The sequence below is a fragment of the Polyodon spathula genome, chromosome 15, assembly GCF_017654505.1.
Source record: "Polyodon spathula isolate WHYD16114869_AA chromosome 15, ASM1765450v1, whole genome shotgun sequence".
Lineage (NCBI taxonomy): Eukaryota > Metazoa > Chordata > Actinopteri > Acipenseriformes > Polyodontidae > Polyodon > Polyodon spathula.
Genome location: NC_054548.1, coordinates 9,418,844 through 9,490,932, shown reverse-complemented (window position 1 = coordinate 9,490,932; position 72,089 = coordinate 9,418,844). Strand labels below are relative to the sequence as shown.

The window sequence follows — 72,089 nt, the reverse complement described above, 5'->3', positions numbered from 1 at the left end:
AAAAATCAACTGCAGATGTCTTTTAAAACGTGTGAAATGGCAAGTTAACAAATCTGTTCACTTGTTGAGCACTTTGTGGAAGTATATCTCGACACACATGTTGTAAACGGACAATGAAAGTTTAAAAATACATGTTCATATTTTGTTAATAAATAAAATGATTTCTGAGACCTAAATCAATAAACATTAATGTTGTAAAAAAAAAAAAAAAAAAAAAAGGTACCATAGGGTTAAAACACACAAAGAAATGATAATTAACCAATTGCAGTTAATTATTCACCAAAAAACCTATGTACTACTTCAAAGGAGGCTCCTGAAAACAAGATTATTCATCTCAATGAAGCTTGAACATGAAAGGTATTCTTTGTCTAGTCAAGAACGCTTTATTTTCATGGTGTCAAAATGATAGAAAAGAAGTACTGTTCAGTGATCTCTCTCTCTCTCTCTCTCTCTCTCTCTCTCTCTATATATATATATATATACTGTATTTGTTTTATGTCAGGAAAACCATGCTCATGTGGCATTAACTATATCAGAAGCCATATTTTTCCTGTTGGTTTTCATTTTTCATTACCATTAATACATACAGTTCAGTACCACATGAACTACTTAGGGCAGCATTTGATTTTTTCAGTGTACCGAGGACAATAACGAACTCGGTGAAAGCCAACTTCGGAGATTTGCAATTTTGTTTTTCAACTTCAGAATTCACCACTACATGGCAATTTCTAGAAAGTAGAATAATGGCAGGATGCACCATTTCTCAACTGGCTTTTACCATGACAATGGAAGTAATTATTAGAGCATCAAAATGGTCAAAGAGCATCTCTATAATTGAAGGTAAAGTAGTGGGTAAGATGTTCTACATTAACAGTGAGGCAATACCTTGTCTGAGAAGCCTGTCTTGGGAGATGGTATGAAGCTACTAGAGACTGGAAAATGCTGTCAGATGTTGGACAACGGCTTATTTTCCCACCGGAGATTGCCACTACTAACCTTTGACCTGTTATTGTCTTGTGGTCTGGATCAGCACTCCCTGTTCATGTGGAGGTAATGGAGTTCACAGTGCCATGGGATGATGCTGTGGATGAGGCGTATGAAAAGAAGAAACTTTGGTACGCTCAACTAGCTGCTCAAGCAGAACAGCGAGGAGAGTCCAGGTTTTCCCAGTGGAGGTAGGTTGTTGAGGATTTGTGGCACACTCCACAACCCAGTATCTCAGACATAGGATTCAGTGGTCAAGAGTTTTGACACATAATGAAGAACTTATCTGAAGCAGCAGAGAGGATCAGCAACTGGCTCTGGTTGAGACGAAAAGATTCTGGTTGGGGACCTCAAGCATAGTAGAAAGAAAGCAAGGTAAGTAAGCTGGATTTAGCTGAGTGGAGGACGGAGGATGGTGATGCTGGGATGCCAGATTCACTGTCAAGCCGTCTTAAGGTGTCATGGGCTAGTTGACGAAACACCAAGGATGGAAGGTGCCCACTTGAAGACCCCAGAGAAGTACTCTACTCAGCTCAGTCGAGACGGTTGTCATGCTGATGTGCTAGGGAGGCCGCACTGTGGTTGACCCCTGGAGCCAGCATCGCAGCCATTGTGTGTGCTGATGTGCCAGGAAGGCAAAATATGCTGATCCCTGGGTCCAGCAATACACTTCAGCCATCAACACCAGGCAGAAGGATATCTACATCATCAGATGGATCTCATTAGTTTACAGTAAAAGAAGCTATGTCTTAGTTGGTGCTTATCTTGGCGAGAGCTAAATCTAGTATCAGCATGAAGTTTTAACACTCTCATGTAATGGAAATCATGCTATTCACATGTTTCATTACAGATACTGGCACACTAAATTTGATGTGACTTTCAGCTCTCTTCTTTCTTTTATTTATGATGCCAACAAAATAGGAACTTTGTTTAAGATTAGAGTGTTCTGGAAAGGTGATTCTTAAAGGCACAATTACCCAAGGTTTTCAAATCTTTATATTCTAGATTTGTTTTATTTCTAACAAGCTTTCTAAACACTAAAACATGTATGTGTATCATTCTCGGCTGACACCATCTCTATGTCGGTCCTCAGGTACTGGAGTAACAGCATGCCTTCTGTGCTGGTCAGTGTTCCTTTAAGAGGTAGTATTTACCTGTTCCAGATAGTTTCAGTACATCAGGCTAGTTCATGGAAGTTTGTACTGGCAATATAAACAAAGATCAGACTTGGAGGGTATTGCCTGTCATACAATTCTTATTGCTGGAATTTTATGAGTTTCACTGTTCTGTACAGATTTAAGGAATTAAAAATAACTTTTGGAAATATGTTGGAAATCAACAACCAAATAATATAGTGGTTCCCCCCTCCCCACCCCTGCAAGAAAAAAAAAAAAAAAAAACACTTAAAATTTGTACACATACAACCAGGTAAAGGTCTTTGTGATTGAACAGCTGACACTAATCTTGGGACTATCGTAGCATTATGTTGCTAAAGTCTCTGAAACCAGCTGGTGGCTGATTTAAGCAATGTAACTGCCACCTGGGGCCGGTTTTTCTAAATTTGTAATGTGGATAAAAATGATCTGGATTTTGTAATTCAATATTTTGTTATCGAGATCACATTTATCTGCATAATTTTTATTTTATTTTTAAGGTTTTCAGGAAATGCCACGGCTGAATTACGTTTACGCAGATTAGAATAATCACAATTTTTTTTGTTTTTTTTTATAGCAGGCTATTATTTACGATATAATGGTGCATGAAGTTGCATTAACCTTTCCATCTACATCCGAGGCCATGAAGATACAGATGAAGACATGAAAGTAGATATCTTTTTTGCTAAGCAGAAATGCCACATTCAGCAGCTGTCAGGACCAAAGTTGTGCACCGTCTACACCAAACCACTGCTTTTAAAAGGGAATACTGAAAAAGAATCTATACTGAGCGACCAACACCAATATGAGCAATACACAGATGATGAACTTTATACACAATTGATTTGGCCTTAATGACATTAGATACATCATAGATCTAGTCTGATCAAATATTAAATGTATCACACTCAGGAGTCATGTTTTGTCTGTAGAAGACTGTGACACGGATGGCTTGTGGGTGACATCAGACCAGGAAATACACAGACACAGTACTACAGGGTTTGAACAAAACAAAATACTGTACATAAAACAAAAAAATACAAAATACAAAATAAACACACAACAGCGTTTATGACAGAACATGACCAAAATGTGTCCAGTCCTCCTGTATTTACAGTAGCTGGTCAATGTACTATTTTTTAGTCAGCCTAAAGAGTCGTACTTTGATTAAGCCACCAGATGGCGAATTCCCACTAGATGAATACAAACTTTTCTCACTTCACTTCACGCTGCAGTGAATCATTTTATGGGCGGTCTTCACAGACGACTTTCACAAAAGCAATTTATTGATTAAAAATAAGAACAAGAATACACTCTTGTGGTACCACACAGCAAAAAAAGAAAATGTAAAAATTCGTATTATAGTAAAACATTCATAGTTATTTTATCTCGGGTCTAATTATATAAACATACCGTATGTAGTTCAAAACTCACGTGTGTAATGCAGCACATGCTGCTGTGCTGTGACGATGAATGAGAAGAGCATATTGTTTACACCACAGTGAAAATTAAACAACTTTCATCCTCGGAGGTATTTAACCAAGCTATCGGAATCGGGATTGTGCGGCATTGCCTACTCTGAATAACACGGACAATCATACAGATTACTCCTGAAAAACTATAATATGTATTAGTTCTGAATTCAGAACATCTTTTTTTGGTAACTTTAATTTACGTATACATATATTTTAAATATTTTTAAAAACAAAAGCCCCAAATAAACCATGAATAAGGGAACATTGTATATACATTCTTACACACATTCACATAACGGACGACAAACGCAGGTTGAAACCACGTGATTGCAATTCACAATCAGGATTAGAAAACTTGAAAGGTCTTAAGGGAGTGGCCAATCATTGGCCGCAGGCGTGTCTACTAAAACTAGCACGGTGACACATTTCCATCAACTATAAATTCATTCTAGCGTCTATAATACCTTCACCCGTACGAGATCACTAAACGTTTCAGCGAACCCGTAAGTCCGTAGTTTATATTGAAATTATTTTTATATATCTGTCGTTTGTTTATTTCATTTGCAACTGTATGTTTTGTATTTTAACTTGTTTAATGCAGTGTGTGGTGTTTTCAAAACTTCCTGGTTTAGCATAATATTTCTATAACTGCTATAAACGGCATGCGCAATTGTACTACTGTCACTACCTGCAAACCATGTCTGATGGTACCCATGTTATCAACTGTATTCTGTGCCCTCATAGACTAATAATGAAAGAGAGAGGCTAGTTGAACGCACTTCAGCAACCTTGATTTAAATGATTCAATGCTAGTTAAATCCGGATCGTTGATTAATTATATATGCATGCATTGCTGCGCAACAGATCACCCATCCTGAGTAAATACCAGTCACAAATAGGGTGTAAATGTCCTGGCCAATTTTTGTCGCTCTGGCCAAGGGCAAATAAAAAATAAATAAATAAATAAATCCATGTTCCATGTAGGCATTCTTCAACCCTAACAGGTCATACTTCTACAGACAGGTTTTCCCAACTGTGATTTAAAGTTGCACTGGACGGCTTTCTGTATTGCATGTTACGTGTTTTACAACTGCTTATTCAATTAGGCTAAACCTTCAGGTCCTCCAGCCTAAATCGAACCAGTGTAATCTGGGAATGGAAAGAGGCTGTCTGGCTCTGTGGCAGTGTATCAGGTGTCTTCATTTTTTTATGTGGTGTGGTGTGTTTTTTTTTTTTTTTTTTTTTTTTTTTTTTTTTTAAGCCTTGCATATATTTGGATCAGGGGTGCCCAATCCTGGTCCTGGAGGACCAGTGTCCCCTAAATTAATTAGATCAAGCAATTGTGTACAGTTGGAACAAATCAGGAGGGACACCGGCCCTCCAGGACCAGGGTTGGGCACCCCCGACTTAGATGGTCACAGTGTTTAAAATGCACATTTTGTTACATGCCACTAGTACAGGGATCTCCAACCCTAGTCCTGGAGAACCCCTATCCAGCAGGCTTTATCAGGTGTCTTTACATCATCAGACTAAATATCTGGAACACCTGTTAATCTTGACTAAGACAATTGGTTCAATTAAGCAACTGAGATTAGTTGAAATGAGAACCAGCATTCACAGTAGCTCTACAGGACCAGGGTTGGAGAACCCTGCACTAGTAGAATCTGGCCTGGGGGTATATGAATTATTTTTTGGTTATCAGGCTCCATGTTCCTGATAACTCTTGGCTTGAATTTGACATTTTAGTTTTATTTATTGCAGCTTTCCAACTACACACTCCCCCTCAAGATGGTATCTGCTGGGCTTCAGTTGCTGGGAATCTCCCTGGCTATGGTAGGCTGGGTGGGGGCTATTGTGACCTGTGCCCTACCCATGTGGAGGGTCACCGCCTTCATTGGGAACAACATTGTGGTAGCGCAGACCATCTGGGAAGGCCTGTGGATGAACTGTATTGTCCAGAGCACTGGTCAGATGCAGTGCAAGGTGTACGACTCTATGCTGGCCCTCCCTCAAGACCTGCAAGCCGCCAGGGCGCTCACTGTCATCTCTATCCTGCTGGCGGTACTGGCACTGTTGGTCAGCATAGCGGGTGCCAAGTGTACCAACTGTGTGGAGGAGGAGTCTGTGAAAGCCCGTGTCAGCCAGGTGTCTGGGGTGTTGCTCCTCGTTGCCGGGGTGCTCTACCTCATCCCAGTCTGCTGGTCGGCCAATAGTGTCATCCGGGACTTCTACAACCCCCTGGTCACCGAGGCACAGAAGCGCGAGTTGGGGGCCTCTATGTACATTGGCTGGGGTTCCTCTGCCTTGCTGCTGCTGGGGGGCGCTCTGCTGTGCTGCTCCTGCCCTCAGAAGAATGTGAACTACTCTGCCCACTACACTGCTGCCAGCTCTCGTCCTCGCACTGACGTCCCAAGCAAGAATTATGTGTGAATTCAGATTTCTAGGAACATTATTTGGAGTTGTCACTAACGCTTGTTTTGAGCTCATTGGTGAGGGTACTGTATTTAGTTGGTTTTAAAGACTGCCCTGGTTTTTTTTTTTTTTATGTGCAGATTGTATTCAGATGTTTGGTGTTTTAAGTCTTATGATGGAACCTCTGATGACCTTTCCATTTTAATAAACAATTACTAAATTAACTTTTTTGTATTTATTTATACAGATGGCTGCTGGTAACTGCTGTCTGTTCTGGTTATCTTTGTTTTGATTGTCCCTTTATATGTTGACCCACATTCCAGAAGGAACAAGCATGCATTGCAAAAACAGTATTGTCTGCTTTCAAAGTGCCACATGTGAAGGCATTGACCTTTCTACCCAACAAAATGGTAAGATGCCAGAAAGCTTCAAAGGGGGGGATAAAGCCTCTGTCTTGGCAGTTGGTAATGTAAACTAACTACTTCAGCAGAAAGATATTTGCTTTGTAGGGTTCATGATATGATTTAATCTTCGACGAATCCCTATTCATGGTGTCAAATTGAACATGATTCTGGAATTCTAAAGCTAAGTATGTTTCTTGTAAAGCAAGAAGATCTCATCTCCCTCAGTAACTGCAAAACTTGACTGACAGACATGACTCGGAGACAGATGCTGCCTCAGAGTTAAGTGCTGTTGTGCACGTTTAATACACAAATAAAACTGGAACAAACATGGCATGAGTGCCAAAATCAAAGGTTTAAACGCAACACCAATGTGGGGTGGGTCACTATTAAATTTCCAAACTAACCAGTCTCGCACGGTGCAATATTGTGAGTGGGGTGGGGGAGCAGGATTTTGCCGCACATGTTGCTCACCATTTTAATTTTTCAAGAGTGAGCTCACATTGCCAAGAAAATAGTGGCAGAAAAGTATCGTAACGGCAAAAATTCTTGTAGTGCTACATCACACATAAATAACAAGACAAGTTATTCCCAAATTACATTCTAAAAATTTTGACCTGATTTTATTTGGTGCCTGGTAGGGTTTATACAGTTGATATTTAATTCTAAAAACAGAAAGTTAAAGGGGGGAAAAAAAAAAAAGAAGTTTTCAGAAACAAGGCAATTTTTAAAAAAGCATAATGAAGGGATGCCCTACTAAATTTAACACCTCTTTCATTGCTGTTTATTTAAAATATAAGAAATCTCAAACATAGAGTGAAGCAACACATGTACATTTCAATTCTGTAACCTTTAAGCTCAGTATTCATGAATGACAAGGTAGCGTTGCGATGATGGGAAACACACACAATTACCTGGTCCATAAATAACAGTATTTTCTTTAATAAGTGAACTGCATACAGAGGTCTTGCACTGCTAAACAGCATGTAATTTGGTTGCTGGAACTCCAGTCCATAATTTATGGTCAGTTTGGCTGTACTGGTAAGGTCATGATTTACTGTGGAAACCGTAGCTGCATACACTCTTGTGTTTCCACCAATTTTGTAGTAATGCCCCTCACTGCTCCCCGCTAGCTGTGCTACGCCATGCGTGTATCCCAGGCTTTATACTCACCTAACTCCCTCCCCCACACAAAGGATTTCTCCTTTTATACAGGTGTCCATTCTCCAATTAGCACCATTTACCTAACTGGAGAATGGCCACACCTATGATTGCTGGCAGGGACAGATGTAACCCCATCCCTGCCAACTTTACATTCCCCCACACTATTTACACCAGCAGGGATTCTGACCTTATTGTGTTTATAATGTGTATTTTAGTGTCATACCCACTGCTTACTGTAATTGTGTTGAGAAATTTGCCAGCCTTCTACTTGTTCACAAACCTTTCGAATACTTCTTGCATTGTATTGGAATACGTGTCACTAATCACTTGAATGTGTTTACCACAGCCAGTTTTATTGTCCCTGTGAGTCTTTCATTTGCAGGAACAGCATCCTAAATGTACAGCTTCCTTTCAACATTTAATTTGTGTTGATCAAAATTATTATAAAATATGGAAATATATGCATTTGAAGTCAGAATGTTGTTCTCTGACACAAACGTAGAAAGATGGTGAGGGGGTGGGGGGTGGTACTTTTGTGTCTTTTTTTCCCAGGAGACCTAAAGACCCCCTCAATTAAAAAAAAAATACAACAAAAAGCCTGGATGCATTCAACTGCGGTCACAGCTTTCCAGCAATATCTTTCCAGTCTTTCTCTGCCATTCAATTTTGTTGCAGGCACCTTTTAAATCCTGTCCTGAAAGTATGAGGTCAGATGGTTCAAAAACCTTGAATGCATTGTTGTGTGCAGTGAAATTTAATAGACCAGTGCCACTCCCAGTAATTAACAGTGAAATTGGGCATATAATCTTTGAATTGATTACATTCTTTGTGTCCTGTTGTAAAAGTTGCTGTTGCTTGTTTTGCCAACATGGTAAAACCCAGCTAGAAGTTGCACCAAGAAATTGTCAGAAAAAAACACATGCACCTATAACTCTAAATAAACTAGTTCTTAGATATTGGAAAAGGGACCACATGTGGAAACATCTTATGCTTCACACAAGGAAAGGTTGCTGCAGAGTGATCACGGTAGACTGAACGGCTAATAAAAATATAAATTCACTCCTAGACTCCGTAGCTGGGTGAGCTTAAGCCCCTGCCTTCCTGCCCCCTTTCTCAGTCATGCCATGCTTGAAAAGTACCCCTTTTTATCAGTCATGCCATGCTTGAAAAGTCCCTTTTTCTCAATGAGCCCCCGCCCTTTTAACGTCCTCTGTACGCTACTGCCCCAGTAACGTATATAGTTATCAATTATCTAAGTCTGCTGTAAAATATTTAAAATGGTGTTTGTGCTTTTTTTGTTATAACTTTTGTGGTCAATCATAAATGAAATTTTTTATAAAATAAAACAATTAAAACACAAAATTGAATGGACCACCAATTAACTTCAGTGAGCCATCTTCGTTCCTGCTTTTTCAATTATTTTATCTTCCTCATTATATATTAAAGAACATGTTGAAATTGTTTTAGATAAGATAGTCTTAGTTTTACAGTAAGCTAAGTTGTGTTTTTAGGCATGTCTTTCAAGTTAACAAGATTCTTAATGAACTGTTTTGTATTTTTTTCAGTAGGTCAATATGCTATGTGTATGTTTACAGTACCAAACTCATGGACCCAGTGATCAACTGAAGACAATCTATTTCATTCAGCCAAAGCTAGGACAACAAGACTCTTGAGTGTCAATGACATTTTTCAATTTTGGATTAATTTTATTTCTTATGTTTTTTCTCTTATGTTTTACATCTGTCTAACTTTATTTTGCTCTTAAATGAGTAAGGGCAATGTACTGCGCTTTTGCCTGTGTGTAGTGGGTTTGATCCATCTTAACATTTCCTGTCCAGGCATTTGTTCTAGTTGTCTCCTTAAATATAATTAAATAATCCACTGACCCAAGTCTGAAAATATTTCTCAATCAAAAATCTAAATGAATGTATTTTATAATCTAATTGGTGTTTTATCCTGTGATGTGAGCATGCTGCTTCCAGATTTTGGAATTCCAGGAAAGTTCTGGGCAGTAGGGCTGAAAGGCAGAGGATAGCAGAGAAATGGTTCCAAGCTTTAGGGAGAGGTGGTTTTGAACAGAGTTATACTAAATCTTACTGGTTTTGATTATTGAAATATTTTTAGTACAGAGATTAGGATGACAGGAATAAACTAAAGCTTATTTATTAGTTACTTTTTATTCTTGATTTAAAAGGATCAAGTTGAGTCCCAGCTTCCATAATAGAAAAGGCAAATGATTCTTTAGTTTTAGAGTTTAGAAAAAAAATGCCCTTCCTCCCATCACTTCAGTAATACAGTGTGCTGTGGTGACTGTGCTTGAGTAAAGCCATTTTTAAAATCTTGAACTGAAAAATCAAGTGAGACACAGCCAGGTATAGTCTTCACATTGACATCAGTCTAAATTAAATACAAAAAAATTCAAACTAGATTGATTTGCATCTTTCCAAAATGTAATGAAAACAGAAGGCAATCATCAGCCTCTGTCATCTACCTGCTTATCACCTCTGGCAGTTTTCATCTCAGTCATATTTTAAAGATCCCAAAATTAAACAAAAATGTTATTTCAGTCTGCTGTGTGCTGTAGCAGGTAGGCTTATTTAGGAACAAGTTTATTTTTGTATTTCTAGTGACTGCAAAATTCAGGTCAAAGCATCTTAACACAAAAATATTAAAAAGTACAAAAAACTAGTTTCTAAATATTCTCATTATATTTAGTGCCCAAGGGTCTCAAAATGATTGGGTTCTGGTCATGTTGGTCAGTTGATAACCAGGAAAAAAAAAAAAAAAGAATTTGAGAATGATAATATCTTTTCATTTGCTTTTTTTATCCTCCCCTAGGTGTCTCTGTCAGACCTAAAGTAAATGTTTTCTATTCTAAATACCAGCTTGAAAGAGACTCTGCTTTGACAATGTCACTTTGCATTTGTTATTGTTCTGGATGATTTAAAAGGATGTTAGATTAAAGAACACATTGTTGGTGTTGTTTCTATTAAGATATTCTTAGTTTTGTATAATCCTTAATGGCCTGTTTTACATTTTCTGCATTTGTTTTCTGCAGTAGGTTAATATACAATACATGTGTATGCTAATAAAATGGGTTTGCCTCAGTATACACGTCACTCTGTGGGCCCAGCAGCAAGCTTTTTCTGCTACTTACAACAATCAGATGATAGAAATAAAGCACAAATAGCTATAAATATCCATATTTTGTCCTCCTTTCTCTTACCAATCAGTGCTGAAGATCAGCCTAGACATGCTGGGTGCCTCACCAGTAGTGGTCATAGGAGCTGCGTAATGTGAACAAGACCAATCTGATTTTGAACAATAACCCCTCAGGAGCCCAAATGCTGATGCAGCATTGCCTGAAAGGCAACTTGGCCAAGCGGCAGTTCTTTTACTAGCTTTGCCACTCGGGATCCCATACTTACACAACAGAGACACTGTACAGCTAATATTTCAGCGTGGGCTTCACCTTATACAGAACCAATAAAAAAAATAATTTCAAATCAGAAAAAATAAAAACTCTTTATTAATAAAAGCAAATTTACCCTTTCTGTTATTTTAACATGACCTGTCCGCAGTAAAAGAAAAAAGAAAAACAAAACATTGCTGAATGATTTTTTTAAATATATTTCTCCTTCCAAATATTTAAAATTAACACAGGTTTATTCAAATTGTGACAGACTGTTTCTTACAGGAACAAAAACATTGACTATAAATATTTTTCAGTACAAGAAAAAAAAACAAAAACAAAAACAAAAAAAAAACATTTGGATTTAAATACAATATTGAGCAATGCTTGATAACATATCAAAGGCAATAGCACACTAAACCCTACCTAACCAAATATAATATAAGTATGTTTAAACTGACAATTTTACAGTAGGTGTCAAGTTGGTACAACAAATAGAAACATTTTAAACAGTTTATATTTTAAATACTGCCACCAAGTCTTAAATCAATATGGTGCTGTTTATACTCAAGCCAAATTTGATGTGAACTAAAGGATTTCACATGTTTAATCATATTTAGGATTGAGAATGATTTTTGTCCTTTCTCATTGGATTTACAGAGTATTACAGGTAGGTTACTTTATTTGGTAAGTAAACTACTGCTGAAATGTCTTCTACCTCTTGTCAATGCCAGTCTGAATCCCTTCTTTTTTAAGTAACATAAGCTTTAAAAATGTTTGCTCTATTGCAAAATATGCATCCCTTTTGAAACAATGCTTATTATGGTATCCTTCATCCACTTAAACACCTACTGGGTTGCGATTAACACAGCTCTAGAGGATACACGTAATGTAAAAAAATCCCTTAAAGTGTTTTTTTTTTTTTTTTTTTATTGTAATAAACCATTGTTAAGTTGTACTGCACCTTTAAGATGGTATAGTTGAACTCTTTCCCCTTTACGAACGTGTCTCCTCCCCTACGATGCGTACAAAGATCAGAGTAGCAGTTGAGTTAGTGCAGCTGAAGGAGAGGGACGGAGTAAGAGAGGGTATATGGCAGATGTGTGAGGCAACTAACTGTGCCCCCTAGAAAACCTGACGCCCAGGTTGAGAACCTCCGATAGTCGGCTATGTCGTTGTTTTTTAAAGATTTAAAACGCAGAGTTGATCTTGCGTTAAGAAATTGACAGAAATTGCTTTATCTCATGGACCAATGCTATCAATACGTTATGATCTTGTCAATAACATTTAAAAAAATGGGTATGAAATTGGGTATGAAACATTAGGATATGTTTTTAATTTAATAGTTCAAAAACCACCAATAATAATAATAATAATAATAATAATAATAATAATAATAATAATAATAATAATAATTACTGTTTTCTTTTTGTATGGATTCCATCTCCATTTTTTTAAATTTAAATTTAAAGAAGTCTTCTTCTTCAAGTCTTCTGCTTGAGGGCGAAGGTGTTTTCGACACCATTCAGGATCGCTTTCATTGAAAAAAATACATACTACAAAATTCTAAATTCTGGGTAACATTTCTTTTTTATAATCCCAGTGAATCGGGACCCCTTTGAACTTACTTGACAGTCAATGCTAAATGCATCCATCTTTTAACTATACTTGTAGATATGTGTTTTATATCCAGCATAAAATTCAATTTCTAGTTCTGACAGCATCTTTTATTACAGTACAAGTTTAGAAAGTGAATCAATCGCAACAACAAAAGACAAGGTTAAAACTATATAACACATAGATAGCAGTATCCAGTCAAAAAAGATTTCAGAACATGCCTGTTCATGTTCATATAGTGGAACTATGGCAACAAAGTTATAGTGCATCCTAAAAGGATGTTCAGATTGGAATTGTTCATTTTTCTCTGCCCATGCGTGACACTTAAATTCCTCAGCAGACACCCACTCATTATCCTTTCAGGTGTGATTGAACCACACAGTATAAATGGCTAACAAACACAACGGATTACTCCAAACAAAAGAGTCATTCTGCACCAATACACATTTCAAGAAAACCTCCATCATATCATCGCCCATTTTAGAAATCAGATAATGGTTCACACAATAATATTTTCAATAATCCAGATATAGAAGCAAATGCTATTTGAGAACTGCCTTTTCAAACTGTTGCCCTTTTTGTTTTCATATTGTTGCGGATAGCAACATAACATTCTGAACAGCTGTGAGTTACAAGTTAATGGCTGCTACTTATTTAATGCAAGTCTTTTAGGCTGCATTAGAAAGTCCTTTCAGCTTTGCTAAATACAGCTTTTAGCACAGTCCAGCATGTATTCTTCAAGTGGTTAGTATACATAATTCATGTTTGCTGATAAAATGTGAGAATGTTTTTGAACACATTTAATTTATATTCTTGTCTTTTGTATTCATTCATAGTCAGTTCTCTGGCAAGGTTTGGTTTTACTGTTAAATGTGCACTGTTAAGAAATTGTATGGATTTATTTCCTTGGTTTATGCATTCCTCACCTTTCTTCTGCCCTGCTCCTTTGTATAATGCACTATATATGACTGTATTTTCACTTCATGGCACAGAGGTGCAGAAATGAATGGTTTATCTGATAGGGCAATAGCAGGAATTCTCACAAGTGTAGCAACGTTGTCAAACAAAGAACCGATGCACAGTGATTTGAAGGATCACCTTTAATACATGTAGATAATCACCTGGACATGACTAAAGCAATAACAGGACTGATGAACCAATCAAAGAGTTAAACTCAACAGCTGCTGCCCCTTCCATCAGTATACCCAGTCACGTAAGATATACGTTAATATGTAAACCTCTGAATACACAGGTAATACTGTTATCCAAGTCTTTAGAGTATTTATCAGCTGGTACTCTACTGTGCACAAGATGACACTAATCGAACAATAAGATGTACTGGAATGTATTGGAATGTTCTGAACTCTGATGTTTTGATTGGCTAAGAGTGGCTTCAGGCTGTATAATACTGTGTGTTGGACAAAAGGCAGAAGAGTACCAGAACAGACTTGTAATGCTTCATCCTAAGCTGCAGGATGAATGGGTTTAAAACTTGGGGTGCAGCTCTTGCCATTTACATAAAAATAATGCAGGCACATGCAGAGGGTCCTCATAATTGCATCATAAGCGCACAGTACCTGAAAGGTAATAAATGTTTTTATAAAATCAAGAGTAATAGCCAAATGCAATCGGAATAATAGCCAAATGCAATTTTTGGAATGAAGACCCTAAAAAACCAATGGTATTTAATGTGTCATGACAGTGATAATGATGTGTCTTTCATGTTGTAAACATACTTATTTTAATCCCTGTCAGATATTTTCCCAATGTTTTAATGAAGTTGTGTTTTTCTCAGCTTTGAAATGTACATTTTGTTCCTGGTTTGACTTTTTCTTTGTCAATTATGACAGCTCTTGACTTAATTCCCATATTATTTCCACAACTGTTACAAATGAAACCTCACTGTAGGTCTTTCCTGATGCTTAAGACATCTGGGTTGTTACTAATAAAAACAAAGCATTCCACATGGCACAGCGTAGTGCATTAATCCACATCCTCACTTCATACTTCCCATTGGTTTGCTTTATACCATGGAATCATTTCTGCTAACAAAGATTCGCCAATCGTGGGTCTGTAACACAATGACCTACATTCACAATATGTTGAACAAGACGAATACAAATCCGTTTATTAAATTTGAAGCCAGAAGCGTCAATTAATATCTGCAGCATCACAATCCTGTCAAGTCTCAGAAACTAAGTAAAGTTTGACCTGGTTAGTACTTGGATGAGAAACAATGCTTATTTTTCGAAAGGTGAAGTTTATGTGTTTTTTAAATTAAAGCTGTGGAGATTGATAACACATTTATGACACTTTTATGACACTCAAATGGGGTGGTGTGTTTGGGGTTGTGGAAGGTTGAATGAATATTGGTATAAAAAAAAAATACACAGATCATAATTCTCTTTGTATGTTTTTTTGTCAGTAGGTATTAAAAGACACTAAAATGCCTGTAAAACATATGTTCATCCACAACAAGAAAAGCTGCCGTAATCTTGGTCGCTGTAATCTATTAGCACAGTCTTAACTGCGACCACGTATGTTTTAATTGAATCTACACTTTAGTAATGTTTACTCTTAATTTTGGGCAACCAATACCCTTGCATGGAGTTTTAGGGTAATGTCATGCAATAAAAATGCATTAAAAAACGATTATAAAAAAGGGTATGTCATTGACTGTCACTTGAAACCCTTCAACGATTTGTATTGCAAAATGTGGCAATATTTTGCTTGGAGAAGCAGTGGATTCTAATAACAGTATTATCTTAACCCCAAATAAAATAATACATCTGGAGTATTTCCCTTTCAAACAGTAACACTGCTGTCTATTGTGATTCCAGAACACCAACAATTTGTTTGTAAAGTCTCAATATTGAGGAATTTTGCTTCTTTTACTTCAAAGATAATTCAGGTGTTGGAGTGATTGCCCAGTTCAGAGCTGCACTCTTTATAGTAGGGTTCATCAATAATAAAATATACCATTTCACAACTGTAGATAAAAGGAGATGCAAAAAAAGAGAACTTGTGTACGTTACCAATACTGATTTAAAAAAAAAAAAAAAAATTGAACAATACAATTAATAAATCCTTTACAAATACAACACATTCTGCTGGGGATCCATATTTTGATACTCACTGTAATAGATACTGCAAATAAAGCAATCATTTCAAATAGTTTTGGTTCTGCAGTCCCAAGCCCTACATTATTTTTCCCCGAAACACCACCTTTGTGTATTAAAGGTAATGTCTGCACTTGATCAGCTTCTGAAAGGCTTTTTTAAAATCCTCATTGAAGATAGTGTAGATCAGTGGATTTATGAGAGAATTGAGATATCCCAGCCACGTCAGAAAATCTGACATGTTTGCAGAGATGTAGCACTTCATGCAGATGTTGATGATGACTTCTTTCAAAAAGAAAGGTAGCCAACATATTACAAATGCCCCTAAAATCAGACCCAAAGTCGTGGCTGCTTTCTTCTCTCGAGCGCTTGAAATGTTCTGCTTCTTCCAAGACTTCTCTCTCCGGGTTTCACATTTGGGGTTTCTGATAGTAATGTGGATCTTGTCTCCATCAGTGGAAGGTTCGGATAAGGATTTCTCTGGGATGCACAGGGTGGATGGGTTGTTCTTGGAAGTCTTTTCTGTGGACTCCAGCAAGACGTTGCCGTTCATCTCCTCTTTTGCAATCCGGCTTACGCTTCTCTTGTAGTAGAGGGTTTTGGCCGCCCTGTATATTTTGTAGTAGAGGATGAGGATCAAGGCTAACGGGATGTAAAAGGCGCCAAAGGTGGAATAAATGGCAAAGCCGATGTGGCTGTGCTTTATGAGGCATTCGTCCTCCTTGTTGGCTGTCCAGAACAACGGCGGCATGGAAATGAAAATGGAGATAACCCACACCACCGAGATCATAATGGCAGCGTGTTTGGGTGTCCTTTTTCTTGAGTACTCGACTGCATCTGTGATGGCCCTGTACCTGTCCAGAGCTATGGCAGACAAGTGCAGGATGGAGCAGGTGCAGCATGTGATATCAACGCTGAGCCAGATATTGCACACCACTTGACCCATGATCCATGTTTCCTTGATGATGTACACAATGCTAAAGGGCATCACCAGGATGGCCACAAGAAAGTCAGTGACTGCAAGGGAGCATATTAAATAGTTGGCTGGGTGGTGCAGCTTCCTCGTCACTATTATCGCTGTGATCACGAGGGAGTTGATGGCCGTCGTCATTACAGCAAGCACAGAGAGCGTGAGGGATATCAAGATCTTGCTCGTTGGCCCTTCGGTAGGTTCTTCAGAGGAGCCATTCACATTGGTACAATTGGTCAAATCCATGCTACGGTCGGTAGGTGATGGAGATCAAGATATACGTAATCTGCAGAACAAACAAAACAAACACGTTAGCTCAGGTGGAACAGAACATTGCAGCAAAGGTTAATGTTTATCACCAGCACTTCCATTAAGTTCCTCAAGTCTAACCTTTTTGTATAAAGTGGGGTATATAGCCAGAACTATATATCAGTGCATAATTTGCATTGTTTCCTTGACTACTTCCTCATTAAAGACCAGCAAAGGGGAAACAAAAACACTCAACAAACTTAACTTAAGAACATAAGAAGATAAGAACATAAGAAAGTTTACAAACGAGAGGAGGCCATTCGGCCCATCTTGCTCGTTTGGTTGTTAGTAGCATATTGATCCCAGAATCTCATCAAGCAGCTTCTTGAAGGATCCCAGGGTGTCAGCTTCAACAACATTACTGGGGAGTTGATTCCAGACCCTCACGATTCTCTGTGTAAAAAAGTGTCTCCTATTTTCTGTTCTGAATGCCCCTTTGTCTAATCTCCATTTGTGACCATTTGTGAACTTAACTCAACTTAATCCATTAAAGAACATGTGTGATTATACAGAATTTTACCAGTAAAGGGGAAGTCTCTAACAATATCTTTTTTTTTTTTTTTTTTTTTTTTTTTTTCTGCATTGACTACAACATTCTCGCAAATAATAGAAAAAGGTACTTGGCTTAATTTATTTTAGTAAGTATTAGACCACATTTTTTATATAACAGTAATGTCCTTTTCAGCAAGATATATACATGCACTTTTTTATAGGCTACAATTATATTGTAGAAACACACACACCACAAGAACAAGATAAAAAAACAAGTCACTTGCTCCAAAAACCAGTTGAGCTCTTCTATCCACCTATAGAACAGTCTTAAACACAATAGTTTCAAGTTCAAGTTTTCCCTTCTGGAAGTATACTGCCGTGAACATGCATAGCAATTTTACGGATTCCCATGCTTTTCGATAATGCTTTACCATACTTCTCTGGTTTTACAAACTTTTAACACTTCTTACAAAATATATCATTACATACATAATGAAACAGTAATTGCATTCAGTTTGTGATCAGATACACATACCGATATGCATACCTGGGTATTCAGTTTTTAGCAGTAACAAAACAACCCACTATTTTTTTCATCTTGTATATCTAAAAATATTTAACAAAATCATAATGGTCCACGTCAGCCAAAAACATCTTCTGTATGTCCTCTCTGGCCCATGATGTGGTGGCTACCACAAACAGATTAAATAACTGGCTAAAACACTGGTTAAATACTCCAATCAAGTAGCAGCCCTTTTTGAGACAAATAAGTATCAAGTCGAGCTACTGTATTAACATGGGGAATAACTTTTCAAGCTAACCTAATAATGATGGAACACAATGAGACTTTATCCTTACAACCAAAACCGCAAACCATACCAGATCTCTGGATTGATTACTCACTCCTCTTGCAGGATATTTCTTTCTATAACCGCCAATTAACTCATATATGCTGAATGGTTTACCCGGCTCTCCGGCAGCCTTCAGATTCCTCTTTCATGTTTGCCCCACCTAGAATGAAACAGGCTGAGTCAGATGGACGGATGCAGATGTGTTCATGACAGGTCCGAGCATGAGTTATATGACGGTGTGGGAGACTAATGCCATCAACCATGACAATGTATTGATCAAAGAGATGGCTGTCAAATGCACAAAAACAGAAGAGCATCTATTGGCTTTGAAAAGGAAATTGGCTTCTCCAGGACCAATGAGCAAAAACAAAAGCCCAGGCTGGTACATTCATTCTGCCTGTGCTCTGGGATAAAGCACTCATTTTTATATGCATATAAGGCATTTCAGCTTCAGATTCTCTCTCCATTTTCTCTCTTGTGCTTCTTTGACAACAGCTCAATCAACATTTTCAAGCCAGGTACCAACAGAATTATAATCTCAACTTGGGCTGAAACTAAAAAAAACTAAAAAACAAACAGCAACATATGGCTTCAGTTGACCACTTTCAAAGGGCTTTTTAAAACCACTTTCTTATTGCTGATTCAATAACTAAAAGACTACAAAAAGATTACAGTAAAATACTGCTTTAAGATTTCATTTTTTTTGGTGGCTTGCATTGGACACTAAAGTATTCAGAATTGAACCCCTGCAGATGAAAACATATGATAACAAAAATAATTAGAAGTACTCATTACTTTGAGACACTCTCTTAAAAACAATGACATCCATTCTGGTATGAAATTTAGTTGTGATCAACAACAAAACAAAACTGGCCTTTTCCTAAATTCACTCCTGGCCCAGTTTAAGGAGTTGAGATTTTTGTACATAGTGTAATGATATGTCATAGAGAAGAAGCTGCTCTGCTATATGAACACATTGATGCAGCTGGGAGGGTCAAAGGGGGTGACTATTGATTTTGTGCAACAAGGTCCCAAGCCAACCTTTATGAAAGCATGCCATGGCAAGTTCGCATTGTTAAAACCCTCACGGCACAGAAGTTATGAATGGTATTTATTTGATGACAATAAAGTATAGTCCAAGCTGAAACATTTTGCCTTACACCCATCTGCCTTGAGGGCCCATTGCCTGGCCTTTTGGACTAGATGATAAACCCCCCTGTTTGAAAAAGGTGGTTAGGGGAGGGATGTGAATTGATTGAACTAAATAAAGGGAGAGGGACAGGTCAATTTACGTTTTTTAAATTTTGTATTGGTGACTGTGGAAGGGGTGTGGGTAATTCACTGACTAGGAGACAGACAGGTGTACTTGAAAACACCACACAGGTGCCCAGTTTTATTTGCAAACAGTTCTTGCTTTTTCCGGCAGAGGGCACTGTTGACCGTGGGCTGCCTATCAACGATGATAGACAGCACCACGGAAATACCACAGCTGGTACGTGAACAGCAAGTGCACTCGCAGGTGTTCAAAGAAATAATAATGAAAACAGAAGGCGAAAAGAACAATGGAAAATAAAACAGTAATAAAACTACAAATAAAAGGTGCTGCACTCGGCAGTGTTATCCCGGTCGTCGCTACCCGCACGACCCGGACCACCATCCTACTCTGTAGGCTAACTAGCCTGTTCTTTCACAATACGGCGGGGTCTGCCCAAGGGTTCCCCGCTCTCTCTGTCTCGCTATGAAACTCTTTATTTCGCCTGATTCCCGGTTCTGGATCAGAGCTTCCGCACTCTCATTGCGTCTAAGTGGGCAGACCTGAGGAAACAGCTGAGCATTTTTTTATAAGGCTAGCAATCTGCCAAGACTCGCCTCTCAGCCATCCAGAGAGGAGGAAAGTCCACACACCCACTTTCCCACCTCCCCGTGTCACTGCCATGACTCACAGGCGGTTGTTGGACGACTGTCGCCCTCTTCCTGCAGCTCGTGAACACGCCAGCAGAGTCAGCACAGATCTCTCCCTGTTACAGTGACTTTGTGTGTTCTTGTTCCTTATCAGTGCAAGTAACCTTTTTAACGGTCCCTCTTTTTCGTTTTTGAATATTTTACTCAGGATATACAAGTCTCAAAAGGGAAATGCTAGAAGAAAATATACAGATGTTTCAAGTTCCATGCTACAGCTCAGTACTATATGACACTGCTACTTCACCTAATCACTTCCTACATGCTACAGGCCACAGTTTCACCTGAATTCATTCATTAAAGTATATTTGCATTTTGTCTTTTTGCTTACAATATGTTCAACAGTATATAAACACACATCCACACATTTGTCAGGAGGCATCCACACCTGAGGAATATTTGCTTAAACTTAATCCTGATCTCAGATTATGAAATTGCTATTAAATTTTCCAAGGGGACAATTAAAATAATATTCTCTACACAACAGATGCTATTGAAAGTGTGGACAGTTGAGAAGCATTTAGTATTGGATTAATCAACCCCTTATAACAATTTCCCATAGTAAGCATATAATAAAAAAAGGGAAAACAGGTAACCCATGGCTAAATCATAATATAACAATGGGAAAAGCATAAGAAAAACTGCAAAATGTGTAGCAGGCGATATCACACAATGGAGATAATCGAATCTAATTCTTTAGAGGCTGAACTGCAATTACAGGATCACTACACTGTAAATTACAATTATTTTAGCATTACTTGGCAACCGCTTATTGGCATTTATACATCACAAATTGTCAGGCTCAAAATAGTATATTGTGGGCTTTGTTGCCCCTCCTGTACATTACAATACACATTCAGTACAATATGCATTGTGTTTTATGAAGCAGTGAGAAAACGCTGCAAAAGTTCTGTCAAAAGAAGACAAACAAGTAAGGTATAATATCATCTGGGACCAATGCCAAATGTGCAACAGATGATCTTCTAAAGCTGGCGGGACCCACGACAATGTTCAGTTTTATACTAAACTAAACACTTTGAAATATTATTCCATAGTTTAGCCTTCTGTGCAATTTACTGTACCAGGCAGAGTGACCTTGTTGGCTTTCCAGTTTGTTTACATTCCCCAAAGTTGATTTCAGCTACAGGCCCACACTACTCCTTTTTCCTCCCTATACAGTTAACACTCATGTTGTTGCACTGATAAATACATGTGTTCTTATACTGATAACATTTACAGGAACGCCTATAGAGCAGATATTTTTCAGTAGCCTTCGTTATTATCTAAACATTACACAGGGCACTGCATCTGAAACATTATGCTTTCAATAGCAACAGTAACATGGAAATGAAAATCATTTAGCAAACCAATATACATTTGTACACAATAACATTTCATATTGTTTTCAACTCTAATATAAGAGGGGCTATACTATTGACCTATATTTCAAACAGGCATTTGTACACTTGAAAAGTCCTTATTGAATTTAATTGCAATGAGCACAACAATCTTTTTAAAGTGCTGTACCTTTATAACTGGTAGTGCACTTACTACTATAATAACATGGCTTCTATAGGTGTAGTGGATCACATGACATGTCACGCTTACTACATTGCCTAAATTACAAACTAGGGGAATTTCTGTTTTTTTTTTTTTAACTAAGCTTTCAAGACTAATTATTTTTTCCATTACATTGTATTGGTTATTTTATGGTTAAAATACTGTTGCAAACCTCCAGTCTTTGGAAAATAATCTACAATAGAAATACTATACATCCTGTAGAAAAGTTGATAATTCTGTTGACCTCCATAAGCAATCTTTATTAGTTTTTGAAAAAAATCCTGCCTTAAAATTGTGGTGCCTTATGTGAAAACAAACCTCCTCTGACCCTCATTTTCTTCAATGTTCCCTGAAAGTGTGGAATTCAAAACATAACATTACAACAATACCATCATCCTTATAGCCAAAACACTCTATACCCTATAATTACAGTGTAGAAAAAATAAGACTCCACAAAAGACATTTGACAGTAGGAATAAATCATGCGAAAACGTGGATGAAAATGCTTTGGTATATCCAGCAACTAAATAAAGTCTTGTCAAGGAAAGGCTGCTTATGAACAGAGGACCAAGAAGCGTCAATAAACAAAATTAGGAAATATCTTTCTAAATGATTAATTAAATAACTACCTAATTAAGATGTGATCAAAGCTCCCAGTGTTGTCATAGCCTGCGCACTCAGATTAGACACAGTAATCTCATTATTCGTTCCTATCACAGACCCCCTCCCCAAGTACTAGACAATTTGTAGAAAGCTGACCGGAAGGAATCTGGTATTAAGCAGAAAATTGAATGAATACAATAAAAATTATATTTTCAAGTTTATATCCCCCTTATGAGGATCTAAACTTGAAAATATACTACTTACTTTGACATACTGCTGTACTTGAAGACATTTTGATGGTGCAACTATCTCTGGGGATAGGATTAACTAATTCAGGAGCTGAAGATGAACGTACGGCTTGAGATCAGTGCACTCTGAATGCCTGAACAATACACCACAAAGCCTTTCCTGCACAGCAGCGCACGGGCTGGATCTCTTGAGCCTCAACACTAAGCTTTGTTCTTCTTCTGGATTGGGACTCTTTATAATCTCAATAAGGCAAGGTATGCGTTGTTGTGAAATTATCACTCAGATAGGTGGTTGAGGTACAGCAGCATAATTTTCCAACAATGCATACTTAGGCATGTTGTATTGCCTAAGTACTGATTATAATCTGAGTGCACTTTGACACCATATTAACGTCACCAGTAAAAGTGGTAGAAACTAGGTCCCTGTTCAGAAAACCCTCTCTAAAAATATTGAAAAAATATTATATGAACAGCAAACTTCATTTTATCAGTTAGTTTATACAGTACTTAACAAAAAAAAAAAAAAAACATCTTAAAACAGTTTCAAATCCCACTGTCAATAGCAAAAATACATCTCTGCTTTCGTGACTGTCCAGCCTACACTATAATCATTATCACTGAAGGAACAGACATATTAAACAAAGCTAACTTTAGCATAGTACATATCTAGTGCATTGTTCTAGTCATAAACCAACTGCTTATTGGCATTTATACATCACTAATTATCACAAAGTATAGGCTCAAAATAATAATGTGTTGAGGCTTTGCTCTGATCATGAACCAATTTTTTAAAAAAAGAAGAAAACTTTTGAGGTCATTTTTGAGTAATGACAGTTTCAGTATGGGTCCTAGCTATCACTTACAAAAGTTACCATAGTAAAAGCACAGCTTTGTGAAAGCATTGTGAAACTGTGGTAAAGCACAGTGTAACCATGGGAACGTTTTATAAGGAATACAAGGGCAGTTATATACAGTGATAGGGGTGATACAGCAGAGTTCTTCAATTATATAATTGCATAGAGAGCTGAATGGAGCAAGTTTGTGTGTCATGGAAAAAAAATAAAATTCAAAAGCAGTATTGCACCTAGCCTGTTTGTCAAACACTTATTTATACAGATAAAAATTAACTTACTATAGCTGACTAAATACTAGTGTATTCTGTAGGAAAGAGTTCATTGTGTATAGCAATTTGAGCAGCCTTCTTTCTATATCAGTTGTTTAATGTATCTAAAAACTAGCATGTACAGCTTTTCTTTCCCTCTCTCTCTTCCATTTATCCCTGTATCTGTGGAGATGGTTGCCATAGAAATACTGTTAGGGCTTGCTCAATGAATTTTGTTTATAAAAGAGCCAACAAAATGGACTCTAAAATAGTTTTTCCTAAAGTAACAAACCAATGAATTAATATGTACAATCATTATGGCACAAATGTTGAGCTCTTTCAAAAGATAATTTTAAAGAGAGCTGGTTCTGGCAACATAAATGCACATTAGGATTTAAACATGATCTCCCTCATTCTGTTTTTTTTTTTTAATAACAGCACGTGCTTACTGTTGAGTTATTTATTATTTTCCTGGTGCTGCAACAGTATTCAAGACCACTGTACATTGTTGGCATGATGGCAGACATGGGAACAAATGTCATGGGCAGGGTTGCCACCTGTTCCTGTCTTCCCGGGATCGTCACGGTTTTGAAGTTGTCCTGGGATTTAAAAATGCCTTCTCAGCACCCTGGTCTTTAGTCATATGCTTCCACATCCGTGCAGATAAGATCACTACAGCAACATCGTGATACCAGTCCAGAAAGTTGAGTACGAGTTGAAAAAAAAAAATCAAGATACTATAACTGCAATAGATGCACAATATTAATTAGTTGCAAGCACTATAACAGTAATAATATCAATGTTTCCTATTGGATGACTATATGATTGCTAGAGAGTTTAACATTTTAACAGCTACCCTTCTGTTCAGAAATCCCCCACCCTCCTTTTTTTTTGTACTCCGAGGTGGCAACCCCATTCATGGGCATTGCTGATTTAGCTTCACAGTTTCTCATAGTTGAATTGGTGTGTCAAGTAACTGCTTAAATAACAGGTTCCATCTTCCCAGAGATCTCACACCTTGTCTTTCGGGTCTACCCCTCCCAAATTAGAGGATGCACGAATAAATCGGAATCTTAAATAATCCCTCCTGATTATTATTATTATTATTATTATTATTATTATTATTATTATTATTATTATTATTATTAATAATAATAATAATAATAATAATAATAATAATAATAATAATAATAATAATAATAATAATAATAATTTCTTTCTTTCTTAGCAGATGCCTTTCCAGGGCGACTTACAGTTGTTACAAAATATCACAGTGCAATGTATCATATTACAAAATATCACATTGTAAAGTATCACATTTCAGAATATCACATTCCAGATAAGAACAGTTATAAAGTACAATAAAATCAGTAGCAAAAGATCAAATTCAAATAAGAGCAAAAAATAGAGAATACAGTAAATAATTACATGTAAGAGCAGTTAATATAAGAAATATTTGCGTATATGAGTAAAGTCCAGTATGAATGGATAAATGGATGAGAATGATATCAATAAGAGCAATTACAATAAACATGAATACAGATACCAATAAGAGTAAAGTCAAATACAAGATATATGAAGTAGTTATAATTAAGAGCAGTAGTAGAATACGACAAGTTATGGAGTAGTTCAGTGCAAGTACAAGCTGATGCAAGTACTGGTGCAATAGTGCCATATAGTCCAGTATAGTCAAGAGTTTTAAAGATGCTGTCTGAACAGGTGTGTCTTAAGGAGGTGTCGGAAGGTGGTCAGGAACTGAGCAATCCTGATATCTGTGGGTAGGTCGTTCCACCACTGAGTGGCAAGGAAGGAGAATGAGCGGGCTCTGGAAGTGGGGGAGTGGAGGAGGGAGCAGCTAATCTGTTGGTGGTGGAGGAGCGAAGGGGGCGAGAGGGGGTGTAGGGAGAAATAATAGTCTGGCGATAGGAGGGAGCAGAAACGTCAAGACAGCTATAGGCAAGTACAAGAGTTTTGAATTGGATGCGAGCAGTGATAGGGAGCCAGTGCAGAGAACGGATCAACGGTGTAGCATGGGAGAAACAAAGAAGGTTAAAGACAAGGCAAGCAGCAGAGTTTTGGATGAGCTGGAGCGGACAGGTGGCAGAGACAGGGAGGCTGGCCAGGAGGGAGTTGCAGTAGTCATGGCGGGACCATTCCAGGGCCTGAACTTCGAATTGCATGGAGTAGTCGTGTGGAAGGGGCGAATTCTGTGTTTGTGGTGAGGAGGAGAGGGAAGTGGCACGGGCAGAGAGTAGAAAATTAGTGACAGAGAGAAGAGCAGTTTCAGTGGAGTGTGCCGGGCGAAAACCAGATTGGAGGGGGTCAAGTAGAGAATGTGTTGACAAGAAAGCAGAGAGCTGGCAATCTACCGCTCGCTCATGGGTTTTAGAGACAAATGGGAGAAGGGAGACAGGATGGTAGTTCTGGAGAGTTGAAGGATCAAGGGAGGGTTTTTTTAAGATGGAGGTGATGCAAGCCTGTTTCAAGGCAGAGAGGAAACAGCCAAAGAGCAGAGACCTGGAAGAGGTGAGTGAGGAGAGGATCCAGTACACACGTGGTGGGTTTATGGCTCTGGAGCAGGGAGCAGAGATCGAAGTCAGAGAGGGGCGAGAAGGAGGAGAAGGAGGATAGAACAGTAGGGGTTGCAGAGGGTGATGGGGAGTGAATGAGCAGAGGACAGAGGGTTGGTGGGGAAAGAGGCGAGATAATGAAGAGTTTGTCTGTGATTTGGGAGAAGGAGGCAAAGTCATCAGCCAAGAAGGAGGTGGGTGGAAGAGGGGTGGAGGGCTAAGGAGGGAGGAGAAGGTAGAGAAAAGTTTACAGGGAATGTTAGTGAAAGACTGAATGACTGAGTGGAAATAGGAATGTTTGGCAAATGTGAGTGTAGAAGAGAAGGAAGTGAGGAGCGAGCGATAGAGCTGAGCCGAGGAGAGCACAGAGGAGAGCCAGGGCTGGGACAGGGAGAGGCAGGCAGGTTGAGGGGTGAGGGGGCAAAAGGAGTCAAGGCAGGAGGTGAGGGACGAGAAAATGGTGGAGGTAGCTGAGTCAACAGAGAGTTGGGAGGAGTCAATAGAGGGGAGCTGCGAGAGAGCAGCAGAGGCTGCTTGCAGTTATATTGCAGCTCTATGAAAGCCCCCCTCACTGGAGCGTTGGAACCAAATAATGGGAGGTCATGGCAGTTGAAAAAATTATACACATATTGCACTTGAAAGATATGAAGCACACTTTTATGTGGATTCACTTTATAGAATATGTTGAAAAAAAAACAGCTTCATTGATGCTTTTAACCCACTATAATGATTTGGTGTTTGTACCTTAACCCTTGCACTTCAGTGTGTAATTTAACGGTGCACTGTAACTTATTGGTAACCCCTGGATAAAATACAGACAATACTGTCATTATTTTTGTCATACCTAAAAAATGTAATAAAAAAATGAAATTACCCGGTAACACTATATATGTATGAAAAGAAATAAACCAGCAATTTAAAACAATTAAAAAACATTTATTCAGGTTACTACTGAGGTAATTATAGTGATCTGTTGAAAAGAAAAGAATGCATCTTGTAATTATGAATGGTACCTCCAAGGGAAATTGGACTTCTGCTAATTCCTGCTATAGTGCACGTATTCTGGTTAAGCAGATAAAATTTCTGTTATTTTTTTATCAGCATCTATCAGCCGATTTGGAAGACAAAACACAAGGGATGCACATGCAAATGCTAATTACAGATATCTTTTGCAGACTTATAATGCATTAGGCAATTTTAAATTATGAAAACCAACATATTTTTGTGTGCAGTTATCAATATAAAAATGTCCTCTGGTTAAAATACGAATAACTTCAAATCCATTGGGATAAATCCTTTTGGAATATATGAAGGAATTATTTCAATGAGTTTATGATAGAAGAATCTCAACTCATGGGCATATTATACTAAACAATTATTAAAATGATTCAATCAGGTTTTGAATAAACATAATTTGAAAGATGCATAGATTTATTAGATAATTCAGGAGTACTATGTGTGTAATAGACTTCATAGAAGAATGCTTTAGTGGAGACAGGGGCCCTTATTGATGTGTCATATTGGAGTGTGCAATATTCTTGAGTTTTCAAGTATGTCAGTGCATACATCCCTGTCATGACTGTTAATTCAAATTAGTTATTTATGTTATATGCTATATTAGTTATATCAGTTTGATGACCAGGACATATATCAACACTATATAGACGTGCATAGCATAAGCATTACCTATGAAATGTTTAATCACAATTTGACAAGTGATTCTCCAGATATATGCAAAAAAGCAAGTTTGACACACAGACGGATGGATAACGGACATACGGACCTTTCATATGGCCCCTGAATCTGATATTCTTGGACTAAACAATGTTAATACCAGTTATATTAATATCCACTTTATCCAGTTTGCAGGGGATGAAAGGAATAAAATAATTCAAGACAACAAGAGCACATTCTTTTTAAGCATAAACAAACATATATAAAGAAATAGTGTGCCGTTAGACACAGGCCTGACACATAAATACTTGAATATAGGGCAACATTTATTATTTTGCTTTGTAAATTGTTACGGCAATTCCTCATTCCCATTCTCCCTTCTCTTTATAACGGTTCATTCCCTGGAGAATGCCTATGTACTGTCCTGGAAGTCCTATCTTCTTACTTTACAGCAAGTCAAAGTTTATGAAGTACTGATTAAAAACAAAACAGCAACCTGTGAACATTGATTCACAACATTTCACTGAAGATGCTGAAGCACTTGTTATTTTGTTCCGTTTCTGGTGAACGGTTCTCATGATAAAACACAAACAGGGATTTTGATGAAATTGGTTGATTATTTCATGTCATGGGCCAACTTACTGCACACATCAGCAGGATATGAAATTATTAAATAATATTCATTTTGTGTTACCAATCCAGTTGCTAAGCCCTGTATTGATGACACAAAATGAATACTCAGATAAACTGTAGGACGTTCACACTTCGAATCTGCATTGTGGGCTTTTGGTAACTGCTTAGCAAACCTTAGTCTGTTTTCATGTAAGCAGCTCAGACTCAGAACGCAAAATAAAAAAAAATTGCTCACATTACTATATATTTGTACATTCCTTCCATTGATATTAATAAAGTAGTAACATCTTTTGACATTTCCACCCTAAAGAGACACTCACGTACATGTATGTGCAGTTGTCAAGGCTGTGAAAAAAACGAGCATCTTCAGACCTGTCCGCGATGGCTCAGATTGCTCAACACAGCTGGTAATAACAGAATGTTAAACCATCACCCACAACTAACATCTAGACAAAAAACTCATTATGACAGAAAAAAAAACTGACATTGAATAAACTTCTGAAAGAAAGAAAAAAAAAAACATCAGACAAACACAATAAAAATGTCACCTCAATGACTAACTTCATATCTCTATTCCTGAGAAACATGAACAGTAAATAAGGAATAGAATTAAAAAATAAAAGCTAAGCTGGGAAGACACAGCACATACATTCATTACGAGCATGAATACCCTCTTCCACTATTCATTATCGCAAGCCTTGTGAAGCATGATTCACTACTGGCAGCAAATGACTAAAAACAGAAATACAGTATACAGTAAACTGATACAGATTATCACAAACTATGCCTTGATGTACAGTTTGCTCAGCACTCTATCAGAAGTTATACATATGTAAGATATACAATTGACCTTGTCTTTTGTGGCATAAAAGTGTCTTCTTGTGTGCAAAGCACCCAAAAATTTATTAAGAGGGGAATCCTTTACAGTTCCTTATGAGATGAACAACACACACCTTCTTCTGGAGCACCAAGGCCAGGACACGAAATGAACTCTCCTGACTGTATAACCATGCAGCCACGCTTTTAAAATGAGCCCCCTTGGGGACCTGGAGAAGGTGTCGAGCTATGAACCTCATCTCAGAATACCTAATGACAGCACATTACACAACACTGCCCTTACACTCATTGGAAACAGGTAGGAAACTGTTATTTGAAGAAAAAAAAAAGTCTCAAATACCCAAACAGCAAACATGTGCTTTTATTAAAGCATCTGGTATTACACTAGGTTAAAGAAAAGTCTTATTTATCTTTCAGGAAGTCTGTCCCTGTTTCACTTTAGAGGTCACTTTTATCATAGCCTTTTGTTCAGGGTCAAGCATTTACTGATTGAAAATGTCAGTAACTTACCATTATGTAATCTTCAGTTTCCCCCCTTTGACTGACATTTCTTCCTGTATCTCTACCTGTCTCTTGGCCATCTTCTCCTGGATGCACTTGCATCATCTTAAACTCTGCCTCTCCAAATCAGATTTCTTCCCCTCTTTCTCTTCTGACCGCTGATCTATCTATCTCTATTCCTCTTGAATCCACCACCTTCTCCCTCCTCTTCCACTAAGAACCTCGGTGTCTCCCTCAACCGCTCCCTCTCTCAGCACACCTCTACTCTGGCACCCTCCTGTCACTTCTTCCTCAGAAACATATGTAGAATTTGGTACTGTCCCAACTTGACTACTGCAACTCCCTCCTGGCCAGCCTCCCTGACTTGTCTTTCCCTTCCTCATTTCTCCCAAGCTACATCATTGCTCCGCTCTCTGCACTGGCTCAGCATCATTTAGGTGTGTGTGGATATTGGGAAAACACAGGAAATCTTTTACAGACACAGACATGATAAAGCAGTGCATGGTTACCACAGCAGAAACCCTTTTTGCAGAGAATAAAAAAGACGTTGTAGATGCCTTCAGACAACTGCTTCTGTCAGACACAATGGCTATTCGGTGCAGTGAGTTAATTGCACAGGATGTTTTTAAGCAGTTGTGTGAGAAATTGAAAAGGGCAGATTTTCCATGGTGGTGGATGAATCCTGCGACATCAAAGCTCAGCTGGGGTTGTACGTCTGTTTTTTTGATGGAGAAACATTTGTAAAGGATTTGTTGACCCTGATACCACACAATAATCGCACAACAGTTGAGGACTTCTTTAATTCCGTTCAAACCTTGTCCAGGGAAGGAATTGATGTGACTCAGATACTGTCAATCACAACTGATGGTGCTCCTGCCATGACCTGCACTCAGAGAGCTTGTAAAACGTCTGCAAGATTTGAACCCCAATTTGATTTCCTATCTTTGCATAATCTACCAGACTGTGCAAAGCTTAGCGGTGAGTATGCTGATGTAACGTCAATGGTGACAAAAATTATTAACTTTCTTCGATCCAAGTCAGCACTGCAACACAGGCAATGTAAAAGCTTTCTGTCCTATTGGTGCACAATAACATCTGCTGGCCAAGCAGAGGGAAGTCCTAAAGAGGTTGGGGGAAATCAGAGTTCATTTTCTGTGGGGTTTGACCAGCTCTCATGAATCGGCTCTGCGAAATTCACAGGAGAATTAAAACAACAGAACTAACCTGAAATTAAAACACAAACCTCCAGATGTCCGTATAACCACTCCAGCTAAACTGACCTAAAGAATAAATAAGAAATCAACACATTACATTCTGGATAATCGGAAAACACCTCCCAATTACGAGGGACAATTATGTCCATTCTAGAAAGACAATGTCCATTATGTCCATCCTATTTAAAGTTTTAAATCTTAATGTAACTTTTTTTTCATTGTCTCTAATTTGTGTTTCAGTCATGTCCTGTCCTTTACTCATCACTGTACCTTTTGATTCTTCATGACTAATCCACTGCATGTTCTAAATGGTGACTTGAGTATTTTTGGAGGACTGGCAGGTTCTGCTTGACTGTTTATTGGTATCAGATTTTTTCAAAAATCAAGCAGGGCCAAGTAGGGGTCTTGTCTATCAGCTTTACCCTTCTGCAGCAGGTATTTTATGGTTTGCACAGTACTCTCCACCATGCCATTTGACTGTGAATAAATCCATTCCAATCTTCTGCCAGGGTCGCTCTGGAACATTATGTGGTCACAGGGGCTCTTTTTCCTGCAATGTCCTGTACTTGTAGCAGATGGGACATTTGCTTACCATTTCTGTGATTTTTGTTTCCATTCCTGGCCAGTAAAACATCTCTCACTCTGCTTTTACATTTCTCTATTCCGAGATGGCTCGCATGTATGGGCTGAAACATTTATTTTCTCATTGTTGCAGAGATGATGATTTTTTCTCCTTTAAATACTCTTATGTGGATTTCCTCATGAAAATTCATTCCAGTATTCTTTTATTTCTACAGGAGTTAGGCCAACCTATCTGTACAATCTGCTGCAATGTTTTCAGGTTTCCATAATTCTTAGTTGTTTCCCGGATATCATCCAGTTTGTTTTCTGCAACAGGTAAGTTCTTCAACAGCATGTGAAGCTGCACTTCTGTTTCTTTGTCAACTTTGTCTGAGTCAGGTAGGCATGTGAGTGTCTGCTATATTCTTAACCTGGTTTGTATCTAACCTTGACCTGGTATTTTTGCAGTCTCACCAGTAATCTTTGGATTCTCAGGGGTGTACTGCTTATAGGTTTTTTAATTATTACCTTGTGATCAGACTCCACTTCTACCTTTTTGCTGTAGACATATACTGGTGGAATCTATATATATATATATATATATATATATATATATATATATATATATATATATATAATATATATATATATATATATATATATATATTATTTATTTATAGTGTGTGTCCATAATTTTCCCCTCTGATTTTCTCCCAATTTGGAATGCCTAATCGCTTTTTCCCTCACCGCAGCAATTCCCCGCATGACTCAGGAGACCCGAAGATTCAGTGGGCTTTTTCCAAACCAACGACCATTTTTTATTTTTCAGTTTTAAGCTCTTTTCCCTTGCTCTTTACAGGACTTGCTTCAATCTGTAGTCATGCTTTTCAATGGCAGCTCCTCAAACAAGCACATCATGTGTGTAGGTTTTGACTCTTTCTGAATTGATGCCAAAGGGTAAACACATAAATCTGTAGCCTCCACACGGTATGTTGAAGGTGCAGAGTAGGGAACTTTGGTCATCTATCTTGAGTTGCAGAAGCCTGAGCTTGCATCCAGGACTGAGTAGTACTTTGCATCAGGCAGTTTACATGTAATCTCCTCTACTGTGTGCAATTGACCACATTCAAACCCCTTGGATCCAGGCAGACTTGGGTTTCCATCGGGTTTTTCCTCAATCAGTCCTTCAATTTTCCTGATCACTTCAAGTTTCTCCATTCTGTCTACTTCTGCCTTAAGTCAACCTCTCAGCATGACTGGAACATTTCTGGTTGGGTGTATTTTGGGTGGAATGGTTTAATCTATTTTGATAGGATGTTTTCCTTCCAGACAGCCAATACCCTGAAACACATCCTGATATTCACTGAGAATATCGGTTGTAGTTAAAGCCATTACTCTCTGAATTAAGTTCAAATTATCACATGCTCTTATTCACAGAATGGGTTGTGTATCTGTTTTAACTACTAGGGATTGAAGTGTTTGGCATTAATCCTTGCAGTTCACGTTGAGTAAGCACTTGCCTTCAACTTTTGTATTTTCTCCTGTGTAGGTGCACAGCCTTACTTTTGTTTTCTCTAGTTGCTTGCCTCTGTATATTTTATATATCTAGCTGATTGCCTCTGCAAGCCTGTAGGGATTACATTAGCTTGTGCACCTGTGTCAAGCTTAAAGTTCACTACTGTATCCCAAACCTTTAAATCCACCTTCCATTCATCTTCTTTGGCATTTGATTTTATTATAGCTCCTATGAAAAGTTTGCTTTCTGAAGCTGTTTCATCATTCTCAGTTGTGTGCACTTTCCTGGTTTTACACATCTTTGCAAAGTGGTTCATTGTATCACATTGTTTTCTACACTGCTTTCCATAAGCTGGACAATTTTGTGGCAAATGCTATAATCCACATCTTTTGCATTTAAACTTCCTCATGCCCGGGCTGTACTTTTTATTTTCGGTTTGTTTATTTTTTTCCCCCGAGGCTGTTTCTTTTTTACTATGTCTATCTGCTTGCTTATTTGCGATGTATCGTCTTCACTCATCAGTTTCATTTGACTTTTTGTCGTCTCAAATGCTCTGCAGATGTTTACTGCTTTCTAGAGTCAGAAGCCTTTCTCTCAGAGAATGTGTTGCAAATCCGCAAACAATTCTGCCTCTTATTAGGGATTCTTCTAATTCTCCAAATTCACACGACAGTGCCCGTTTTCTCAGTTCAGTGACATACTGGCTAAAGCTGGCATTGCCTTGTGTGCACAGGTTACGTTTTTCTTGGGGTTACAGTATTTTTCACACTTCCCTAATGTTTACGTTAAATTATGGTTATAAATGTTAATTTTTATTTTTTCCTGACATGTTAAGGCACAGAGAAAATTTACGTTTGCGGTATCAGCATTCAAACAATCCCTGATTTAGTTAAAGTGATTACAATTTCACACTACAATAAATACTTTTATAGTCATACTACCTGTATAATAAAACAGTTTTGGGCAGTTTTGTCTTGGCCTGTCTTTCAAGCTCTCCCATTAAAGCATGTGTGCTGCTACAGCAGAAAAGCTTTTAGTTGAAGAGACTATTAATAACTGTAAAATGATAGAAGTCCAGGTACAAAACATGGCCAATCTATGAGACATAATTTAGAAAACAATATGGTAGAAAGTAAATGCTGTCTGTCAAACACAAATAACTGGTTTTAATAATGCCCTATTGAGAAGGTACTAACAAGTCTCCTACATCTTTGTGGATTGCGTGGATTATATAATTAACACAGAAATGCCCCAAATGTATTTAAAAAGCACTATTAAGAAAATGTGTTAACAGCACTAATTCAAGCACACAAGACTGACCTTTGTGGGTTAGATCATTTTCTTAAGAAGGATATTAGCACTGATACTAAGACAGAAATGGTACTAATACCACAAAAACATTCTGTGAATCAGACCCATAGAGCTTTGTTCCTGCTGGCAGCTGTAGAAACACCACATCTTTAGTAAATTATGCAACCAGCAACATTGTGCGATGCACTACTGCTATATATTCTGTCCACTGTTGGTGGGATAAGATTAAAAGCTCTATAACCACTGTGACAAACTGTTTGTTTGTTGGTGACTGTCACTATTTCCTGGGACCTTTTGACACAGTCTTCTTGCATAAAATAAGCGTTCTAGACCACAGAAGATATGGTTAAACAGGGCAGTACGTGTATGCTTGTTTGAGTCAATGTCCTTTTTAACAAAGGACCACTAAATTAGCTCCTTAGAGACCTTATAACTACATTTATCCTACTTTCTGACAGTGATGCAGTAGCCAATTACATCATCTGCAAGGCAAGTTGAGCCCATAATGCTCACGCTGCTGTCTGCTGACGCCATTAGGTGATATTTGGTGATATTAGATATTTGGTAAGCAATGCACGTGCAACAATACGCATTCTTGGATTCAGCTGCTAATGAACTCCCTTTATAATGTTAAGAAAAACATCATCTTCTGGAGAGCAACATACCAATAAATGGGAGGCAGAACAGGAAATGAAAGGTACGTGTAGATGTTATTAGTTATTAGTGATGCAGTGCTAGTATTACTTTTTAAAATTTCCATTAAATTAGAATCGTGCAATGTATAGTAGTATTTGGGCATGGAGGAGTGCACAAAGTAGTTCACGTGCAGACTGTGCCGAGATTCAATTGAATGACTGATTAGCAATCGAGTCTCGGTACAGCTGTATAAAAGATTGCGTGTTTCACACGCACAGGGGGTTGGTGTTCAGTGTGGAGAAACCGGGAGACAAGAGTCAGGAGAAATAATTATAAATATAACAACTGCTACTCTCACGCACAATTCTTGTTTTGGTTCGTCCATTGTTTGTTTGTCTGTCTATTTATTTTGGCCAACGTGCAGTTTTGTTTGTTCAGTGTTTTCTTTTCTGTTCAAACCTATTTTTTTCAATAAACCACAGCAATAGCGCATTCACTGCACCATTCTGTGTCCATATCCTTCCTTCCTTCATTACAGCCTGTTACACAGCAGAGCACTGTTCAATTAGAACAGTTGACCATTTATCAGAACTATTACCATCCCTAGATCCCCAATCTATGGTTCTAAAGACACTTGTACTTCATTGCACCAAGTGTACTGCATTGACTGTTAATGTTTTGGGTCATGAGTTACACAGAGAACTGTTGGCAGATATTGGTAACAGTTTTTATTCACTTATCATTGATGATATAACATTCACTTTCTGTTGTGATCAGTTCTTTAAAGAAGAAAACTGTGCCTTCTTTAAATTAATTCCAGTGGTTGATGCAAAATCCCTTGTAAAGGCTCTGTGTACAGCACTAGAAGAAGATGGCCTGGATCTGCATTGGCATTGGTGTGGATGGGGCAAGTGTAATGATAGGATGCAACCATTCAGTGTACATCATGCTACAGGAAAAGGTCCCTTATTTAGCACTCGTGAAGTACATCTGTCATTCATTAAACTTAGTTTGGGAGCAAAGCCTCTGAAGTATTGCCAAGGCATTTGGATTTTCTTGAGTGTTTAATCTACAATTGGTTCTCGCATAGTGCAAAGAGAAGAAGCTTGTACAAAGAATTGTATAACACTCTTGAAGGTGCTGGCCCCAAAAAGATGACTGAATCAGCAGCAACCAGGTTGCTCAGTCGAACAGAAAGCATTTCCACGGTTTTGGATCAGTAGGGTGCTCTCAGGTTACATTTCAGAATATCAAAGTCCTTAGAAAGGTGCCATGCAGCAAGTCTCTTCATTGAAATAAAGACAAACCCATACAATAAACTGTAGCTCATCTTTCTTAAAAATACCTTGGTGAGCTGAAAGGAATGAACTAATTATTTCAGTTGGAGACAGGGAGCCCCTTAAAGCTTTTTCATGATCTTATGCTGTACTACCAGTCAGTGTTGAAACTTCTAGTTAATCCAAATCAGCTAGAGAAAATTCCCCCCTCAGAGTTGGGCGCTGGTGCAGATGGCACATCAGTTGAGGGCTCGACTACCAGCATCAGTATATTGGAGAAACTAGACATGCTGCACCCAAAAGAGGTATTATCACAAATCAGAAGACCCATCACCACTATTGCTCAGGAATTCAAGGTGATATGTCAAGACATATTGGAGACTGAGAAACAATTTAATCAACAAGACCTGGAAAGAAACAGGTGAAGAGTCATGCTTCTGGTTTGAGGTCTACAAAGATAGGGATGCTGCAGGGACAGGAGGTTCAGTCATGTGGTTCTGTTTGCCCTCACAATGTCGAGACTACCAATATTAAATGCAGCACTGGAATGAACTTTCTGCACTGTTACAAACATGAAAAAAAACTGACAAAATCGACTTCAGTGCAGAACTTTGGAAATCCTGCCACAGGTCAAGTACTGCTTGGAGTGGAGGGGGCATGACTGCAGGAACTTTCAGCCAAAAAAACTGGTTTGCAAATACAAGTACACAGGGAATCTACACTATCTTTCTCCAAGTCTATACACATGTCATAGCCTTAAGACATACAATTCTTATACACCCTTATACACTCTCTCATTACCCTGCCGTGTTAAAAACCCTGAGGCATTCTGGGACGTGTAGTCCTGCTACCCATTTTAAAACGCAAATAACGCACGGTTTATTTTATAATGTGCTATTTATTACATGTGTACATGCACTAACTGCTAAGAGTAAAGCATTGATCACCCATCTCACCACCTACAAGTGACACTGCCAAACATTAAATAATTACTGTGGAAGTGGTTTGCCTTTAATGGAAGTACCATAAGGATATCATTGCTGAAAACAACTTAGAGTATCTATTGCTACACATTTATTTTTGTCATGGCATCAGAATCCTATGTAGGCCTACTTGTGCACTTTTTGAGGTTATTTTTTCCCACTATGCATTCACTTTTTGTTATGGATTTCACTGGATCTGTTATGTTTCTTTAAAGCAATGATTTACTTCCAGAAATCTTAACCCTTATTTTACTGTCTTTCTGCAGCCGTGCTTTGATCCCCAAGACCCTGAGGTTAAATGACCTCGGAATGAGACACTAACAAACTACCAGACCAACAAGAATTGCAAACTGAGAACTTTCTTTGGCTAGTACGTAACATGAAAATATATGTTTGCTGATTTTTAGAGTGGCTGTCAAAGTACTTGGATGAGCTAGAGAATGTACTGACATTCTGTGAACAAGTATCTGTCAGTATTTATTTCAAGCTCAATTTTACACAGAAACACTTTTTTTCTGTTTTTCTACATTCTTCCCTAATGTATACTTCAGTGGACTTTACTTTATCAGTATACAGTAGACCTTGAAGCCTCATTACGCGATCTAAACAATGGTGGATCTGATACAAATACAAATTCAGACTTTCTTTCAAAACCAAAAGCTATTTGTTAAAATAGCACCATGACAAATAAAGGCCACTATATTTAGCTCACTACTGGCATTTACCAAGGTAGAGACATTTACTAGCACAACACAATTGCTTTTTTTAAAGTTGCAGACCACACAGTAAAACAAATTTAGCTAAAGTCACTGATCCGACGATGAAAACAACACACTGGGATTACTGTAACGCCCTGCAAGATAAAAGTTGCACAGTTTCACCAGAAGCCTCAGAAGAAGAATAACATTAAGACATGAATCAAGCTGCTCTATATCCTTGATCTGAAACTGAACAAAATATATGCATTTATAATATGACTATCAAATATAAATCTTGCCACATGGGACAACCTTGAGCAAAGTGTAAAGAGTAATCCAACAAAGGCAAAAAATGACTCGGGTAAAGAGTGTTAATTTAAGAATTGTTCCACTCACGAAGAGTTCTCTGATCAGGAGCTGCTTGGAAAGAACTGTACTGGTTTTGTTTCTCCATCTTCTGCGTTGTCCACAGCAAGGATCATTATCTTCCATGTGTAACACAGTTAACACAGCAGAACCTAGTTTGAATCAGCAGGCGATGTACCATGACCATTACCTCTTTCTACAAACAACCTTGAGTCAGACATCAGTGACCTTCAAACGCTTTTAACATCATGTTATCCCCAAACCCTCATTCACTGAAAATGGTATTTATATACTTACCAAATCCCAAGTGATAGGAGGTTGAATACAGTAAATAGGCCCCAAATAGTTTAATAGAAACTCAGTTATTTTATGCAATTTGCATGTGTGGACATCAATGTCCTCTACATACATTAGGTCTCAAACGGTCTCTGTTTTGAAACAAAAATATTTCATGTTGGTAACAAACATTTATTTTCATTTTAAAAAAGAAGATCTAGTAAATAATAGGTTAAAGAGATATCTCAATTTATATGTCTTAGCTAAAGTCTTCCCTAATATTATCAAAATGCTAAATGTAAATTACATTAATTACTTTTAAAAATTGACTTCATTCCTTTTACCAAATAATCACAGATAACACAAATTTCAACCTGATCTTTAATGAAAACCATAGCCTCCTGTGCTGCTAGTTTGTTATTTTGTATGTTCATTTTTAAATAGTTATCAGTGCTGATGGAACACAAAGCCTGTCATTGGTTTGGTCATTACTCAACCAAAGTGCCCATTGAGTACTCAACTTTATTAGATTTGAGATAACCAATAAACAACCACACTGATGCAAGCATATTTCCACGATAACAACATTATCCTAAAGTGCAGTGGATGGCATACTTATCACATATACTTGAGAAAATGGAAGGGGAGACATGCTTTTGGTTTAATAAGTTATAAACAGAGATATATTAAAAAGTATTTGCCGTTGCTTAGATATCATAAAAATCGGCCTCCGTTAATTTTATTTGAACCACTTTCTTTCCCAGAGAGTGGTTATTAATTTTTCAGCAGTAGTCTTTTGTTGATTTTGATATATACAGTACAATTTGGAATGGTTTCTTTCATATTATGCAGATATTTATTTCAATCCATGTTCTTTTTTACATGACCTTTTAAAGAAAGAAACCACACTGAAAAGTCCAGCAAGAGAGAGGCTCAAAATCAAGCTACAGTATCTAGAGGTTAAACACCAAGCAATCAACAAATCCCTCAAACTGACTATACAGGATTTTGTCTTATCTGCTTAACCTACTGTATGGTGCAGCTCCAATGGAATAGGATGTACTACAGCAAACCAACGCTACCTTACACCTATAGCTCACTTTATATATTTAAACAAACTTTGTAAATTCAATAACAAACACTTCAACTAAAAGTCTCTCAAATGACTCTGCTGCTTTTTGTTCAGTTATTGGGATATTATAATACAGACTGGTGTCTTCCAGCTCTGTTTCTTGCAAATTAAAGATGCTGATATATTCTAGTTTTAGATGTTTTTTTTTTTTTTTTGTTGTGTAATGACCTGTGAATTTGCATTCTATAACTAGGTAGTACGTCATTTGTATTTTTTAATACGGTAACATAATAAATAACACTTTACAAACCCTTATACTCTTAAAAGCTCCTGTTGTCTTATGTGGTTTTATATTTAGAATTTAAAACAAAGTTTTAGTTTTTTTGTCCTTCCAGAAAAAAAAAAAAAGTTTTGAGACTATATGTAACCATAATTAAGCGAAAAGCTTGTAAGGCAATTACTGTAGTCATTTCCATTAAAGATATAATTAGATTTTGGATAAAACAAATCACAATTCACAGTTAAGAACATAATTGCTTCATACATAATTATTTTTTATTTGGGGACACTTCAAATGTTTTTATAATAACTGTAATCATTTTTTTTTTTTAAAGTGGTTATTGGTTGGTTTCAAGTGGATAGAAGTTGTGTTTACCAGGTACTGAAAGGAGCCTGACATTTAGAAAATTAGGATTCATGGCATTTCGAATGATCACCACAAGGTCTCTGTGGACAATAAGACGGGAGTGTGAATGAAACGCAGTGATTGTTGATAATTATCTGCAATAATGACAACATGAGAATAAAATAGTTTGTAGCTTGAAGACGTGGTGGATTTTCACATCTGTGTACTTAGCGATACACTGCCGCTCATAAATCGTGATTAAAAAATGCACTGTAGTATACAACATATAAAACTAAATCCTTGTAGTTACAAATGTGACCTACCTTAAATTAGTGTAAGCACCATGGCATTTTTGTAATTGACCAATCCTGAATATTTAAATAGGTGATGCTGTTTCCTTGTGGTGTCCATCTTCAATACTTTTGACAAATAGATCATTTCGTCAATGTAAACTGAAAATCAAGTCTTGTTGTTGAATTTAAATGATCAACAGCAAGTAGAAAACAACAGAATGCACATTAATATTGCAATGAATTATCACAAATACGGAAATAACACCCATTTGGTCACAATCTACACTGGCAATGGATTTAGTATGAATGACTAGTACCCCTTTCACACAGACGAGTTATGACGGCTCAGAACTGCCACCGATGCGTTTTTTTGGTCTGTGTGAATTGCCTATACCGTCACAGAGCCGTCATATTCTATGTGGGGTGGTTCAGAGATGGCACTGAAATGAAATGCTATGCCGGCACTGAAGCGCTATGGTGGACGTGGATTGAAAGTCAGTATCCCACGTAACTGTATACTGGACGTGTTGGGAATTTTTGTCGTCGGTGTTACACGCTTTCATTTTTTTCAAATACAATGGCTGATCAAGAATGAGGTAGTAATTGGAGCCTGGAATAAGTTCTTGAATTTTTTACTTTACAGGCTGATGAGGAGGTGAATTCACAAATAGAAGGGATGTGATGCTGTAATTTATGGGGAATCACCGTTGCCATTAAAATGATCTGTTGACTGACAAGTACTCACAGGATCCCTTTGGCTGTGTGAAAGGGCTATCACAGTATTATACCGGCACAGATTGCGCAATTTCGTGCTGTGAATGGGTGTTTTAAAGTATTTTTTAAACGTCTCTGAGATGGCTCAATAGCAGCATTTCTGTGTGCAAGGGGCTTACGTTGATCTTATCTCATCTCCAGGGGACAGAGGGTCAGATATTCATAGATTTTGTGAATTTATGCAACTTTCATGCAACTCTACTTGCATTAAGAATATCTTGCATATATTCACAAGTCTGTGAAATCCAAGAGTTGCAGGGAATTTACTAATATTGCAAGGCTGCGGAAATTAATGCATTTAAAGGAATCTAAAAAGGAAATGAATTCCAATTCAGACTACACCCAACTGATGCAGACTGTGGTAAAGTGGGTTTGAAGTTCTATATTCATTTGATATTCGAAACGGCACCTGCACTGAGTACAAAAATAATAGTAGAAATCTCTACCATACGTGGAAGAGACATTTGTGATTTCTATTACATGAGTGTTGGTGTTAAAACGTCATGCTGATATTGGACTTGGCTCTTGCCAAGATAAGCACAAACTAAAACATAGCTTTACTTTAAACTAATGAGATCCATCTGCGTTTCCTTCCATTTGATGATGTCAATATCCTTCTGCCTGGTGTTGATGGCTGAAGTGTAATGCTGGCTCCAGCGATCAGCCTATTTTGCCTCCCTGGCGCATCAGCACACACAACAGCTGCAATTTTCTAGCTGCTGCTAATTGAGCACAAAAATATATAATAAGCGATAATTAGGGTTTACATACAAAAATTAACCTGAAGTCAAAGCTGAGGACATCATTACAGCATGAGTTGTTTTGGTAGGCTACACTTCAAAATAACTACTGAGTGTAAGAGTATTTATCATCTCCATTAGTTTAAACAAAACACAATCTGATATTATGTACAATGATTCTTAAAGCGTTTGTTATTAGCACATTTGATTTCTCCTTGGAATTTAAATAAAAAACAAAAAAAAAAAAAAATAGCAATTCCAATACTTAGCCTAGACAAAAAAAAAACAGCATAAAACATAACAAAACAAAACAAAAAAACAAACTGATGCCTTTTGCAATTCAGTAGAGAGAAGGTGGCCTCCTGAGTTCAGTTACTGACAGAGCATACCTGGAGACCAGTGGTAGAGGGCCTGGGGTCCCCTTAAAGCTGTCAACAGCAATAGAATCTTATTTTTGTTTTGGACTGGCAATATTGTTCATTTTATTATTATTATTATTATTATTATTATTATTATTATTATTATTATTATTATTATTATTATTATTTTCAGTAGTTCGGGACAAACACCAATCACAAAATGTTTTAGTACAAATATTTATTGAGGAGAATGCGGTGCATACAATTATACAGAGAAGTATTATATATATGCACATGCATTTGGCATCAAACCTAACTTGGTTTGAGGGCTCACTGCCTGGCTGACTGGACAAGCAGGTATCAATGCCACGAGTAGTACTGGATATAGCGCACTTGAAGGTTTAGCCAACCTTTAACAAATGAGAACAAAACCCTGATTTATTAAATAAACCTCTGGGAATCCATGGCTGGTCCGATTGCCCTTCCTCCGTGCAGGCTGCTAACACTTAAGAGCACATTTTAGTAAAAGCATTTTTAGGATCTGTAATATTTGTTCTAATGTAAACTTGGTAAGCACTGGAGGATGAACGACCTGACTGTTTGATAATGGAGTCTGAAACTCTGAGGCGAGAAGCTGAAAAAGCTGCTCCGATCCTGAAGAAATGACTGGAAAACTGCTCAGCTGCAAATCTGGACCTGGAAAGAATCTAGCGAAGTTCAAAGAGGAACCATTTTCGTTAATAAACAGAGGGTCTAAGGGCCATGCGCCCTGAGAAAGATGGAGATGGAGAAAAGAGAGAAGTGGATCGTAGGGGCTAACATGCAAGTTTATTTAAACAAATAGAACCCTTTCCTTCCTGGTCATTTTTTCTTAAATTAATTTTATTTAGTTTTATTGAACAGTATTCTATTATAATGCTATACAACAATATATGTAATTTTGAGGAGGCACTTACCCTTGCCTCCCTTTACAGCAGGGGTGGTGAACCCTGGTCCTCGAGGGCTGGTATCCCGCCTTCTTTTTGTTCCAACTGTGCTCTAAATTACTTAATTGGACCAATTATTAACCAATTATTGGTGTAATTAGGTATTTAGGGCACAGTTGGAATAAAAACCAGGAGGGACACCGGTCCTCAAGGAGCATGTGTTCCCCCATCCCTGCTTTAGAGCTTCCACTGCGAGGAACTCACTTACACAATTGATTACTGCCTGGATTACAGTGCTTCCTAATTTGTGTTAAATCCTTACATCCGGCAATCTTTAAAAGGAACTGTTTAATCATGATCTTGCATGTTCTGTTGCCTATTCATAGCCAATGTTCCCTTGTGATCGTCACTTAAATAGCACAAATGCCAACTTTCTATCCAGCTAACTTAATCAGCACTTGAATATTGCTTTGATCTGTGAAGCATTTTAACTTGTGGAATAATTTTCTGGACCATGCATAGATTTAGACTGAAAATAAATGTAAATGAGTACAATGGAAAAAAATAAAGGTCTTTGAAGAATCTTATCAAGAATCCCTTTACCAAGCAGCAAATCATTTTGCAGTTTTCCCATGATTATACAGAACTATTTACCTAGTTTAGCATGATTTGCCATGGCAATAAATAACACACAGTGCAGTGTTTCTCACATTTCTTTAATAGGGGTACTGGTTTCATTTTCCACTCCTGAGACTCTGTTTCTTAGTGTAAAATGCTACCAATTATACTTTAGTTTTACAGCAAATTCAAAATGAAATAATATTTGAATATTTGTTTAAAATTTGAACGCATATTCGACCATGAAAAACCCATGTTCGTCCCAGCATTAAAATGTTTGTGTAACCTGTGTGAAAGTAATGTATAATTATTTAGCATTAATCATTAGAAAGCAGAAGGCACTCAATGACTTACTTAATGGCATGAAAGTGTGATGCCACCGGCTTGTCTGATTTCAACAGCTGCTCAATGCAGTCTCCCAGGAGCGCTCCTGGAATGGCCATGTTTACCGGTTGGAGTCCAGAGATGTGTGCGATGTACAGTATTGTGACCATTACTTACATTAGTCAAAGTCACTGGTAAGACAACTAGAGGACTTATATTTGCCTTCCACTTCAGCGCGTGTGTGAATGTTTAAACAACACAGTAAAGCTATAAAACAAGGTAAGTGTTTCCTATCTGAAAATGTGAGATTTTTGTATTTATCATCCTAAAGGAAAAGAAAAAATATATACACATGATACATGTACATTCTAGAAACCTTGAACATACATTGGATGTGCAAAATGTAAGGGTTACTTGGAAAGTAACTGAACGTTCTTGAATTCAGTCCAGAATGATGTACCTTTAGATTGCGCTAGACAATAATGTGGTTATGTGTTATTTTTGCAGTGACATCGCTTTCTTAACTGTTTGCCATGGTTACTGGCATGAGGATCCATTTCTGAAATGTAGACTTTATATATTTATTTTTTTTTGTGCTGATTCTCATATATTTATAATTATTATAAATGTTAGATATGGGTAATCACAAACAAAACTAAATTATGCAATGGTGGCATTATATTGCTTTTATGATCAATATATTTTTTTTAAAATTGCACAATATTTGATTGAACTTATAAATCAAAATTGGATGCTTTGATGTGAGCAGCTCATAAGAAATGCTGTTTGGGACAATCTATCATGATTATACTATTTACTCTTGTAAATCCCAGGAGCACATAAAAACAAAAAAAACAAACAAAAAAAAAAAAAAACACTAACCATACTCTTGCAACAGCAAGATATGTATTACAAACAGAGTTGAACACTCCATTCTTCTAAGCTTTTGCTCCAGTGCACACATTTAGGGTTAAGATTCTTAGCCACATGCCTCACAAAAAATATATCATCAGTAATCAAATCACCTCTGTGGCTTATCTACTGATGCTGTTAATATTGAATTCATCTGACAGATTATTATTATTATTATTATTATTATTATTATTATTATTATTATTATTATCAAAAAACATAATTTCTACATACATTCTTACGTAAATGCATGTTAGTGTATCATCTCACAGAAATATCTAGTCTGTATATATTTAAAACATACATATTTTTCTTTGGATTTGTACAATATTGTTTTGTTCTTAAGCCTTTTATAACTCTTTCAAACCACGAGTCTTGAACATTGATCAAAGAGCGCATTGTTGAATGCTTTTACTGGTAACAGAAGTGGTGCTGGGATATGTAGTTTTTAGAGCCATGCTAGCAATAGAAATAATGAAACAACTGGCTACAAATCCAGGTGCTGTATAACACACAGTGATAACAACACTTGTATGAGTTAGAACTTCTGGAAAACATCATTTTAGTTTTTCAGTTCAGTTTATATTTTTAGTTGACAGAATTTCAATTTTTGTTCTATGCTTGAGGTCAAGAAAGAATTGGTCACACTTTTGTGTCACATATGGGACCACCTTGGAGCACTGCTTCTAAGATTCCCAAATGACTTGACATACTTTATAAGAAACTTGTTTGTAATTAGCCCATTCACACCTATCCATGTAGAAGTAAGGTCTATCATTGCTTCATATGGACTGAAAACCTGTTATTTCAAACATGACATTCCACTGGAATTACTTTAGATCCCTGCATTGCAAGATTACTAACTTTACTTAATTTGTAATCATTAGTTGTTTAAAGCATTACTTAAAGTTACCTAAAGTTAAGATGAGTGGTTGGTAGTTATGTCCTTCACAAAAGGGGTAATAGGAGTCAGTATAAGGCTGACCCATATGGTGTAAATGAGTGCAGCAGGCAAAGAGCAACTCTGGCAGTAGTTATTTTGTACAGTGGTTAAGATGTACTACTGCAGAGCACAGGGTACATGGTTCACATCCAGCCTCTGCCTGTACATTGGGTTACGTCTATAAAGGAATCAACCCCAGCCACCGGAAACCCAGCTAACATTTTGAAACCTGATTTGGAAGTAAAGCTTCAGCATTGATTTTTTTGCAAATATTTGAATGACTGTCTAATGGATATGCAGAACAAGAAATAAAAAACAAGATGGTGTTTGGTCAGGTTGCATAGTTGAAGTGCGTACATTTCTGCACAAACTATAATCTTGTTCCTTCAGCAAGATATCTTCAAATTACAGCTGATAAATTCCCATTTTTCTCTCTCCCGTAGAACCACTGAACAGCAAAAAAGATCGCACAAGATTTTAATTCTCAGGCAGTACTGTAGTTTCGCTAAGGTATATTAATTCATCAGCGACCCTCAGCATTCAGCTAGCTCTGCTTTGCACTTTAAACAATACATATTTAGACTGTATGTAGCTTTATTAGGGAGGAAACATGTATTCGACAACAAATAATTTCTCTGAGCATATTACTGTTGAAACAAAAAGAAAACCTTTATTCTGTAGCTGAAGATACAAAGTATTGTACACCTACATCGCATATTGGGAACAGCAGCTTTCTAAGGGAAAGCAAGTCTTTGTGTTAAGTGATACATTCATAACAGAACCCTGTGGGAGTTGTCTTTGATTGGAAGGAGCAAGGATGGTTTCTCTCAAGATGAAAGGACTGCCTCTTGTGTTCTAGAGCCAACAATAAAGGGCCACTGTATAAGCCGAAGCAAGCTTGTTTTATAATAATTTACAACATAACCTGAGACCAGTAGCCTGTGGCTTACTGAACAAGTTACTCAATTACACCTGATGCTTCTTAAATAGATGGCCCTATTCCCAAAGCTTTACCCAATTTAGGAGTGTTGTTTAAGTCTATTAAGGTGATTTAAATAATAATAAAACACTTTGATATGCATATCTTCATCAACAATAGTAAACCGTTTCATGAAAATCAAAAATGATGATTTAGAGTTAAGAGCTTTAAGAATGAATAATAAAAAAAAAAGTCCTTGTATTTTAGTTCTAGTTGCCAAATCATGTTTCATCTTCACAAGCAAAAGTCTGATTAGTCTCAGGAAGAAAAATATCTCCTTAAGCACAATTTTGATCACTAAAACATTTCCAACAGATGCACCTTTTAGCCCTTATCAAAGCTCAGTCTGCACATTTTCTAGTTCCTGTTGATGCTGACATGAAAACCTTTTAATTTTGACATCAATCTTCAAATACTCCAAAGAATCCTTTCTGCAGTCAATAAAGATGATGCAGTACTTGTAAACACTGCAGAGTGAAATGCAGATTTGTAAGCTGTTAACAAACAAACAATGAACAATGGAAATACTCAACAGGCCCTAGCCACATATTAATGTGACATGACCTTGACCAATTCCAATAGAAATACTCCTCTAACAGACTTATTGAATTAGAGCCTGCTGTAAAGTCCAGTACATTTTGTTCATGTTTTGGTTGATTGCAGCTAAAATGCCAACTCTTTAATCACGCTCAACCTGTTACATTATTTTAAGTTCCCCGCGTATATGGCATATGCGCATATATAAATATTGGTATATGTTATAGATGGCAGATTTATCCAATAATGCAGTCCATTTCTTTTCTTTTTTTGCAGAAGAAGTGCTTTGTTCAAAACAAATATAAAACTAATGGAAACCAATTTTTCAGTCCACTGGAAATTCCAGCTGCCTCTTTTATCAAAGAATGGTTGTGATGGGTTCGCTGAGCTTATCATAGAATGAAATTGTATTTGAAGTGGTAGAGTATATATATATATATATATATATATATATATATATATATATATATATTATATAATATATATATGGATCATAAAAAGCCATTATGTCTTACCTCAAGTCCCAGACAATCAACACAAGGAGAGAAGCTGATAAAATTGAGGCCAAAAAGTTCCTAAAATGTGTGAGTCCCTGTGGCAAAGTGGTTGATTGTGTACAAGTGCAGGGGTGATGCAGTGCGCAATGAACAGACAGAGATTTGTAATCCAGTTGGAAAAGGGATTTTTATTTATTATAATCTTGAACTGGTGACCAAACAATAATTCCAGGCAATACACAACAATGTGTAATGCACTGGAAACAAACAAACGGGTTGCAGTCCCAAATAATAAACACACATATCTTTACCAGAATGTACAAACACGGTCACCAGTCACTGGATGTGTGCTGCAGTGTTCGTGATGGGTGACACAAGTTTATTCGTGATAAAAGTGAAGTGCTGTTCCGGGTTTTGTGCTGGCCCTAATAATTACAAACAAACAATTATGAACAAACAAAACAAAACACTTGCGGTACTTTTTATCACTGGGTCTCTCATGAGTCCTTACAGGTTTAAAAGCTCAAACCAAAACGAAGCAACAGATTACGATTCTCTGTCCCCTTTTATGCTGTCACACATGACCCCTTGGTAAACATGTGCAACGGTCTCTCCAATCTGCGGCTGCCACGTCGTTTCATTTCAGGGTTAATGCGTAATTGCAACAGAGTCTCGCCTCCTTCCAGGCTGACCGACTTCCCTTGAACCCTGGGAAAGAACTGTCAGACCAGCCCATCCATGTAAACTCTGTTCTCGCTGCTTAGCTCCCTCACAGGTCGGAAGGGAGATTTAGAACCAAGAATTATTGTGTTTCTGTCACAGTCCCACACCAAAAGAGTGAGACTTGGCATGTCTGCCATGTATGCAGATTATATACAAAAAACATTCCACAACCCACGCAGTCACTTGTCTAGCCTTTGTCTCACTGTGGACCAGGAATGGGCAACTGGTACTGGAGATCCATTCTACACCAGCTTTAAGAGGTAGAGTATAATTAAATAATTAACTGCATTAGGACATAGATAGAGGTTTACCTGGTACAGTTAAACAAGCATTGACACAGTTGTTACACATTTCTTGTATATTATATTAGTGTGAGGTTAACAGATTTAGTCGAGTAGTGAAGTTTCCATTTCCAAGGGCAGAAAAGTGAAACACAGTGTTTTATTCAAAATTAAAATGCAGGAGTTAGAAAACAATAATTACTTTCATTCTTTTACCAATTTACTAAGGCAAGACACCACAAGACAATAATTAAAACCTGTGATTCTCAAATGCCTTTTTGATGGCAAACAACAAAAAGGCTTGTAAAAGAAATCTGCACTTTTTGTGTTATGTGATATACCTTCAGGAGAAAATGAAGTGTGGTGAAACTGGATGTAAAAACAGCCAAGCAGAAATGCAGGATTTTGAACTATTTCAAGTCTTTTGCATGAATATGTTTGTGGCAGAGCAAAGCTCTGCCCTTTAAATTGGCAGGGATGGGGTTAACTTCCCCTACCTGCCTGGGTTTATTATGTTCAGGTGGCTGGGGTTGATTAGTTGATTAGGTTGATTAACGATCAATCAGCGCCCAGCCACCTGATATAAAAGGAGGCCTCTGCTTCTCATTTGGACAGAGGGAGCTGAGGAAGCAGGTTGGGGTTTTTTGGTTGTTTGGAAAGTTTGAATCCAGTGAAGGCATTGCCCAGCCTGGAAATTGTTATTTTTGTAAATTTAGCTTTTTGTCTTTCTTTGTGTTTAAATTGTTTTGTTTTGGCCCTTGTGCCCTTTCATTTTTGTGTTTATTTATAATAAAATAGTTATTTTTTTGAACTGCAGTCTGTCTCTTGAGGGAGAAGTAATGCCGTCTCCAGAACCTGAGGAAGGAGCTGCCGTCTCCAGAACCCGAGAGTCGACGGCAGAGTCTTGTGGCTCTCTCTTCTTCGAGAGCCCTGATGTCTTCGACTCACTCTTCGGCCCCGCTAACTACAGAACCTGAGGAAGGAGCTGCCGTCTCCAGAACCCGAGAGAGAAGCGCTGTCGTCTCCAGAACCTAAGGGAGGAATTGCCATCTCCAGAACCCGAGAGAGAAGCCCTGTTGTCTTCAGAACCCTAGGGACAAACACAGCTGTCTCCAGAACCCAAGAAAAAAGATTCATCGGCTAAAGAGAAGGGGGAGGAGGTGGAGACTACCTCCACCACAGCTCTGACCACAACCCCTACGCACTGATCTGGGGGCTGTTGGTCAGGTTCTTTGCCCTAGGCTCCTAGATACCCTGCCGTTGTAACTAGACCTCATATCACTGGGCATGATTCCCAGTTCACTGTATCGCCAGGCACAGTTGCTCCACGTGTCTCACACCTGAGCCTGCAGCTATAGCCACCAGGTCACTGGCCTGTGCTCCAGTCACCTCTGCCACTCCATTTGGGTCCCCTGTCACCGGAATGTGGACCGACCCATCCTCTAACCCACCCGCAAAACGCAAACAAGGTGTCATACAGCAACACAAGAACAGTAAGTTGTTTTCCCCTTTTCTATTTACATGGTTTATTAATAATGTAACAAAAAGTAACAATATTGCTGTTTTTATGTACACTTAAATGGATTTAGAATGGGAAATTGTTATGAAAAATAAAATGATTAACATATGCATCTACATAACTACCTCAGTTTATTTATTACACAGACATGTGTCAAACAAAAATTGACTGTATTTCTAACAGGGGCTGTCACCCAGTTATACATGGCACCTACTGGTTAAATAAATTACTTGGTAATGACCTGTGCCACGGTGTTATCACATAATTACATCAGGTAACAAAATGCTTTTTTACAAGGACAATCCCAAGCAATTACACAGTAGTTACTGCGTAAGCAGGAACTATTGGTTATTATAAAAAAAAAAAAAAACTGCGTGACTGTTCAAAATTACACATATAAATCTAACAAGAAACTATTTGCATCAGATACATAATTAATTTGAAAAAAAGTGGGGACAAACAAACTTTCCTTAAATCTACTGTAAATAGGATTTGAATTCCATTCCACTTTTCAGTGAAAGGGATGCTTTTAAGCATTCACATTTTCCCAATATTTTAATTTCTAGCCTGTTTATATCTTTGGGCCCGATTCACATACCAGTGGTAAAACTGGAGTTCAGATAGGAGGTGTGCTATTATCACTCCTCCAAACTTTCCTACTTGCTTTCGCTGTAATTCACAAAAGCCCAAATGGTGTTTTAAATAATGTGTGTTAATAGCACCCTTTTAACAATGATAGTGTGCTTCTTACCTTATTATCTCCTTTAAATAAATTGACACACGTAATACCTCCAGTAGGCATATTGGGATAATGTAGCTTGTATTTAAAAAGACTTTGCTTTAATAAAAAATGGCTCAACTAGGGAGCATATTTTAACATTCATGTTCTAATATACCGGTAAGCTTGTTACATTATTACTTGTAACATTTTTTTTTTTTGAGTTGTACTTCTGTTACTTTCAAGCAACAGTAATGTGACATGTAATATTACATGCTGTGTATGATTTTCTGTGACTTATTGTTTATTTCCTTACACGTTGAGTCAAAGAGAAATACACTATAGACTATTGTAATCGTGTGGTATACTTTTTAAGATGTTTCACATTGTTTTAGTGCTGTGTCTGCAGTTGTCTAACTTTATTCAGGGTCTGATATGGGGTACATGGGATTTCCCTGTTCTAATTCTTGCTCCCTGATGCCTTCCAGTAACTGAAATGACAGAAATCATCCTACTACTCCTGTGTATAAGAATGGGACAAATACCACATTTTTTAAAAGCTGACCCTCTCCTAGTTTTAATAACGCTCTATTGAAAAAGTGCTTTACATTTTCGTGGCTCATATAATTAACATGGAAACTCCCCAAATGCATTCATAAAGTGCTATTAAGAAAACTTGCTAATAGCTCTAATTCAAGCACAGAGACTGACATTTGTGGGGTTAGATAGTTTGCTGAAGAAATGATGTTAGCAATTATTTAAATTCAGAAATGGTACTGATGCCAACACAAATACTTTGTTAAATGATTCCTGTGGCAAAGTGCCCGCCCCTGTGTGAATTATATGTTGTGTGTTAATGTTGGTGTGACGGGATATATACGGGTCTGTGTAACACGAGTGTTTAAAATGTAGATTTGTATTTAGGCACAAGGATTGCACAGCACTTCACGTGCAAGTAAGATGTAATATGTGAGCACAGGGAATTGCACTTTATTAATTCACGTGCAGTTGTACCTAGACTCCAATTGAATGATTGATTGCTAATCGAGTCTCGGTACAGCTGCATAAAAGCTGCATGTTTTCACCCACTCTGGGTTGTATGTTCGGTGAGTGGAGAACGGGATTGGAGACAGAGGGAATAAGAATAAGAATAACTGTTAAATCAACTCACCGTGTTTGTCTGTATAGTACGTTTTGTTTGTCTCTTTTGTTTTGGCGAATGTGCCGTGTCCTGTGTTTTTTTGTGTTTGTTACAACCTTTTTATTTACTGTTCTGTTCACTCATTAAATGTTGAGCAAAACCATTCGCTCAGCTCCACCAAACTCCACCTCTCTCTGACGTCACCCACTCCGGCCGTTTTTGTGACAATTCCATATTTAGAAAAAATCATTATTTGTAATTCTTCTAACAAAAGAAGACTTCTCAAAGCTGTGGAAGCATTACACGTTGTGTCACGCACACTAAAGGTATCCTAACTTCCCCTTAGCCAGCTTTGAGGAGTGTTTTCAGAAGCAACTGATCCAAGCAGACACAACTATAGAAAATCATAGAGAACACACACAGGGATAGTAAACAGGTAAGACATTCAATATCAGAGAAATGCAGATGATTTGAAGTATCCCTTTAAGGTTGTATGGGCACTGTGACAATGAATGTGCTTTAGCCAAGTACTTAGATTCTTGCCTAATCAAGCTAGCTAGCTAGCTCTCAGTGAAAAAGGAGTATGATCACGCTATGCTGCTTTATCTAAAATCTTTCAGTAAGGTTGATAATTCCCAGCAAACGTGATTTCCTTGAGCAATTATTATGTCAGAATTCAAGGGGTGTGGCAATTTGATTTAATGAATGCTCTTTACAGAACCAGCTTAATGTGTCAGGTGTATTAGAGATTGTTGTGACATAAAATAATCAATTGAATGGTAAAACTGATCTACCCAGTCAAGATTCTAACCAGTGAAAGAAGCTGCCTTTTTATTATTATTATTTAAAAGCCATAGGCTTAATAAGGCAGTGATTACAGAGGGATGGGAAATAAACATCAGGAGTGCTTTTTAAAACTTCTTGTCCGTGGGACAACATTCTTGAAAAATCTATAGTCATGTCAAAATAGAATATAACTTTTAGAATGTTGCTTTTACTAAACAATAAACAATCAATTAGTGATTAATAATAATGTTTGCTTCATAAAATCAAATAAAGAAAACGTAATTCAGAACATTCTTGCCAAAACTGAGCCCATCTCTTTGTTGTGCATTATATATGGCAAGTCAGACTTCACGCACCAGACCAAGAGAGATACCTTTTATTATGATGTGCAGCATTTCAGTATCTTAGGTTTTGGTTTTGATTCTCGTATATACTATGATTTTAAAGCATAGCATTACTGGAGAGCATATCAAAATGCTTTACATAACCAAGAATGCTTAGTGACCTGAAAGAATTTATTATTATTTTTTTTTACAGAAGATGTTGATGAGTTGACAGATCTATCTGATGGTGAACATCTTCACATTACAATTTGGTGTAAAATGAAAACCAGACCCAGTTTAGTGATATTTAGAGGTATTAAAAGCGCACTGTGCTTGCTCATGCATGGCTAAACAACTTCCACTAAGTAAGCATGGAAACGGCCATTTAAATCTGGTACGTTATGCTGGTTTCGGTCTTTTACATCTTTTTAAAGCAGACTAATCTGGTGGGTTCTGTAAGAAAGTTTTCAATACTGTTCTTTGATTCCAAAGAGAACTTGTCGGCATAGCTTCTTAAACTTCTTTATTGGTTTTTGCAACCATTATTTGGGTATTTACCCTCAGTTAAATAAATGTAAATGTTTTGTTACATGAATTGTGACAGCTTTTGGCAAATATTCTAGGCATGCGCAAATGAATTCGCATGACTGTGCATGTCTTCTGACTACAAATGAGACATTTTTCTCCTGATGACTCTATTTGTTAAACACCAGACATCGGAGATATGAATTACACCCCCCCCGAAACACCCAGGCTAATGGGAGAGCATGCTACTTCCCAACAATAAGGTTGATGGGCTGCTCATTTTTATTTATTTATTATTTATTTGTGTTTATTTTTTATTTATTGTTTATTATTATTATTGTTATTTATTTATTAACTTAAAAACAGTGGTACTGTAAGGAATTTTAGGGGGTAAAATGGTGATATTTTCTCAAACAAAAGGTTATTTACAGTTTTGATAAGTCTATTAAATATATATTAAATATTTTTAAAAAGAGGTTTATTTATTACGACTACGATAACATAAACACTGATTTGCTGTGTGCGTACAACTTGAGAATCAGAATGTTCTAAGAACACAGTGAGTGGGTCTTTCAAAGCTCCTCCTCTTCACTGCTTTAGTCTCTGGTCACTAATCAGGTTATTTTTACTTGAAAAGGTTTTAGTGCTTATATTTATATTCAGGACATGATTTACATAATGAACAACATCAAAGGTTTATAGAGGTTTCATATATAGAAACAGATATAGAAACTTGCTAAGAATTCAAATTGTAGATATTTTGGAAGGCTACAAAATGTGCCCATTCCTCAAGCAACACCACCTCTCATTACCGCAGAAAAGCTGGAGTGGAAATCTTTAACCATGTGTGTACTCCTGTGAGTGTGAGACCTTCACAGTAACATGAAATGTCTGCTCATTACTGTGTTTATTATTATTGTTATTCTATTGGCAACACAGCCATGGTTTATGTATCGTTTATGCTGTTGAGCAATTGTATTTGATATATGATGGTATATTGCTTTGTTTAGATTAGGGAGTTTATCTTAATGAAGCTGCTGCAGTTTTACATGTGGAACAAGTGTTTGTATAGCTATATATTCGGTAATCTCCCAAGAGAAGGGTTAATGCTAATCTTCAGTCTTTACTGCTAAGAGTTAGGGACTAGAGCAGGGGGCCCCAATCCTGCAGGTTTTCTTGGTGTCTTTACATCATCAGTGGCTAAAGATCTAAAATACTTGTTAATCTTCACTAATTAAGCTAATAATTGGTTCAATTAAGTAACTAAGCGCTCGGTTGAAATGAAAGCCAGAAGACCCTGTAGCTCTCCAGGACCAGGGTTGGAGACCCCTGGTCTAGAGAATATTATTATTATTAATAATAATAATAATAATATAATAATAATAATAATAATAATAATAATAATAATAAATAATAAATAATAATAATAATAATAATAATAATAATAATAATAATGAGTAAACATAGAATAAGGGAAATGTTTATCAATCTTCTGTTTATAAACAAAGTCGGCATTCATGCAGGGTAAACAAAAAACATGTAAAGGAGAAGAAACACATTTGTTGTAAAATATATGAATGTTTTTATTGTAATGAATCTTATGATATGGAGTGAATGTTAAATAACCGTTTATGTTTGTATGTAATGGATCCTTTAGGAGTATTTAGTGCTCTGTCTTTGCTTTCTTGGCCATTGTGTTATTCATAATCTTGTCTTTGTGAGTGTCAGTCATTTTGTACACAACCTGTTAAATCTGTGAGCATCAGTTGTGATTTGTGTGAAGTATTCTTCAGTGCCAAAATACATATTTATGCCTGTGAAGACGACCAAGCTGCTGTTTCCTGGGTTCCAAAAACCTCCATGTTCCTGAGGTGAAAAATGTGATTGTTGGTGGGGGTAAACTTGAACCATCACCCAGTCACAACTCCACAATAGCACACCAGGAATTGCCCTGAATAACTATTTTTAATGAAATCTTAAGAAAGAAATATGATTAATAAAAACCAAACAACTACAGTACAACAAACTAATGCAGTAATTGGCTTGCATTGTAACCATTTGTATATTATTTAGGAGTCTATTTGAATATATTTTTTAATATATAAGTGTGGGTATCTGTAGGGCTACTCACAAGGTCATTGCAGATTTTAGGGGCAATTGCTTATATATTTGTGTGACAACTGAAGAGCACACCAGTCTTCCCAGTGGATACAATCTTTCCCTTTTTAGGATCTTGGATTGTGTTCCTTGTGCTCTGAGTTTGACTTCACTCATTATCTGGCTGTGTGAGAGGCTGCTGTCACTATGCTGTCAATGGGACCCTTTGTGATGTTTGTTTAGCCAAGATGAAATCCAAATGAAAGAGAATGGCAGAGACTCCATATCCAACACATCATGGTTATCGGTAGTAAATGATTCCTGTGAGTGACAGCCAATTTCCTACATGTCGCATGTGTTTCAAATGATTGGGTTTAACAATACACCATCATGCGATTCAGGGAGCCGTTTGCGTAGGATACAGTGGTATATCCCCAGAGTTACAGAGGAAGACATGAAATTAAATGGTAGCCACCTTTCCTCTAGTTTATTACAGAATGCTGGAGCTGCATGAGCCAGAAGGGTGTCAGCTCTGCAGTCTCCCCTATTAAAACTATTCTTGGTGTAACCAAGAAAACAATTAGAAACAACCAATTTGGACTGTTTCCACTGCTGCGTAGCAAAGGTAATCTCAGTACCAAAGATAACTGTGCTTGGTGACCACATGCCCTGCTGCTAAAAAAAAATGGGGGCAGGGACAATTTATTGAAATTGACTATGGATTTCTTTCTGTGATAATCCCTTTACTAGAAGCTGGGTAGTATCATAAACAGGCTTGCTTTTGTTTTTCAGAGATGTACTGATTTTTGAGCTGACTCAAGCCCTATTAATTGTGGAACAGGTTGCAGGGACTTTGCTGGGGTGGCGATAACCAAGCTAAGGACAAATCACAGCAAAAGAAACGGGTAGTACCAGTAACTCCTTTATAAAAGTTTACTTTGTATTTTTGCATGGTACTTTTGCAGTTTCCCCCATGCTTTTCCCATGATATACTATGCATTTATCCTGGTTTGCCATGTTTATTGATAGCCCTTACCATACCTCCCTATAATTTACAATGCTCATACTATGCTGGACTACTCTTTGCTATGTATTTACTATGGTAAACCTTTATAAGGGTCCTGCCACACTCAATCAGTGGCAAACCCTATTGGATAATTAAGAGGTTTCATTGTGTTCTAATGAAGAACCCGTCAAAAACATATTGTACTCTAAAAGACATTTTGTGAGCCAATGAAAAGCAAACATTGAAAAGGCACATAACTCCGGGGTGCCTTTCTACTGCAAGCCAAGGACTACATAACAGTCTGACAAAAGCTGGACGGCTAGGAGCTCTGCACATGAAAAGGGGGCGGGGCAAAGCCCTGCTGGTTTATATGTGTTGCGTTTTATTGTGATTTAAAATGTATTGTTTATTATTTAAAGAAAATGTTTGTGTATTTTAGAATGGGGTACCCCCGCCCCTGTGCATATTTATAGGGCGGCAAAGCAGTAATGTTTGTTATTGTTTAGAAGCATGGGTGGGGAAGTCTCATCCACACAAATATCTTGTGATGAAGTTGACCATCTCCCGAGTTAATTCACTGGTCAACTGTTGCTAATCGGGAGTTGATCACCTGTTTAAAACCCTGCAGTTTTCTGTGTTCCGGGTAGAGTGTTTAGGAGAGAGAACGAGAGCGAGCAGAGAATCCAAGAGCAAGAACTATAAAGAAAGAAAAAGAAATAAGGATAGAAGGCACCTGCCCAGCCTGACCTTAGGTCTGCTTTATTTTGTGTTCGAGACTGTTTATCTGTTTTATTTGCTCTGTGAGCAGTGTTTTCTGTTTGAACCTTTTATTTGATTTTTTGTGTTTAAATCCACATTGCGCCGCTCCTTTGCACCTCAGTACCTGCCTGCTTGTCTGTGTGTCTCTCTGGCCTGTTTCAGGTCCACTTTTTCATCTGTGCTGCTCTACCATGGCATTGGAATGTACCAGCAGTAGTGCTAAGAGAGCTGTGAGAACGAGCTGGAGGTTATTCTGATTCTGGTCTCAAATTGTCTTGTGGTCATGGAAACAAATGCAAGAAATTACAGCAAAGTATATTGACTCTATCTTTAAATAACCTCACTTTATATGCTCTTTAAAACCTGAAGAAAAATATGTTAGCAAGCAGGTCTACAGCTAGGCAGATTTGCAGTGTCAAAAACAGCGTCATGAAGAATGCTGCATCCTGTGCTGTACGTCACATGGTCTGATTACAGTTCGACTGATGTAGTGAGTTTGAACTACAATTCATGAAATGCCAGGAAGCAGCAGTAAACATTCATTTTGTAGCATTTTATTTCAATTATGTACGTACCGTATCTCTAAATTACAGAATACAAATAGGCAAAGCACCAAAAGATCTTCAGCACAAGAAAAAAAGGAGCAGTGATAATAGTAGAAACTATAAGAAAATAGAATTACTTTCATTAGCACTCCTTTAAGTTGTGATATAGTGTGAGCTACACTAAAATGAGTTGGGTGACCTTAAAATAAAAAGGGAAGGAAATAGTAAATGTTTAGGATGAATATAATACATTAACATATACAGCGTTCTGCCTACACTACATGAACACATTCTTAATGATGGAAGCAGCAGCTGATCAACCAGTCCCAGTCTTTGCACTGGTGTAACGTACACTAGCAGTGCTTCTTTCTAGAAACATGATGGCAGTGTAACCAGCTGCAATTTAGGGGTGTCTCAGTTTCCACCCAACCCTGTAGAACTAATAGGGTTTTTAAAGAAGACTAGAATTGTTTCTTCCTCAGCAGTAGATTCAAGCACAGCTTCTATTCATGTCTTCAAGCTCTTCTCTCTGTGCTCAGTTTGAATTTGGACTGACTTATGAACCATTTAAAAGGTTAAGAATCTCACTTTTTTTTTAAATTTACTTTTCCTGTAACCTTTAAAATGATACAGATTAAAAAAAAATCATATTGAAGCAACAGGACTCAAAAACATCATACAAATGAAAGGTGAAAAAAATATAAATATATTAAGAACTAATATTTTATGAACTAAGGTTTTAAAGCCCCTCTTAGCAATCTTATTGTCTGCACTGGCAAGAAAAACTATGTTGAGCTGACTGATATATTGGCTAATGTCTACATCAGTGTAATGAGTTTGTTACAGTCACATACACCTGTAGAAAACAGTTAAAAGCTATTACAGGTTTCAGTGATGGGCAAGACAGCAGGTCTGACAGACTATCTGTTCAGTTGTCAGGTGATTCAATTTCAGAGACAGCACAAGGTGAATAAAACACAGGACATTCAAATCAATGCTCATAATATACATTTGACTGGGACATCATCAATACTTTTCTATAAATGCTACCGAGAAACTCTGTAAAGAAGGTGAGAATATTGTTAGCCAAAAATAATAAGTGTTTGCCTAACCAAGCTGCATGTCATTGGAAAACCTCAGTACTAGGAGACATTGACTGTGGCTAAAATCAGGGAGAAACGGTAGACAGGAGGGAAGGACAGGTGGAAGACTGTTAATCAATCTCCCTTCAGCAAGACCAGTGAAAACATTATGACTTCATAACATTATGCCTTCTGAGAGGTCATTACCAGGATAGCACAACCAAGACCCGAGATTCCACTGTAGTAAGATCACATAAGAAAAACCCCATGCAAGACACTGCCCACCACGGGAATAAATTTAACTATCGTATACAAAACCCAAGCCATTTAACCTGCCACTTTTCAACGTGTTGTAATAAGTTCACAATTAGTTGTTTAGAATTTCAAAAATTTGTTTAGAAAATCCATAAACTACAAACTTACACTGACAAGACTGAATAATGTATCTCTGCTTTGCTTATGAATTACAATGCAATCGCAGACTGACTTAATTACATTTTAGTTCCATCATTAAACATCCCGGCTACAAAGCCCAATATAATCTGTGAGAAAGGGGGGCATTGCCCAAAGGTGGCCCAGAGTTATTACCAACGTGGCCTTGGAGTTAGAATCATAAGTAGGGGTTTGTTTTACAAATACAAATTGCCATGAACTAAATAAATACATACAAGTCTAATACAGTGTTATTTAAACTATGGGTATGTGGCACATGGTAAGAGGAGCTGGTCCTGCAGTGTAAATGGGGTAATGCAGAGATGACAACTTTTGAACTTTTATTTTAATCTATCCAAGCTAGACTTTAAATATTAAATATTTAGAAAAAAATAGCTACCAAAATACTCTGACAGAAATACATCACATGAAAGATCCACCATAATTACTTATTTTTTCATTTAAATATTAATACTCCGCAACTATACCATATACAAAAATACTATAGCATTGTCCAAAAACACTAGTCTGCTATAGCATTCACCGTTGTATACTATTGGAAATTATACTGTTTATGGATGGCACTATGGCATTTTTATGTGGGATAGGGCCACAAAACACCAAACACAAATTAACGGTGCAGATTTAGTAAAGGAGTACACCACTGTCAAAACTACACAAATACCATGTTAGTTTTAGTTCAAACAGTAACAATTTTTTTCATAATAATTACAAAACAACAATTATGGAAAGCCAAATCCTGCAAAAACACTATACAATCTAGGCTCTTAAAACATTCACTGAAATGCAGACACACTGCCAGACAGCAAGCAAATTAATTTAAAAGTCTCTTGAGCATTAAGCTTGCAATACACTACAGAGGCAGACAAAGTGATGCACCCTTGGCATGTACTGTGGGCTTAGAGTAACATTACCAAGAAAACGGCAACGCTGACAGCACACACATAAAAAAATAGTAACACATTTCTTGCAAAAATAGTAGGGATTGATAGCAGTCTCCATACAATAAATACAGTACTTCAGGAATAACTGAATATCATGAAGAACAATAGGCTGTTTGGGGATTTACAGTTACAGGCAAACGTATTGGCACACTACACTTAATATAAGATAACATCTTGTGTATGATTTTTGCAATTGCTTCATTGAGAGAAAATCATATTTATAAAAACATATAATGCATTTATAGTTGGTAAAATATGCATTAGATAATACCATGTACTGACACATTCTTTTTAGTAGCAACATCCTTAACCAAGACTGACATTTACTGTGTTACTTTTCAACAGAATGTCCCTGGTATTCACACACACACACACACACACACACACACACACACACACACACAAAGATATAATAATAGACTCTTTTTGGGTGGTGCAGAAATATCAATTAAATTTGGTAGCAGCTGACTGGACAATGCAAATACTTATTTTATTTTAATTGGGAGTTGGGAGGTACTGTAGATCCATACAATAATTGAAATGTATTCTCTGCTTAGACCAAAGCATATGAAAATGAATTTAATGATACTGCCTGCACAAAAAAGTACATTGTTATTCTAGTCCAGCAGAGTTTTTCTTCATGCCAAATCACTCTACATATCTACAGAGTACTACATGACGAGTTGTGGACTCCCTGGCTCATTACTGAACTGGAATGCCATGTTGTCTCCTGGAAGTTGCCTTGTATTGATTTTTTCATTTGCTAAGAGGGCACAAACAGTGTGCTGTGGTAAACAGCATCCCTTCGACTCCCTCAGTGCCTATCCAGAAGGTCTCACACATTTGCTCCCACTGTGTTTCATCAATAACACAGTGAATGCTGTGTACCTCACAGAGTTGTAAAATCCCCAACTGACCCACAAGTTAAAACCATGTATCATGCAGACAGACACACAGTTCACATGAATCTATCAAGCAGAGAAAAAACATCCTCCTATGCCTGTTTGACAGCGGCTTCAGGCTTTGCAAACAGGAAATAGGGTGTTTTTTTAATAAGCACATTGTTACCACCTAATTTAAAATAGGCCAGCTCTTTTGGCAGGCTTGCAAAATAAATCCCACTTTTTCATTTGCGGTCCAACGATGTTTAGACCATGGGCTTATGAAAAAGCAAACCATTCTCTCATTGTACATTGTATGAAACTTTTTTTTTTCATTCTGAACTGGTTCACCTTTGTCAATTCCTTTAGAAATTACCAGCATTTTAGGCTTGAGAAACTTCTCAAATGAGGCATTGCGTTATGCCTTATTATACTTTGCTATGCTTTTACTGGTAAACACAAAAAGGTCCTTATGTGATGAGGGATATGAAACAAGATCTACAGAGATGGAAAAACTTCATGTTCCAGTTGCCATAACCTAACCCATTAGGGCTGTTTCAGAACCCTTTCATAACTGAGAGACAGCTTCCCATATTGTTGTCAGGTTTGCCTCATTTTTGACATCAGCATGCTTCCTCAACATGCTTTCCTCACATGCTTTACATGTTCTAGCAGCCTTCAAAGAAAATGATTGTTCCCCCATCTTTTATATATCTACTGTAGAAAACCAGCCCTTATTCATGACACAACTTAGATTCCCAAAGCTTTCAATGAAAGCCTGGCAATTAATTCAACAACAGAGTGGATAAGATGTCTGCTGTGCACAGATTCAACATGCCTGTCAAAGCTTCACTTCCAAATGAAAACAACTGTATTATACCCAAGGAAATATGATCATCTTTTTTTCAATGAATAAACTGTTTACTACTATAACTTTTTTACTCAACAACACAGGCAATCAGCAAACATGATTTTGGTGAAAAATAATTACTGCAAATAACTTTTTTTTTTTTTTTTTTTACCTTTTTCTTATGGTCTCACAAAATACCATTAACAGGAAAGCATCAGGTAAGATTGATATCTGTTTAATTTGTTGTGGTTTGCCTTAGCTTGAATATCTCCACCCCAGGACGGATTTGGTCAGCTGTTGGTCCGAAGCAGAGAATGAACTGAAAATGACCACATGAAAAAGCAAAGCCCCTGCAACCCGCTGAGCAATTAACAGGTTTCAGACCTGTTGAAAATGAGCAAGCCTACAACTAACAATGGAAATAGACTGGACATGTTCCTGTAGTTGTTGATTTCTAGCTAGGCAAAGACACAGATCTGTAGAAAAACTGGTAGGGGTCAATTACTGTATATAACTGATCACAGACTTATACACTGAGTAGGAATGGTAGAACCATATGTTTTAACACTAGACCCGCCATGCTAGTCAATTTGACCCATATTGCATTTAAAATGTTAATTACTCTTCCATGGTAAATTGTACATGCATGTCTGCTTTTTACTTTTTCTAACTATATGAATAAATAAATATCCAGACGGCGTTTGATAACAAGAATCTCAAAAATTATAAAGTTATAAACTATTCTACCTAGAACCGCCATGCGGGTCAATGTGACCCATGCATTACAATACATGTCTTTTTTTTATATAACGTAAGATATTCTATTTTTTTTTGTAAATACAGCAAACAAGACACACCTCCTCTTCTTAGCGCATGTGTTTTTTATATTTCAAGCCATTCTTTCTTTGTAGACTGACTACGAGACAGAAATTGCTATGATTGTGAATTTGTTAAGATGCCAACTCAGTAAAAGCCTAGTTGCTTATTTTTCAATGTACCTGGGAGACAACAATCCTTCATTTCATTCCAGAAATGCAACTGGGAATATATATGAATGAAATATTTAATCTTGAAAGTAGTCATTTTGATTGGAATACGGCAAGCTGCACTCAGATGCATACAGCAAACTGAAATGACAGGTAGGATAACAACTTATGTGCCTAATATGAAACATATGTTATATATTCTTTTTTAATATTACTTTTAGAAAAAAAATAAACATTTTGGTTTTACAGGTTTGTATGTACCAGTTTACACATGTTTACACAATAGTGTTCAATGGAACTGCGTCTGTGTTTACAGCCGAGCTCCTGGATGCAGGCACAGTCAGCTGGCAGATGCGTACGCTTCTCCATAGAGTACAATGCAGCCATCATACCGGAAGTAGTGTTATATTTTCTTTATATGTAGTATTAGAAACAATGCAGTTTTATAGTTTTGTGTGTACATATACCTGTTTACACCTGTACACGGATATATGTACATACCCGTTTCTTTTGAAATGTGTATTTTATTATATTTTTTCACTGTAGTCATGCTGTACATGCACTCAATTTGAAAATAAAGCCTTTTATGTTTACTTTTCCATTTAAATAGGTGTTTCTGCGATGCAAATGTTAGATATGATGTTCATGAATAAAACTTTTGAGTTGTATCCAATAGTATGTCTTTCATTTTTATAACGAAGCAGTTTAAAAATGTATGGGTCAAAGTGACCCATGTGGTTGTTCTAGGTAGTTCAAAAATCCGGCGGTTCTAGTGTTAACGGCATGCATGTTTGTGTATATTGCCACTGTTACAATCATTAAAATAAGATTATTACCAACAGATAGAGAATCAAACAGTGTTGCTGCAGCATTTTTTGAGTTGCAACAATTCATTCCGAAGTGTCCCACATACATGAAAAAATCACTCAGTTACAACAATGATCCTTGCACCTTTTATTTTTTCTCATTTTAACACTTAAATTATTAATTACAATATGTGCTAAAATGACTGACAGTCATTAAAAGACGAGGCACTCCCCACCACCTTGCAACTTGTCATATTGTGAAGAAAACCCTGATTGCTAAGATAAGGAATTGTATTATGGGTTATACAAGCCAAACAGACTTTAAAAAAAGCCCCATATTGACATTTCATTCTCCAATTGGTAGGCAAGCCAGATGTGGCTGAAATGCAGTACATCTGAAGGGGAAAAGACTGGATTGCATGATAATTGGCTACTGAACCTCCCAACCTGTGTAAAAACAGTGTTTTTCAGGGTCCTATTTTAAAATTTCAACCACGCCTCCCAATGTGAGTTTTTTGGGGGACATTTTTAAAACTGAAATAATCAGTATGGCATGACATGTGAAATGAATAAAAGTATTAGTGAAAATAAGTGCTGTGCAAGGGGAATCTTATTCCCTTGCCATATGCAACATTATGACAATACTGTTTCACTCTCAGTGCATTCAAAGTCTGGCTTACTCTATTTGTCTTAAAGTGGCTTAAACGTCTGTACTCTAGTGTTTAGTGTTACGATTGTCAAATCCTTTGTGTTGTGATACCATACTGCACCAAAAAAAAACAGTGCTATTGCAGCACTACTGTGTTCAGTTCTAGTCACCTCGCTACAAAAAGGATATTGCTGCTTTAGAAAGAGTGCAAAGAAGAGCGATCAGAATTATTCCGGATTTAAAAGGCATGCCATATGCAGACAGGCTAAAAGAATTAAACCTATTCAGTCTTGAACAAAGAAGACTACGTGACGATCTGATTCAAGCATTAAAAATTCTAAAAGGTATTGTCAATGTTGACCCAAGGGACTTTTTCGACCTGAAAAAAGAAACAAGGACCAGGGGTCACAAATGGAGATTAGATAAAGGGGCATTCAGAACAGAAAATAGGGGGCACTTTTTTACACAGAGAATTGTGAGGGTCTGGAACCAAATCCCCAGTAATGTTGTTGAAGCTGACACCCTGGGATCCTTCAAGAAGCTGCTTGATGAGATTTTGGAATCAGTAAGCTACTAACAACCAAATGAGCAAGATGGGCCGAATGGCCTCCTCTTGTTCGTAAACTTTCTTATGTTCTTATGTTTCCTGTTGTAGTAACAGCGTCTTAATTATTAAATGAGTTTCAATCTGCATTTGTTCATAAAAGGATCAATTGGGTTTACTTTTTGTGATAAATAAAATCGGTGAGGTCGGTAAAGACCAAATATCCCATTAAGAGGCTAAATGGTTTCAGGTCTCAAATATCACCTCCTCTCACAGAGAGAGCATTATTGAAGAGGTTGTTAATCATAGCAAGTTCAACACAGCTATTGAAATATCTGAGGTTCACTTATGCCTAACGCTTTGCAGGATTTTAAATATACATCAATTGTCAACAGTCATCGGGGAAACAGCAGGTGAATAAAACAATGTGCAGTTTGCTGGGGTACCAGGGAGTAAACTTGTTTATAAATGTGCACGGAACCATTCACAGCAGAAAATTATAATATATTTCAAAACATGTCTAAATACATTCAGGAATATTTTGTGGAACATATTACAATATAAATCACAATATATTTTTTTAAATATGTCTTTATGTATTTCAGAATAAAATGTGGAAAATTGTATATGAGTCGATCTCCATGTATTAAAAAAATAGATATGTTGGCATATTTTAAAGCATAATTTAAACTTTTTTTTTAAGCAGCAATGTCTAACTTTGCAATAGTGTTTCTAAATATGTTTTAATATATATTTTTAGGATACATTTTTTAATATATGGCTCAATAGTCTCTGGGCAGTGGAAAACCACTGGTATGGGTGCTAGGGAATATAGAATACGCTGGGTCCACATTACAAGACATTTTTTTAACCACTGGACCACACAGCCTCCGTCCATCTTTCATTGTTAGATTATGCACAGTGCATATGTACAGTGAAGCAGCAACCCATACTATTTATATTTTAATTATCTGAATAATAACGTCTATAACTCCCAATAAGGCAACTAATTTTCTGATGAAACTAATTATTTCTCCTACTTTCTCTAAACTTCAGAGCAATTAAATATAGCCCTGATAATGGCAATGTTTCTTACTGGCTAGAATTTGTTTATACCCCCCAATGTTTAGAGAACGTGTTTAATGAAAAAAATCAGTTGTCTCAGTACCAGTAATAATACTGCTGATAGTAACATCTGTCTTAACAATATCTATGTGTTCATGTTAAGTGAAATCATATCTTTAACTACTGTTTGAAACTCAGGTAATGCTTTATTAAAAACAAACGCAACCTTTAGAAACAAGACGTGCATATTTTTTTATGTATCGTAACTCAACTGAACCAACAGGACAGTGAAAAGCTGTTAATATATATATATATATATATATATATATATATATATATATATATATATATATATATATATATATATATATATATATATATATATATATATATATATATATATATGTGTGTGTGTGTGTGTGTGTGTGTGTGTGTGTGAACAGATACAAAGATCACTTGGATACATATTTTTATAAATCAACACACTCGCAATTAAAAAAAAGAAAATAGCTCAAACCCATTTTATGCACAAAAAAATTAACATATACAATAAGGAGTTTCATGATTCACCACAAAAAAGTAGTGTATTGATCATTTACTTACTTGTCTGGAGTCATCTTGTAGATAATCTATTCCAAGCCAGGACGTTTTGTGTCACTTCTTTAAAACGGAGTGCTTTTATTAAGGCTTCGGTCCCCCAAAAAAGAAAGCACTGCTGGTGAATTGTGAGCCTGATTCCTCAGTGGTTGTGTGCATGAACTAAATCTGCCGCTGCACTTGTAGCGCGCTGATGACAGAGCTTCTTGATACACTGCTTGTGAACTAGCGCCGCCTCCGCACAACTGCGCGTAAAGCCACCCCTCTCCCATCCGCGTCCTTCACTCTCTCCTGCGCCGTCGAAACCATAGGTGCATTGTCATCACCATCAGCATTGCTGGGTGGTCGTGATCTGCAGCTGCGCTTAAATAAACTACTGCATTCCTTCAGCTCTCCAGAGTAATTACAGTGCAGTTTTTATTCAGTGACAATTGTAACATTTCATCAATAATATTCTGATTGCCAAAATGACTTCATTATCAAAGATAAAAATAATTCGACAACCATGAGGCCAATAGTGTACAAGCATGAAGCATGCCATGATCCAGATTTTGTTTTTGTTCATATGTGATGTTCTTCAGTGGCTACACAAACAGCTTACCATCCTGTAATTTCTTACAAATAAAAATTTGACACACACTGAAAAGAAATGCATTGTTAAAACATACATTATGTCATTTTGTATTACAGTCAGGCGTTGTGCAGAAATCCCAGATTTAATTGTGATCTCTTGCGTATTTATTATTATTATTATTATTATTATTATTATTATTATTATTATTATTATTATTATTATGTTTCACTTTATTTTCCCTATTACCGTGCCAAGTAGTCAACAGTAGTGGTTATAGTCCATTAACTCTAACAAAAATAAATATATTAATGATTTATTTGTAATATTATATTAAAATGAAAATATATGGAATGTATTTGCAAAACTCATATTTCTAATAAATATATTATCTCATACATGGTACATGGTTAGATAATAACTCAATAAGAACTCTGAGTTTTCATATTTGATTTCACTGCCTGCTTTTCATTAACATTATAGCTGTTTGCCCCTATATGAAAGAGAGTGTATGCAGCATTAATATGAAAATGAATACATGAATACAATACCAGGTAATTCAGCTTGAGAGCAAAACTAGAAGCTCCTGTACGTGTGAAAAACAAAAATGCAGGACCTGTTAGCTTTAGTATGGCTAAAATGGGGGGGGGGGGGGGGGGTTGGCAGTTTGGGATATACCCCTTCCTCGAGAACATTTTGGACAATGATTAATCTGACCTAAATTCTAAAAATGACATTTCAAATTAATAAAGTAAAAAGAGAACCGCAACATTGGTTACTATATAATTTGCAACTTGAATGAAGAACCCATCAATGAATACAGTGTACATACAAGCAGTGAATAGCCTGGTTAGAGAAAGGAGGCAACTGAGGAAGCAGTGGAAAAGGACTGAAGAAAGTCAGGAAGAGGCCCTCAGTCTTCTGCAAAATGATTTAGGACATAAGCTTTCGAAGCAGAGTGCTTACAAAAACGTTGTAAAAAGAAGCGTGCAAGAACCAGCTTTTATAAAAATCAGATCAAGTCATGAAGAATACCAAACAGAGGACTCTGCTCCTGTGGAAGGAGGTGGAGCAAGCTGTGAAGAAAGCAAGGGCTTCATCATCGCCTGGGCCCAATGGTGTACTATATCAAGTTTACAAACGTGTACATGAGCTTCTGAGAATCTTGTGGAGGCTGAGGAAGGTAGCATGGGTAAACAAATAGTTCCAAGGGCATGGCACAGAGTAGGAGGGGTTTTTATCCCAGAAGAAAAATAATCTACCAGCACTGGCCAATCCCATCCAATTTCCCTGTTATATATGGAGGGTAAGCTATTATTTAGCACTGTGGCACAAAGGTTGTTCTGAGGGCGTGTGAGTATCCTCTGATCTCGCATGCCTAAAGCCAGGATTGCTTTTACTCCGAGCAATCCAGAGCAGAGATGTTGTTTCTAAGTAGCCTACAGAACTTAAAAAAAAAACAGAGAGTTGAAAGGTCACAGCAAACAATCACCTCTACAGTGCAATGTTTTTATTCTATGAAAAAAAGTTTCAAGAAATAAAATGCAAGTATTAATCATTTTTAAAGGTGTAAGCCCACTTTTTAATAAATTAGCATGAAATCCTGACTCTAGGCATGATTAACACCTGTTCACACACACTAACTCATCTATATCTTAGGAGGCTTCTGCATTTGAGCATTATAAGTGGGAGCTGCTTTAGCAATAGAAACGGATGTGAGATAACAACCCAATAACCGTTTGTATGTACATTTTAACCAAAGGTTACACCTTGACTTCAGCATACTTTTATTCTTTCTAATGTCAGCAAGCCCTGTCCCTGATCCGGATATCAAACCTTGGTGACATCACAAACGACTGAACCTTGTAGGTCACCAGCCTGCTGTGGGTACAACCTGTAAAAGACATGATAACGTCACCAGTGATGCTGCACAGGACCTTTATCTCTTCCTTAGTCCTCTTATTAATATTAATGGATGATGGGGGTTCTTTTAGAAATCATACATGGCAGGTTTTTTTTGGTTCTGGGATCTATACTGTGCAATTCTGCCACTTAAATCCATTTAAAGGCCATAAAACCTGCAGTGAATAATTTATGTCAAAATCCCTTCAAATGGACAGAGACTGTGGAGACTAGAACTAATCTTATAGGAGTACACGGTTGTACTGCAGAACATAAGCTATTGTTCTGAACAAAATGTTTAATATTTTGCAACTGAATGTAGTTTAACAGGATTGATTATCAAAACAACTTGTTGCCTTGCGCTTGGTAAATATGATTATGTGAAATTTAAAAAGTAAACAGCTTTAAATTACATTTTCATATATATATATATATATATATATATATATATATATATATATATATATATATATATATATATATATATATATATGATATATATATATATATACACATACACACCCCTTGAACTTTTTTCATATTTTTTTGTGTCAGTGCCTCAGAGTTTCACACGTTTAAATGAGGATTTTTTTCCACTTATCTACACACCATATTCTATACTGTTAAGAGGAAAAAAAGTTTTTTATTGAGAGAAAAAATTATATTTTAAAAATACAAAACTGAAAGATACTAATTGGATAAGTCTCCACCCCCCTGAGTTAATACTTGGTGGAAGCACCTTTGGCAGCAATTACAGCTGTGAGTCTGTTGAGATATGTCTGTACCAACTTTGCACACCTAGATTTGACAATATTTGACCATTCTTCTTTACAAAACTGTTCAAGCTCTGTCAGGTTCCTTGGGGAGCGTTGATGGACAGCAATCTTCAAGTCATACCACAAATTTTCGATTGGATTTATGTTGGGGCTCTGACTGGGCCACTCAAGGACATTTACCTTTTTGTTCCTTAGTCACTCCAGTGTAGCTTTGGGTGTGTGCTTTGGGTCGTTGTCATGCTGAAAGGTGAACTTCCGTCCCAGTTTTAGCTTTCTTGCAGAGGGCAGCAGGTTTTCCTCAAGGACTTCTCTGTACTTTGCTCGATTCATTTTCCCTTCTATCCTGACAAGTGCCCCAGTCCCTGCCGATGAGAAACATCTCCATAACATGATGCTGCCACCACCATGCTTCACAGTAGGGGTGTTATTCTTTGGGTGATGTGCTGTGTTGGGTTTGAGCTAAACATAATGCTTTGTATTTAGGCCAGAAAGTTCCATTTTAGTTTCGTCAGACCACAAAACTTTGCCACATGGCTACAGAATCTACAGAAGAGTGTTTTTTTGCATACTTCAAATGGAATTCAAGATGAGCTTTCTTGAGTAATGACTTCCTTCTTGCCACCCTACCATACATGCCAGATTTGTGGAGTGCTTGGGATATTGTTGTCACATGCACACTTTGAAGAGTCTTGGCCATAAAAGCCTGTAGTTCTTGCAGTTGCAATTGGCCTCTTGGTAGCCCCTCGGATCAGTCTCCTTCTTGCTCGGTCATCTAGTTTGGAGGGACTGCCTGATCTAGGCAGGGTCTTGGTGATGCCATACATCTTCCACTTCTTAATAATCCTCTTGACCATGCTCCAAGGGCTTTGATATTATTTTATACCCATCCCCTGATCTGTGCCTTTCAACAACTGTGCCCTGAGTTCTTTTGAAAGAGCCTTGGTGCTCATGGTTGAGTCTTTGCTTTGAAATGCACTACCCAGCAGAGGGAATCTACAGGAACTGCTGAATTTATCCTTAAATTATGTGAATCACTACAATTTAACACAGGTGGGGGCCACTTGGTGTGTGGTTTT

General features: G+C 37.2%; 2 protein-coding genes across 2 annotated transcripts; one reads left to right on the top strand and one right to left on the bottom strand.

The window, feature by feature from the left end:
* The first annotated feature begins 5,384 nt into the window (after positions 1-5,384).
* Positions 5,385-6,126, top strand: LOC121327698 (claudin-4-like). The gene has a single exon (XM_041271847.1). It carries the CDS (start codon positions 5,402-5,404, stop codon positions 6,041-6,043), a length of 642 nt encoding a protein of 213 aa, XP_041127781.1. The 5' UTR covers positions 5,385-5,401; the 3' UTR covers positions 6,044-6,126.
* Positions 6,127-15,455: 9,329 nt separating this feature from the next.
* LOC121327744 (5-hydroxytryptamine receptor 1F-like) lies at positions 15,456-67,902 on the bottom strand. The gene is made up of 2 exons (XM_041271928.1): positions 67,771-67,902; positions 15,456-16,994 (listed from the first exon to the last, which is right to left on the bottom strand). Exon 2 carries the CDS (start codon positions 16,952-16,954, stop codon positions 15,854-15,856), a length of 1,101 nt encoding a protein of 366 aa, XP_041127862.1. The 5' UTR covers positions 16,955-16,994; positions 67,771-67,902; the 3' UTR covers positions 15,456-15,853.
* Between the last annotated feature and the right edge of the window lie 4,187 nt (positions 67,903-72,089).

Coding starts and splice junctions, on each gene's coding strand:
- LOC121327698 (XM_041271847.1), top strand. CDS start 5,402: ATGGTATCTGCTGGGCTTCAGTTGCTGGGAATCTCCCTGGCTATGGTA.
- LOC121327744 (XM_041271928.1), bottom strand. CDS start 16,954: ATGGATTTGACCAATTGTACCAATGTGAATGGCTCCTCTGAAGAACCT.